This window comes from Gossypium hirsutum, chromosome A04 (assembly GCF_007990345.1).
Source record: "Gossypium hirsutum isolate 1008001.06 chromosome A04, Gossypium_hirsutum_v2.1, whole genome shotgun sequence".
Lineage (NCBI taxonomy): Eukaryota > Viridiplantae > Streptophyta > Magnoliopsida > Malvales > Malvaceae > Gossypium > Gossypium hirsutum.
This window is the reverse complement of record NC_053427.1, coordinates 13120115-13192203: the sequence shown is the minus strand read 5'-3', so window position 1 is coordinate 13192203 and position 72089 is coordinate 13120115. Positions and strand designations below refer to the sequence as shown.

The 72089-nt window shown below is 32.2% G+C and overlaps 6 protein-coding genes and 1 long non-coding RNA gene across 13 annotated transcripts in view; 6 read left to right on the top strand and 1 right to left on the bottom strand.

Annotated features, from left to right (window-relative positions):
• Window positions 1–8455, top strand: part of LOC121227973 (cytochrome P450 71D10) — a 10395-nt gene extending 1940 nt beyond the window's left edge. Inside the window, exons 2-3 of the mRNA XM_041110969.1 lie at window positions 7170–7555; window positions 7648–8455. Of these exons, the coding sequence (XP_040966903.1) occupies window positions 7205–7555; window positions 7648–8274 (978 nt within the window). The 5' untranslated portion in view covers window positions 7170–7204 and the 3' untranslated portion in view covers window positions 8275–8455. The remainder of the gene's footprint in view (window positions 1–7169; window positions 7556–7647) is intronic.
• Window positions 8456–16322: 7867 nt separating this feature from the next.
• LOC121227972 (uncharacterized) lies at window positions 16323–18665 on the top strand. 2 transcript variants are annotated; one of them, XR_005925482.1, is made up of 2 exons: window positions 16323–17066; window positions 18138–18665. It is a non-coding gene; the product is annotated as an uncharacterized lncRNA (long non-coding RNA). The 2 variants fall into 2 exon arrangements; XR_005925483.1 differs by having other exon boundaries at window positions 18073–18665.
• Window positions 18666–43094: 24429 nt separating this feature from the next.
• Window positions 43095–49699, top strand: LOC121227971 (E3 ubiquitin-protein ligase DA2L). 3 transcript variants are annotated; one of them, XR_005925481.1, is made up of 11 exons: window positions 43095–43245; window positions 43444–43504; window positions 43664–44141; window positions 44344–44395; window positions 44479–44524; window positions 44625–44706; window positions 44796–44940; window positions 45042–45132; window positions 46904–46970; window positions 47451–48177; window positions 49443–49699. XR_005925481.1 is itself a non-coding variant. In XM_041110968.1 (9 exons), the coding sequence occupies exons 2-9, from the start codon at window positions 43950–43952 to the stop codon at window positions 48045–48047; spliced, it is 1272 nt and encodes a 423-aa protein (XP_040966902.1). In that variant the 5' UTR covers window positions 43126–43245; window positions 43821–43949; the 3' UTR covers window positions 48048–48657. The 3 variants fall into 3 exon arrangements, 1 of the variants encoding a protein (XP_040966902.1); XR_005925480.1 differs by lacking the exon at window positions 49443–49699 and adding an exon at window positions 48476–48782; XM_041110968.1 differs by lacking the exons at window positions 43444–43504; window positions 49443–49699 and having other exon boundaries at window positions 43126–43245; window positions 43821–44141; window positions 47451–48657.
• Window positions 49700–51228: 1529 nt separating this feature from the next.
• Window positions 51229–52021, top strand: LOC121227970 (uncharacterized). Of its 2 annotated transcripts, none has more exons than XM_041110967.1 (4): window positions 51229–51246; window positions 51403–51545; window positions 51627–51697; window positions 51775–52021. In XM_041110967.1, exons 2-4 carry the CDS (start codon window positions 51433–51435, stop codon window positions 51936–51938), a joined length of 348 nt encoding a protein of 115 aa, XP_040966901.1. In that variant the 5' UTR covers window positions 51229–51246; window positions 51403–51432; the 3' UTR covers window positions 51939–52021. The 2 variants fall into 2 exon arrangements, with proteins under 2 accessions (XP_040966901.1, XP_040966899.1); XM_041110965.1 differs by lacking the exon at window positions 51229–51246 and adding an exon at window positions 51249–51287.
• Window positions 52022–54957: 2936 nt separating this feature from the next.
• LOC121227968 (interactor of constitutive active ROPs 1) lies at window positions 54958–57296 on the top strand. Of its 3 annotated transcripts, none has more exons than XM_041110962.1 (4): window positions 54958–55164; window positions 55551–55676; window positions 55783–55860; window positions 56225–57296. In XM_041110962.1, the coding sequence occupies exons 3-4, from the start codon at window positions 55847–55849 to the stop codon at window positions 57093–57095; spliced, it is 885 nt and encodes a 294-aa protein (XP_040966896.1). In that variant the 5' UTR covers window positions 54958–55164; window positions 55551–55676; window positions 55783–55846; the 3' UTR covers window positions 57096–57296. The 3 variants fall into 3 exon arrangements, with proteins under 3 accessions (XP_040966896.1, XP_040966895.1, XP_040966897.1); XM_041110961.1 differs by having other exon boundaries at window positions 54985–55164; window positions 56222–57244; XM_041110963.1 differs by lacking the exons at window positions 54958–55164; window positions 55551–55676 and having other exon boundaries at window positions 55690–55860.
• A 4928-nt stretch (window positions 57297–62224) lies between these two features.
• Window positions 62225–62947, top strand: LOC121227969 (interactor of constitutive active ROPs 4-like). The gene has a single exon (XM_041110964.1). It carries the CDS (start codon window positions 62259–62261, stop codon window positions 62574–62576), a length of 318 nt encoding a protein of 105 aa, XP_040966898.1. The 5' UTR covers window positions 62225–62258; the 3' UTR covers window positions 62577–62947.
• Window positions 62948–63602: 655 nt separating this feature from the next.
• Window positions 63603–64595, bottom strand: LOC107949874 (E3 ubiquitin ligase PQT3-like). The gene has a single exon (XM_041111176.1). It carries the CDS (start codon window positions 64593–64595, stop codon window positions 63603–63605), a length of 993 nt encoding a protein of 330 aa, XP_040967110.1.
• Window positions 64596–72089: the final 7494 nt, after the last annotated feature.

Genomic DNA, 72089 nt, shown 5'->3' with positions numbered 1-72089 from the left:
GCAGTTGTTTATTCACTAGAGGTATGTGCAAGGGTGTATCGTGGGAGGTGTAAAATTACAAGTTTGAGACAGACTTTCTAGTTTTACCATTGAAGGGTTGTAACATTGTGTTGGGGGTACAATGGTTATTGGCCCTAGAGGATATTATATAGAACTTTAGCTCTTTGACCATGCAGTTCAAGATTAAAGGGAAATCATGTGTTATCCAAGGCATTATTCCGGGTTCGTTGGCAGATGGTGATGGGGAGCTGCATCCAAAGTGTTTTGTAACCATGGGACGTTCGTTGGGCCCTTATACAGCAGTGTTGAGTTCACCTGATCAAGTGACAATCTGAACCACGAGAGTCGAGGCTCATAATATTCAACTACAAGAGCTGCTAGTAGAGTTTGATGACATTTTTCAAATTCCGAAGGGTCTACCACCGCATAGAGTACAAGACCACAGGATTCCTTTGCTGGATGAAAGGGCAGTTGTTAAGATACAACCCTATAAGTATCCTACCGTCCAAAAGAATGAAATAGAAAATATCCATGACATGCTTCAAGCTGGAATAATTCGAGACAGCACTAGCTCATTTGCCTCTCCTATAGTAATGGTCAAGAAGAAAGATGGGAGTTGGCGGTTATGTATGGATTATAGGCAGTTAAACCAGAATACGATCAAGGATAAGTTCTCTATTCCTATCATCGAGGAGCTGCTGGATGAGCTAGGGGAAGCGAGAGTGTTTTCTAAGCTTGACTTACGGTCTGAATATCATCAAATCCACATGTGGGAAACCGATGTTCACAAAACCGCATTTAGGACACATGAGGGGCATTATGAATTTCTCGTGATGCCCTTTGGCCTCACTAATTCCCCTTCAAGTTTTCAGGCTCTCATGAACTCCATCTTCAAGCCATTGTTGCGAAAATTTGTGTTAGTCTTCTTTGACGACATACTTGTTTATTCAACATCGTGGTCGAAACATTTGCAGCATTTGCAGTCTGTCCTTCTCATTTTAAAGGAACAACAGCTATATGCTAAAAAGTCTAAATGTTGTTTTCGCTCCACTCAAGTTCAATATTTAGGACATGTACTATACGCAGGAACTGTTTCTATGGATAGTACTAAGATTGACTGCATATCAAGTTGGTCGATTCCTTATTCAATTAAAGAGTTATGCAACTTCCTTGGTCTCTCGGGTTACTACAGGAGATTTATCAGGCATTATGGAGTCATGGCCAGAACATTAACAGCACTCTTGAAAAAAAATGGTTGGGAGTGGTCAGAACAAGCTACTGAGGCTTTCCAAGCGTTGAAGAGAGCTTTGAGTTCAGCACCTGTCTTAGTACTCCCTCACTTTCAGCTGGAGTTCACAGTAGACACAGACGCCAGTGGTTTTGGAGTTGGGGCAGTGTTGCAGTAGCAAGGGAGGCCGGTGGCTTTCTTTAGTAAGGCTCTTGGCGTGCGCCATCAAGCCTTGTCCATTTATGAGGAGGAGATGTTGGCGGTTTTACTGACTGTTCAAAAATGGCATACATATTTGGACGGGCAGCATTTCAAAATTCGAACGGATCATCAAAGTTTGCGGTTTCTGTTCGATCAGGTAGCAGTTACTCCATTCCAGCAACGTTGGGTAGCTAAAATGTTGGGCTACGATTTTGAAGTTTCTTATCGAAAAGGGATCAACAATAGGGTGGCGGATGCTCTATCTCGACAGCCACAGCTGGACCAATGTCAGTACTATCAACTTTCAACTAGCACTGTTATTTCAGGCCTCTTAGCAAGGGTACGGCAGTCATATACAATTGATGACAAGCTACAGCGAGTTATATAAAATATTTAACAGCTTCAATGTTCTGACTAGAAATATACATGGGATGGTCGATTTTTGTTCAAAAGAGGGAAGATTGTTGTGGGAAAAGATTCACTACTGAGGCATGAGTTGTTTCTTCATTTCCATGATATTGCGGCTGGGGGGCACTCCGGTGTGCATGTTACCAGAAAGCGCATTTCCAGTTTACTTTATTGGAAGGGCCTGTCGACCAATGTTAGGAAATGGATCCGTAAATGTGTGGTTTGCCAACGATGTAAAAGCGAGACAGTAGCTTCTCCTGGCCTCCTACAACCATTACCAGTACCGAATAGAGCTTGGTCTATGGTCAGTTTAGATTTTATTGAGGGCTTACCCACCTCAGATAAGAAGAATTCCATTCTTGTGGTGGTGGATCATCTAACCAAGTATGGCCATTTCTTAGCTCTGTCTCATCCGTATACTGCCAAAGATGTGGCTCGAGAGTACTTGAATCATATCTACAAGCTTCATGGCATGCCTAACTCACTCATTTCAGACAGAGACAAAATCTTCGTTAGTAGTTTTTGGCAAGAGTTATTTCGGCGAGCTGGCACTAAACTTCTTTTATCTACAGCCTATCACCCTTAAACGGATGGCCAGACTGAGGTTTTGAATAGATGTCTTGAGAATTATCTACGTTACATGTCGGGTGAAACACCTGCGCATTGGTTTCAATGGCTGCCACTTGCAGAGTGGTGGTACAATTCGTCGTTCCATTCCTCAATTCAGCTCACCCCCTATGAAGCCTTGTATGGTTAGTCTCCACCTGTACATATGCCATACCTTACAGGAGCATCAATAGTGGCTGTAGTGGATCACAGTTTACAAGCTCGAGAAGTTGCGAGGAAGTTATTGCAGTTTTGTCTCACGAAGACTAAAACTCATATGAAGCATTTTACTGATAAGCATAGGTCCGAGAGAGCCTTCCAAGTTGGAGATTTGGTCTATTTGCGGTTACAACCCTATCGACAGCAGACAGTTAGTAAGATTCTCAATCAAAAGTTATCCCCTAAATATTATGGACCCTTTCCGGTGGTCAAGAAAGTAGGAGCGGTGGCATACACTCTCCAGCTTCCTCAAGGGTCTCATATTCATCCAACCTTTCATGTTTCACAGCTGAAGAAACATATTGGTTCAGCACCTAATCAAGCTCAACTTCCACTAGTGGATGATCATGGTGCACTGCAGAAAGAGCCAACGCGAATTGTGGACAGAAGAATTGTTAAGAAGAGGAATCATGCTGTTACAGAAGTGTCAATTGAATGGATAAATTCGTTTCCAGAAGATGCCACGTCGGAGTCGTTAGCCATGCTGGAATCTAAATGTAACACCTCCTACCCGTATCCATTGCCAGAATAGGGTACGAGGCATTACCGGAGTTTACTGAACATTTTCAGATAATTCTGAGTCATTTATTATTCAGATTTTGAAAATAATCATAACGTCTCTCTATTGGGCCCTCGAAGCCCCAAACATACACTAGAAACCAAATGGAATTAAATCGAGATTATAAAAAAAATTCGCAAAATCTTAAATTTTATTTTCATCTAAGTACTTACCATTTCAATGCTTCTTGTAATTAAACATATTACCATTCAATCAATAGCTTGTCCTTTGTCTAAGTGTCAAGCCACATCATTGTTAGTATACTTGCATATATTTCATATAAATTCAACATCGATATACTTATTTTCTCGACATGTCACATTTGAGTTTAATAATTGTCTTTACTTACATAATTTCCTTATATCAACGTATCAAAGATAATCATATATGTACATGTCATGAAACATATTAATTCTATTACCGTTTCTTTATAAGTATATATCAATCGTTTCATTATATCAATATTTCATGTTTCATCATTTCCATATATTTTAAGTATATTTATTCCAGTAAAGTTTATATCAAACTTAACATAAATTATATTCCATGTACTTATTCTTATTTTGTTTATCTATCTTCATAATTATTTCATACAACTATTTTGTACATATATTTCCATATGACCAGTTCTTGTAAATATTTCACACAACCATTTCATGTAACCATTCGTCATCTAATACGTATTACCTGAATATCAATTGTTCAATAGATATCATAGTGTCTCCCATCCATGGTCTTATTTATCTTTGACATGATGCCATAGTGTCTTTCAACTATGGTCTTACTCATTTTCTGTCATGTTGCCATGGTATCTTTCAACCATGGTCTTATTCTTTTCATGTCACGTTGCCACGGTATCTTTCAACCATGGTCTTATTCATTTCCCGTCATGTTGCCATGGTATCTTTCAACCATGGTCTTATTCGTTTCATATCACGTTGCCATGGTATCTTTCAACCATGGTCTTACACATTTCATATCAGAGAGCACACTCCCGCGAACCTCATCCTTACAGTGGGATTACCAGTCCAGGCTAAATCCCCTGTAATATAAACTCATAGAGTATTGTCGGGATTACCAGTCCAGGCTAAATCCCCTGCAACGACAATTACTCTAATGAGCTTGGATCTGAATTACCAGTCCAGGCTAAATTCAGACCCTAATTCGGATTACCCGTCTGGGCTAAATCCATTTTCCACATATTCTTCGGGACGGCTATATCAGGATAGGATCACCCGTCCGGGCTAGATCCTTTTTACCTTCAATTCCTTTTCAGAGATCCATCGAATTTTCCTTTCATTCAACCGGGATTTCTTCCCATCAAATATGTCAATGTTTCATAAATTTCATATAATGAACATTCAAATCATATTCATATCAAAAACATGCATTTCAAGCATTTAAGAATATAATTCAAGTTACACGAACTTACCTCATTGCTTGTTTGTGTTTATAATTTCATTAATCCGATATCTTTTCTTTTCCACGATCAAGTCTCATATTTAAGTCATCTGGATCTTTATAAATAAATTTCATCATCATTTTCATTCATTTCATATTCTAATGCATTTAATTAATGCTCTAGGAAAAGTTACCATTTTGCCCCTAAACTTTTAATTAATGACGATTTCATCCTTAGGGGCAGGAAAATAAAATTCTTGCAATTTAATCCTTATTTCCAGCTATTATTCTCATACATATTGATAACAATCCATGAAGTCTATAAAATATCAGAATCTTTCCATAATTTCAACACTTTTCAATTTAATCCCTAAAACATGTTTTCCCCTATCTTGAACTAAATTAATAATTTTATTCAATTTTTTAATTTAAATAATAAAATTAATCCATTTCATGCAATTTGGTCATTTTTTGACATTTTTACAAAATTACCCATAAAGTTTTACTTTTATTCAATTTAGTCCTTAAGCCTAAAACATGCAAATTAGTCATGCTTGTTGAATATTCATATATATTTTCCTCCTCCTCCTCTCCATTCCACATCCTTAAATTTATATAATATGCTTATAAGTAACATTATCAATAATTTCACTATTTACTTATATGTATATTCAAAGCTGTCCATTTGAGTCATAGTCACTAAATTATTTATTTCTTGAGTTACAGAAGTAAAAATTAAGATCTGTAAATTTTATCTGAAACTAGACTCACATATATTCTTACCATAAAATTTTTATAATTTTTGGTTTATCCAATTAGTACAGTTTATTCATTAAAGTCACCCCTGTTCTGTTGTCTGACAGTTCTGACCCTTCTTCACTAAAAATTAATTATCTCCTTGTACAGAATTAAAATGATGTTCTAGTTTGTTTCTAATAAAATTAGACTCATTCAGGATTCTATACATATAAATTTAAGCCCCTAATTATTTTTTTTTATGATTTTTCAAAGTCTGAACAGGGGAACCCGAATTCATTCTGACCTTGTCTCACAAAATTCATTATATCTCAAAATTTACAAATCCATTGCTTACACTGTTTCTTCTATGAGAACCTAGACTCAATAAGCTTTAATCCCATATTTTTTTAATCTTCTAATTCAATTTCTACAATTTATGGTGATTTTTCAAAGTTAAAATACTGCTGCTGTCTAGAACTGTTTTAGTGCAAGATATTAATTACCATGTTAATAACACCCTTATTTTCTTTCTTTACACTATTTCTCTTCACTTTCTCTTATTTTCTCTTCATTAACATATCAAGAACATAGGACCATATGTAAGGAAACTCTACATTAACATCAATCCCAAGCTTTTTCAATAATATCAAACTTAAAAATATATTGAAATCATGATGTTCTTACCTTATTCTATTGATTCCAACCTTCATCTTGATTTTCTCTCTCCATCAGCCTCCATTTCTTGAATCCAACTTGATATTTTAACTTCCCGTAGCCTCTTTAACATTTTTCTCTCTTGGTAGCTAAGGAAATTCTTTTGATTTTTGGGTGAAAATAGTGAATTTTTGGTAGAAGGACCAAATTGTAAAGAAAAGAAAGTTTCTTTCTTCCTTTTCTCTTCATACGTTGGGTACATGGGAAAAAGATTATGATTCTTCATCTTTATTTCCTTATATATACTAAATAAAATAATAATAAAATAATAAAAATATCATTTAAAAATTAAATTAACATATTAATAAACTATTATTTATTTAATCTAAAATATCTCCAACATCATCATTGCTTTCTAGATTTCTCTCTCTTCCAATTGACCATTTTGCCCTTTATTATCTTTTAAAATTCCATCCTTGAGTCATCATTTAATTTGATAAAATTGTAATTTAGTCCCTCATAGTTCTTCACCTATTCAATTTGGTCCTAATTCATCCATTTTCCTTAGTTTCTAGATCATTCCACTCTTAAAATATTTACACTATTGGTCCTTCAACTTTTTCATATTTACACTTTAACCCCTCAAATTTTGAGTATTTACTGTTGTGCAACAAAACTTTTCTCACTTTTATAATTTAGTCCTTTCTTGAATTAATATATCATAATATACTTCTCAATTTTGACATAACTCAAAATTTCTCTTTTTGTCACTTTATTTCCTTATTTTACTATATCAAAGATAATATCTTACTATAAAAGTTTTCGGGGTATTACACTAAATTTCCTCGTTTTCATCCTTGAGGACAAGGATTTTATTTTAGGAGGGAGATTGTTACGGGCTGGGAAGTAAGTAGAGATTTTAAACAGTTAGCTTTAATGAAACGGGGCGTATTGGGGAATTAGTTAAACGATGTGTTTAGATTTTAAAACAGAAATTGCCATGCTGTCTTTCTTGTTATTTCTTTTCCTTAAAAATGTAAGTTGTATGCAGAAGGTGGTTATGAAAATACAGGAAGGAAATTTTAGATTTCTCTTATCTTCTTCATTCTCTTCTCTCGTCTTCTCTAATTTCTTTACTCAGAATTGTCGAAGAAGGGTTGGCTGTGAATCTGACCGAGAAAGTTTTTTCAATGAGTTATGCAATAACAGCGAGGGCAGCCTTTGGCAAGAAATGCAAAGATCAAGAAGCTTTCATATCAGTTGTTACTGAGGAAACCAAGGTGAAGTCGGGTTTCTTTGCTTCCAAATTTTTTCCTTCACTTAAATTCTTGGATGTTGTTTCTGGTCTAAAGCATAGAGTTGAAAAGATTCATGGAGAAACTGACAGGATAGTTGGGAACATTCTTAATGATCACAAAGAAAGTAGAGCAAAAGGCAGAAGTGAAGATGAAGACAAGGAAGATTTGGTTGATCTCCTTTTAAGGCTTCAGGAGGATGGCGAATTTCCCTTAATTGACAACAACATCAAAGCTATCCTCTTAGTAAGTCGATTTCCTTTCACTACATTGACTTGGAATTTGGTAGTTGTTCACAAATGTTAATAGCCATAATGTTATTTATTACTTTGGTTTAGGACGTTTTCAGTGCCGAAAGTGAGACATCAGCAACAACCATAGAATGGGCAATGTTGGAAATGATTAAAAAACCAAAAGTTATGACAAAAGCACAAGTAGAGGTAAGGCAGGTGTTTGAAGGCAAAGGAAATGTGGATGAAACAGGCGTTCATCAACTTAAATATCTCAAGTGTGTTATAAAAGAAACCTTAAGACTGTACCCTATTATACCTTTATTGATTCCACGAGAAAGTAGCAAGAACTGTGTGGTTAATGGATTTGAAATACCTGCAAAGACCAGAGTCATTGTGAATGCATGGGCAATCGGGAGAGATCCGAATTATTGGGTTGAGCCTGAAATGTTCGAGCCTGAAAGGTTTGTAAACAGTTCAGTACATTTCATGGGGACAAATTTTGAGTTCATCCCATTTGGGGCAGGAAGGAGGAAATGTCCAGGCATATTATTCGCACTGCCAAATGTAAAGCTGCCACTTGCCCAACTGTTGTTCCATTTTGATTGGAAATTTTCGTGGGGAATGAAGCAAGAAGATATGGACATGACTGAGAAGTTCGGCGTGTCTATGAAGAGGGAAAATGATCTTGTCCTAGTTCCTGGTCCTTACCATGCTTCCATTACAATTGCCTAGAAGCACACCTTTATCCTGCATTATTATATGAGCTTGCAATATGTATTTGTATATTTGTGTGGTGCTTGCAACTCTTTTTATGTATCATGTGTATATATTTTTCTCTAAGAGCTAGATGTGATTTGGGAGTTTATTTCTGCATCGTTGAACAATTTGATTATTTCAATGTTATTGATTTTCAATTTCACACTATTCTTATTTCCAGTAGTTGTATGTTAATAGGTTGGTGTTTCCTATAATGTGGTTAAATCACGGAATTTAATAAAAATTTATTATAAAATTACTAAATTAAAGGCTAACTTACCTATAAAGTTGATAAAAAGAAAATAAGCACAGATTACATAAACTAGTTCAAGCCCCCAAATAGGGACACTTCAAAAATTTGCAATCCATGGCTTCCCCATGTGCCTTTTTAATTAAACTATCAGTTTCTTGATTGTCCTCTCTAAGAATATGTGAAATACTCCAATGTTCAATCTGTGATAGCAACCAGAGAATCCTCCTTATTAGTGTCGAGTTAGATCCTCCCATAGGTCTCGTCTAGATAGCCTTAGCTACCTCAATACTATCTACTATCTATTTGGATTAACACATGACCATAGCCCTGATAAATTAGAAGGCCTAGATCATCCAAAATTTTAATTATTATTAATTTGCTATGATAATTGATAGCACCATTTGAATCTTCACAGATTCAAAAAAATTGGATTTAACCTAAAAAAATTGAATTATTTTAATTAGTTATACTGTAATAAGGTTTTAATTTGACATATTTAATTTTTGAAGTTAACTCAAACAATTTTACTCAATTTCAAAAAAATTCAAATCGAGTTAAAATGATGAAATATGTTAACTCGAAAATTTTTCATTCGATCTGATTAAATACTCACTCTTAAGAACAAATATTTGATACATTATCAAATAAAATTTTAAATTTTAGAGTTAAAGGTTTACAAGTATGGTGTATAAAAAAAACAAAAAAGTCAACTTGTCTTTCGTTGGAAACCTACCAAGGAAGCTAGTCTCCCACAGCTTCCTTCCATTGGAAAGCTACCAGGGAACCTAATTTGTAGTGCTGTCATTTGTATAGGTGACAATGTGTTGTTCCCATAATAAATAATAGTTTTTGTGTAAATTTCAATCCATTACATCCGTATGTATTAATCCATTTTGGCTGGTATTGATGCAATGATGAGCCACGTCGCTTTAGGTTGCGGGGCTAATCGGCATTGATGCAAGAATTTGATGTCACAAAATATTTCTTAAGTCGTCTATCTGAATTTATTAGGAAAATCAAAACAAAGCGAGTTTTGACTTTAAATTTTAAAATTGAAAGAGGAGAAGTTGGATTGTTGAAGTGACATGAGTTGGAAAACATATACAATAAAAGTAATTATATGTTATTATTCATTATCATTATAGGTTAGTCCAAATTAAAAGTAATCTAATTTGGTTAAAATTTTATTAGTTTTTAATTGTTAAATAAAGTATAGGTCAAATATGTGTAGATACTCTAATAATTAAGTTTTAATTAGATTTTAATTAATAATGGGTTAATTAGGAATTAGAATTAATATGTCAAAGTTATAAATATTAGGGTTACGGTCCCCAAATCATACACAAGATATCTTTTCTAATATCTCATCCTTAAAAAAGAGAAAGTAAATTATTGTTTTCTTTTTCTTTTCAATCATTTTTTATAAATTTTATTAATAGGTGTTTCTAAATTAAAACTCAATTTTTTAATTTCTTGTTGAAAACGAGTTTAGATATCTAAACGAGCATAAATAATGAAAGTCAGAACCTTAGCTAAAACGGCAACGAGAACATGTCAATTAAATCAACACTATTTAGATCATCTGTAATATGTCTCACCACAAAATATTTTATTTTCTATCATATTATTTAATTAATTTTAAAAAAAATTATATTTTAATTTTAAAATAATAATAAAATTTATGATAATTATTAGTTAAAAAAACTTTGACATGAAAGAGTTATGTTAATTTTACTAATTTTATTAATGTAAAATAGAATTATTCTTTGAATAAATTTTTAATTATCTCAATTATTGCTTAATTAATATTAAAATTATATACCAATTAAAATTTATAAATAAGGAAATTTAGTCTGCTCTTGTGGCACATCTTTGGCTCTTTTTCTTTTTTTTTTTTTTAGTCGCTGGTGTTTGATCTGATATTCTATTTCATTCTTATTGGGAATCACTAGTTCTAGGTGTTTGGATTTGTTTTTGAAGCCTCCGGAGGGAGGAATGGAAAATCTGAATATTTACAATGGTGAAGATGAGGCTTGGAGCCTCCCGAGTGATGTGAATACTCAACACTTGATGTATGAATTCTGTTTGGTACTATGTTTTTTAATAGCAAGTGTTATCCATTTCCCAACCAATAGAAATGCAATGGCGAATTTATGGCACCCTCTTGGGGGGTTCAGATTACAGATCTAGGGGGAAAATGTTATATGTTTAAGTTTTATCATGAAATTGATGTGGAACGAGTGGTTAATGGAGCCCTGTGGACATTTAATAACCATCCCTTAGTTATTCATCGTTTGCAAGAAAATGAGGATCCAATGTAGATCCCATTAGCTTACTCTTTCTTTTGGGTTCAAATCCATTATTCACCACTGGGTTATTTTTTGGAGAACGTGGCAAAGTAGTTTAGGAATTTCATTGAGTATGATGCAAAGCAAGGGAGTAAAGGTTTTCAGAATTATTTGCATATTCGAGTACAATTGGATATTCATAGACCGTTGAAAAGGAGGAAAAAAATTATGATTTATCAGTCTAAATTCATTTATGCAAGTTTTCGTTACGATAAACTCACTCTCTTTTGCTTTTTGTGTGACTGTTTAGGCCCTGGTGATAGTTTTTGTCACATTCGTTTGAATAAGGTAGTAAGGAATTAGAGTGTGGATGGGATCTCTCGTTGAAGGCGCAACCGTGAAGGGCCACTACAATGACCAGTATGTGGCTCCAAGAGGGAGATGATTCAGAATTTTCGGGTGCAAAATAGGGGCAGCAAGCAATTGGGCGGAATCTATAAGCTAAAAAAAAGGTGAGAATAGTGGCAAACCATAAATCCAATCTTGGATTTTAATTTGGAAGGATCTTCAAATAAAAATGAGGTGGTAGTGGCGGGATCTTCAGGTGGGCTAGCCCAAGTTCAAATGGAACATGATTTGGAGGAAAGCCTATTGAAAAATATTGATAGGAAGAAAAGATCTCGTTCGGTTAGGTTGGATTCCAATTTTTCTAGAATTTCTAACTTATTGGAATCTAATGATGAGCATGAAAGTGCTTATTTTAAACAGATATCGATGGTTGCTAGTAGGCAAGCCAACCGGAAGTAATGAAAATTTTGAGTTGGAACATTCATGGTTTGAGGAATTTATGGATAGTCGAGAGAATTTAGCATGTTCTAAAATAGATGGTCCCCAAATTGTCTTCTTAATGAAGATGAAATTGAATGCTAAGAGGATGGAGAATGTTCGGAGAAGCTTAGGTTTTCATAATGGAATTGATGTTCTCACTAATGGGACAAGATGAGGTTTATGTCTTGCTTGGATAGGTGATGTTACTATTCAACTTCGTAGCTTCTTGATAAATCATATTGATGTTGAGATCAGTGAGGAGGGAGATCAGAAAAAATGGCATATGATTGGTTTTCACGATTCTCCAATTTCACGGGATAAAATCAGTACTTGGAACTTATTGAGAGGACTTGGTAGAAATCAAGATCTGGTTTGGATGGTATGTGGTGATTTAACGAAATCTTATATACTAATGAAAAAGTTGGGGGTGTGTCGAGGGATGAAAGTCAAATAGAGGAATTTCGTAGAGTGTTATTGTTGGGAAATGTGTTCATATTGTATCAAACATGTAATTATTTTCTATGTATTTGAATGATGAATAAATAAATTCCACATTTCACTATTATGTCTTTTGTACTTATATCTTTCATATTTCACGTGCGTAGTGAAATTGTGACAACCAAATATTAGCTCATTGATTGTCTAAGTTCAAAATGATGATAAGTAGCATTGTAAAAATGTTTACATTACAAGAAAGACAACTTACTTTAGTAAATAATCTAAATGAGCCCGTAATCCCGTAAAAGAATCAAAGCGAGCATTTAATTCATATATTGAGAAGGATTATTATGTTCTCTACAATTCCAACTGAGGAGATGGTTAGTCTTGGCTATCAAAACAATTGACTCCACGAGTAAAGAAATAGATGTATTCATTTGCAGAATGATACATTGGATTGAACCTAAGATGAATTAATTATGAATTCGTTTGTGAATTAATTCACTTGTGACATTTATGGTGTGATTTACCAAAATCCTGAGTTAGTCACTGACCATGCGTATGAAACTCATGTGCTTTGATATAAGTGAAGGCTTATGTTCTAAAGATGATCGAGCTGATAGCTGGTATGTTGGGTACATAACTTGTGTATGGCATGGCTTTACTAGAAACAGTGGAATTCATAGCTCAATTAAAGAGTTAACGATATCTTCTCATTAGCATTGTGTAGATTGATAAATATAGAGCGTGACCACAGGTTGCTTGTTCTCGAACGAGCATTTTATCATAGTTATTTGTTAATGGTGATCATATTGATCATTAAGAGACAATGGTAACAATGGGATAATATAAAATTGTATTGAGTGAACGAATTTAACTTAAAGGAATCAAAGATATCATACGAGGGTAACACACACATGACGAGGTCATTGGGCAAAGTAGTTGGATGAATTGCTTTCGTAAAGAGTATACAATAAGGAGTTTTCAATCATAGTACTTCTTATGGACTGATTCCATGATTAAGTAATTGCGAATTATCGGAATGATGCTTCTAGATATAATTGTAATTACTAGAGCCTAATTGTATATGTCTGATTGGTTCCTCCATTGGCTCAACAAAAGCTCGATCAGACTGCATTTAAATTAGAAGTAAATTTAAATTCTACTACTTTGGAAATATTTTAATTAAGTCGATGTATTCGATGTAGAATTAAATTGAGCGGTCGTAAGAATTGTTCAACTAGAGAATTTGATTAAATAATTTTCTTGAAAAATTAAATTGGAAAATCTAAGTGATTTTTGGGAAAATTAATTTAGATCAGGTAAAATTAAATTAATTAAAATTAATATGATATTTTTAGAAATTAATTTTCAAGTCAGACAATCGGTCCAATGGATAATTAAACTTGAAAATTGGACTTAAGATTGTAAATTAGGCCCAAGAGCCCAAAACCGAGACTAAGACCAAAAAATTGGTCAAACAGGCCTGGTACGTACAATCGATCCGACGGTCCAATTGATGGCTAGATTGGATTAGTTGAACCATCACTGCTTGAATCAAACCAATAGAAACTGAACCAGCTGGAGGTGCCTGATGGCCGAAAAATGGTCGACGACGGTGGTTCTTCAATGGTTGAGCAGTGAAAGAATTACACTCTTATTAGGACTCTACTAGATAATTTGATTTCATATTAACTATTCTAAAAATAATATTTTTAATAGATTTAATATTAAATTAAATTCAATATTTATCTTAATAGTATTTTATTAATTTTAATATTAAAGTGATTAAGTTTAATTATAGTTGAACTCTCTAAACTCTCCCTATATAAAGAGAGTCTTAGGTCATTTTTTACATACACTTGAATTCAAGAGAAAGTTGTAGAGGGAAATTTTTTGAGGAAATTATTTTAGAAAATTTCTAGAGATATTTTTATTATTTACAACTTGACCCAAAAGTTTAGAGAACTTGTGAAATCACCCCACTAGTAATTTTTCTGATTTTTTTATTCGAAGCAAGCTCACACTCAACAGACATGACCTTGAAAATAGCGAAGAAGATTACTCAGTCGAAGCGTTCATCCTAGACGAATTGAAAATGTACAATTTTGATTAAGTGTTTATTACTTTAGATATCATAACCAAGTTCTTGTTTTGGAATTTTTTTTTAAAAAACTCTGATTTTCCCTAAATTTATTTTCCATTGCATTTTCCTAACCCAATTTTTCAACAGTTATATGATTGTCAATTAAATGATATTTGGTTTTCGAGGCCTTAGTTTACATGGGAAAGAGAAAATTTGCCAAAATCAAAAATTCATGAAAGGCTTGATAGAGGGTGGCAAATTTTAATTGGATTGATCTTTTCTCATAGTTCTCTTTACGTCATTTGGCGCATTTGGTATCATATCATTGTCCCTTTTTATTGTTACAAATAGGGAAAAGGTGAGGGGCAGAAAAGAAGTTTCGATTTGAGGCTTGGTCGACATTAGAATAATCTTGTGAACAAATGGTGCGTATTTTGTGGGAGGAAAGTAAGGGAAATATTTTAGAGTGACTTGTTATCCTATGCAATGGTTTGAAGGATTGGTTTGAGAAGATTAAAAAGAATACGATTGGTCTCTCAAGGCATCTTTCGAGGAGACTTGAAGTTTTGAATAATTGTGACAATAATGAAGAGGTTATTACTGAAATGCTGGAGGCAAAACTTCACCTTAATATGGAAATGGATAAAGAAGAAATTTATTGGAAGCAAAGAGCGAAGGTCAATTAAAGAAGCAAATGAATCAGATCTATGTGTTGTATAACATGAATGGACATAATGTTTCGAATGATAAGGAAATAGAGGAGAGTGCTAAAAACTATTTCATTGATCTCTTTTCCATTAGAGAGATCAATGATCCGAATCATATTCTCATGAAGATTAATAGTTGCATTTTAGAGGAGATGAACCAGGTTTTAACTACTGCATATTTGGAAGAGGAAATTGTTTTGGCAATAAAAGGGATGGGACCTACTATATAAGCACTTTATTAGAAAATATATAGGCACATTTTGCCTTTAAATCTTAAACAGAGGTCAGTCCTTGGAAGCATTGAACTGTACCCATATTGTGCTCATTCCTAAGGTGATTCAACCTATTAATTTGATGAATTTTCGCCCCATCAGTCTTTGTAATGTTCTTTATAAAATAATTTCTGAGACTATTGCTAATCGCCTCCAAAAGGTTTTGGATGTTTGTATCGATGAAGCATAAAGTGCTTTTGTGCCAGGGAATTTGATTACAGATAATGTTCTAATTGCATATGAAATATTCCATACTTTTATAAAAAAAGAATAACGAGGAAAGGTTTTATGGCTTTAAAACTAAATATGAGCAAGGCTTATGATAGAGTGGAGTGGGCCTTTTTTAGAAGTGTGATGCTTAAAAATGGGGTTTACTAGATATTGGGTGGACTTTATTATGCATTGCATAAGTATGGTGTCATATTCTAATGTTCTTAATAGAGAAGAAGAAAGGAATTTTAAGCCTAGCAAAGGATTATGGCAAAGGGATCCTTTGAGTTCCTATCTCTTTTTATTTTGTTGCGAAGGTTTATTATCACTCATGAGAATAGAAAAACAAGAAAGTTTATTACAGGGGGCTAAAGTTAGTCAAAGGGGACCTCTTATTTCACACTTGATGTTTGCAGATGACTGCATTTTGTTTGGAGATGCAACAAAAGTTGGGGCACAAAACATTAAAAAAATTCTTAAATAATATGAGAATTGCTCAGGATAATGTGTGACTTTTGACAGTCTACTACAACACAAATGTTTCAAACCAAGACAGAATGTTAGTGTCCCAAAAATTGAATGTACAAAGTTCATCAAATCCAGAAGAGAATTTGGGATTGCCTAACATGGTTGGGAAGAGGAAAAAACAGGCATTTTTAGGATGAGGAAGAAAATTAATAGCTGGAACATAAATCATTTGTCTCAAGGAGGGAATGAGGTGTTTATTAAATTTGTGTTGCAGGTTATTCATACATATTCCATGATATGTTTTTTACTTCCAAATTCATTTTGTTTGGAATTGGAGAGCATATGTGGCTCCTTTTGGTGGTAGAAAAACCACGGAAAACACTAAATCCATTGGTGTGAATAAAGACATTTATGTGAGCTAAAGAAAATAGAGGAATGGGATTCCAAAATTTAGCAAAATTCAATTTAGCTTTACTTGCAAAACAGGGTTGCGCTTAATTAATTATCTGAATTTCTTGTTACCACGTATGTTAAAAGCTAATTGTTAAGTCTAACAACCTGTTTGGTTTAATGTAATGGAATAGCCATTACAATTCAATTCCATGGGCCCACCATAAACCCTTGTTTGGTTGACTAAAATGTCTATTACGGATGTTGCTGTTTAGTTTTCTATTCCCACTAAACACTGAATAGAGGTTGAATAGCATTCTTTGCCTCACCCTCTGAATGGCCATTCAGAGCACGGTAGGAATGTAAAAATATTTTTTTTTCATTTTTGCCCTCATTGTTTCATCATCATCTCCTTTCTGCAGTTTCAACTATAGCCTCCATATTCACTACGTTCTCCATTTACAAAGCCCTAAACACCATTGCCCCTCACCAACTCTCTGCAGTTCTTTTACTTTGTTTTTCATTTTCTTCGTTCCTAAAGTTTAGTTTAGTAACTCAAGTTTTTCTAGATGTGATGAATCAAAATCCTCATCTACTTATTTTGTGATCGTCTTTTGATATTGAAGAAAGCATTACCTCTTTTTCTTCTTTGTTTGAATTTTATTTATTTTCTATGCTTTCATTTTGGTTTCTTTATCTTTGATCTAAGCCTTAAATGAAAAGCCATCAGGCACCAGTACCGCTGATATATGTGCAATAAACTGTTAGATTCGTGCTTGAGACATCTTATGGAGGTCAAGGAACAAAGTCCCGTAATGCTTGAGTTCAGTTAGGTTTTCATTTCAATTTCCTTTTTTAGTAGAACTTGTCTAGAGGTAGCATGGAATTTATTCTTTGATGTCTTTTTCCCCTTGCTATTCAGAGTCATCTTTGACTGCATTTTGTTTTATTTTGTTGTTGGCACTTGTGTTCAAGTCTTATATTTTACACTTCCATTGGCATATTTTTGGTGAATCCATTCTTCACCAGGCCAAGGAAAGGTCTTAGTTTCCTTAAAAAAACTTTTAATTTTTAATTTGAAGTATGCAGTGGAATATTTATGCTTGTCTTATTGCTTTTTTCTTTATTAAATTTCAATTCGAAAAAAAAATCAAAATTACTTAATTCCTGACTTGGTTTTTCTTATGTATCAATCGGAGTTTCTTTTTTAGCATGTTGTTTCTACTTGAATCTTCTTTCATGGAATCCAATCGATGCATGTTGATATAAGGTTTTGACCTAATGATTGGAACTTTAAGCTCTGGTTTAATTTCTGAGGGTTTATTATTATTTACATGATCATGGATTTGCAGGTTCATTTGCTGCCATTGCCACTTAACAGGCCTTTTGCAGATCTCTTTTAGCTCACTTTAGTAACTATGTTGTTTGTAGCCAATCTCCTCAGTATAGTCATATGCTTTAACACCGTGAATTGTTGGGTCCTCTTTCTATATGCTCAGGCTTGAATATGAGATTATTTTTCGTGGAAGAAGATTTTGATTGCTGTATGGACCTATGGATAGGTTAATTGGTCTGTGGAAATTATCTTTGTTAATTATACGGCACATTTTTTCTTGTTGGCAAGAATTTTATATTATATGAAGTTTCCTTTTCTTTTTCTTTTACCTCTGATTGTATGTGTTTGTGCTTTCGGATTTTGCCTTTGATAGTTGTTTTTATTGGTTGTATGAATGCTATATTGTGAAATTTTGGGGGAAATAATTCATCTGTCTATGAGTTTATTTTTTAGGCCAAATTTCTCTCCTCTCACTCTTTTCTCTCTCTTATTTTCCAGGTATTATAGTTTATTTTGTTGAATTTTACATTGTTTTGATGTTGTCTATGGAAATGATTTAATAGCGATTGCTGCAAGAGGAGGGATGGAGACTTTGAGACCTGCTTTATAAAGCTTATACATAACAAGGGCTTCTGCATATAGAAATGCTCTTAAGAGTTTCATAGAAGGATATCAAGAAGGTATCCAGTAGATCATGGGTAAAAAGGAAGATTCTTCTAAAGTACAGCAAGAAGGCAATACTGATAAAAATTCAACTTGATAGTTGATAAGTGCATAATTGGAGATGCATGTGAGTACTTCTCCAGCATACCTATTATAGATACAAGTTTAGAGATTTGGTGGAGCTGGGTTGGCATGAAATCACAAGAATGATATATGTCCTGAGAATTTTCCTGTATTGAGAAAGTGAGCTTTAGAAACTAAAAATATAATGGGAATCTCCATTGACAATGGTGATGCTCTTTCATTCTTGTCATTTCATGTTTATTAATTTTTGTTATAGTTTAGTATTCAACATGCTTGAGCTTGGAGAAATGTAAAAGAACCTTAATGCTTTATGTCTTTGTTAAGTGCAACTGAAGAATTACTTAGATATCTGTTGCCAACTGCTTGATGATCGAGTTTGATGAATGAGTTACAATCTGTTCATTTTTGCTACTTCTAGTTTCAATACATTAACTCTGTTAATCTTAGTTTGAGATGATGTGAATGTTAGTTATTTCTTTGCTGCTTGTGGGTTAGTAAAATAGCTTGATCTATTAATTATTGATGCTCTTGAGTAAATTTAGTTTGGTAAATGGATAGTCTTGGATCAGAGTAGCTCTTGACCATCTTATATATGGTATGGTCAAAGAAAGCAAAAATGCTAATATCATCGAGGCGTCTTTACTAGATTTAGTTGGTATTGCTGTGTGTGAAAAGCTAGTATTCTAATAGTCTAGCTTCCATGTTTTTTGTTCTAACTCTAATGAACTTAGTTATGTTGGTGAAAAGCTAATTGCTTAATAGATTAGCTATGAAAAGCTTATAGCTTAACAGCCTAGCTTTCAAGAAAAGAAATTAAAAGGAAATTATTTAGATTAGCTATAACAGTCATGGAATTTGATTTGAAGTAAATGTGCAGTAGCCGTGAGTTGTAGACTTCAAGGTTTAATCCTACATTGGAGACTATCACTAACATGGATATGATATGACAAGTAATACATCTTTTTGTTGATTCTTTCCCACTATTTAGCTCTTTGTAAGCATTTTAACAATGAAAGATGATGGTATTCTGTGTTATTAACATATAAAAGGGTATCAAAACATGGTTGTTCATTATGTTTTATCATTGAATTTAATTGTCAAGGATGTTCATTTATATTGATATCAGGTACAATCTTATGTATTGAGAATACGGCATGTGAGCTGAACATTTGACAATAGTTCCCATTTCTTTCTTTTGGGGGCCAGTACATAAATAAGGGTTCTCCAGGGGCTTTCTTAAAGTTAGATTGTTGTTAATCATTCATTCATCTTATTTCTATAATGATATTTATATTTTTTATAATTAAATTTAAATGTAATGTTTTTTATTAAATGATCACACATATTTCCATTGATTTGATGAATTAAAGTAGAATAGTTTATGCATATATGGTGTTTAACATATTTTCTGTCACAATTTAAATGAAATGAGAATGTGAAATGTAACATTATAATGTTTGTTATATGTAACAAAGTATCGATTAAAATTATTACTTAACTCATAAATTAACATTTAAATTATATCATTATTTTTATTTTAGTGTCTAAATTTTTTTAATCACGGGTTATTTATTACTTCTATTACTTTGTTTTTTTTATTGTAGATTAATTAAATTATTTGTTTCACTAATGAGATTTTAGCACATTAAATATGTATTGCAGTTTAAAAATAATAAAGTAGGTTATATATTATTTTTATAATATTATATATTATGAATTTTTAATTCATATAATAATAATTATATTAAGAATGTTATTAAATTATATATTATTTTATTAAATTGTATTTAATAATAATTATATTAAAATATGATTAAATTATTTATTTTTATTTTTATTAAAATATATTTAACAATAATTTTATTAAAATTTAATAACAAGAACAATAATCATCTACCTAAACAAATTTTGCTAAGGGTACTTTGGTTATTTAAACATTTTTCTTTATACTATTACAACATCTATTCTATTCCGTTTAACCAAACAATGAAATTACTGATTACAGCTCTATTCCATTACAACTCTATTCCATTACAGCTCTATTCAATTACAGTGAACCAAACGTACCCTAATAGTCAACTTCAATTCTGCATTAGGTATTTTTTATATTTATGAAAATTATATTATTTTAAAGATCCTAAATAATTATTTATATACTATTAAAAAATTTATTTTTATAATATCTAGATATTAAAAATTTTACCTGAGGAGTATATAATCTTTCATTAATTGATATAATTTTATTATACTTATAGTATATGCTATTGAAGAGTTATACAATTAAAAATCAAATTCTTTGAAGTTGCAGCATTAAGCTACCATGATTCTTTTACAATAATAATATTGAAGTTCCTAATTAGCATTAAGTTTCGCCGAATGATAAATTCGTTGCATGATCACGATGATCACCACCATTATCATCGGGCCAAGCCAGAAAATTATTTTAAAAATTAAAATTAAATTTTAATTTTTAAAAAATTAAATTAATTTTTATTATTTTTAGGAGTTAAAATATTATATTTTTTAATTTAAAATTTTAAAAATTTTAAAAAATTTAAATAATAATTTTTCATTTTAAAAAGGGTTAGTATCTCTACCAACTGATAGATACGTGACAATTATGATTATTATTATTAAGAATTAATTTATGTGACTTTTAATGGCGTTAGGTTTTATAGGTTTTCAAAATTGGCTTCTCTCGTTGAATTTTTTTTCATGGTCTGATTGATGTTTAAGAGAAATCCCCAAATTAGCAAACATACAACACGTGAAATCATTCTTATTAGAGTTCGGGTTATTCGCTAAGGTTTTAAAGTCTATTTAAAAAATGAGAGAGTTTAAATAAAAATATAGGATCGAAAAATTGGCTTAGAAAAAAGTAAGGTCCTTTTTTTAAATAGACCGAGCCTTGAGTATGATTTTTAGCTTAGGCCTGAGTTTAGCCCGACCCGAGTCAGCTTAAATTTTTTTTGTTGTTGTTTTGCTACCATTTCGCTATTATATTCTTACTATTATATTGTTATTATTTAGATATTGTATAACTATTGTTTTATTGTTAATTTTGCTACTATTTTAAAATACTTGCTAAGTTGTAATTATATTAGTGTTATTTAAGTATAAAAGCTTTTTTTAAATTTATTTTCAAATTTGAGACACATATTAATGTTTTTTAGTGTATTTGATGTATTATATTTTTTAATTTTATTTTTATATAAAAATAATCTAAAAAAATTAATACAAGCAAGTCAAATCAGACTCAGATTTAATATTTTTAGTCTGAACCTAAATTTAAAAAAACGTACTTAAAATTTTGTATCGAGCAGATATGAACATGATTAGTTGTAATTATGAGTTTTGAGTTAGGTTGATTTTTTATTTTATTTGTTTGATAATCATAAATTTTTACATTAGAGTTCGGGATGATGGATGCATTACAATATTCCATCGCATTGCATTCAATTTCCTCTTAATTGTTAATAACGATTGTATTATTATTTTAATTTGATGGATGGATGATTGTATTGTATTTGCTCATATTTGTTAATAAAGTAATATTTTAATTATTTATATTATATAATTAAATCATGTTTGAAATGTTGTTCCAATAGGGTTGGAAGCGTGTAAATTATTGTACTAAAAAATCATACAAAATTCAATTCTCAGGAAAGAGATGTAAATCACAATGATCTCTTAAGTACCAAGTCTTTCTTTAGTCAGAATATCCCTTTTATCATAATTTAATAGCACAATTAAATACTACTATTATACCCTCAAATATTGAAAGAAAAATAAGACAAGAAAGAACACAAGAATTTTAACGAGGTTCGGTAAATTATTCCTACGTCCTCGGGTACTAACACCAGATGATAACTTCATTATCTCCAAAATATTAGAAACAAATAGAACTCCTTAAGAATTCTCAAATGGGAGAAGAGAGAAAACTAAAAGAGAAAGAATAGTTGAGATTATTGAAATGAGAAATGGGAAGACCCATTTATAGTTGAAATCCAAGGACCAAACTATAAATAGCCCATTATCTCAAGGACCAAAAAAGAAATTATCTCATGCCAATGTTTCGAGTCAATTTTCGGTGCAAAGCCTGCTCCTCCTATTTATTACATTGTTAGTCAATATTAATGTCTGCCATTTAATTGTCATGCAATTGTCAACAATCTGCCATGCAATTTGATGCTGCAAAACCATGCAATCGTCAACAAGAAAAAGTTTATTATTCCTTTAATTTATATTAGTGAAAATTTAGGATTGATTAAATTATGAGATATAAGTATTTTATATAAATGGGCTTTAAAGTTTATGTTGTTTAAAATTGAATATTTTAATTTGATACATATGATGTTGTTGTCTGGTGATTACGTGCAAGTGTACATGATTGTAAAAGTAATAAGTAGTAAGTAAAGAGTACCATTTTCACAGGACTGTTGAGAGAATTATTTGCAAAATTAATTTTAAATTGATTTTAATTAATTTAGTTAAAAACAAAATAAAGAAGGACTATTGTTGATGAAATTTGCAATTTAAATTATGAAAGTAATTAGAATTCAAACACCCACAAAATAAGACAATATGTCTTGCAGAAAATAATCACAGCAGGAAGTAAACACAAGGAATAATACAACATAACCTGAATAGACTAAAATAAAATATTTTATTTCAACAAGAATTCAATAGTAGTCATAAAGAGAATATCACGAATGATTCATGGCAATATGAAAATTCATTAAACCCATTTAATTAAGAAATAGGCTCTTCCTGAAGTCCTATTTTGTTCCTAAGTTAATTAGCATATTCCTGTTTCAAAGAACTAACTTAGAAATCACCCTCCCAGACATTTACACAGTTTATGCATACAACAATTATCTTTTGAAATTGACATAATATGCACCACTTAAGTTTTACGTCTATTACCTATTACCTATTACCTCTTCCCAGATTAAATATTTAATTCAATTACCTACAAATGTTGGTCATACATTAACAAGTATAAACATTAATTAAACCTAAATGAATGAAATAATCATTTGCACAATGAACTCAAATCAAGATTCATATCCATTTTGCATTAACAAAAATAAGTCATGTCATATTAAACTGAAAATATAAAGACGAGATGCAATCTTGTCTCTCAAGATATAAAACAATAATTTAACAGTAAAGAGAAGGGTAAGAAATACCAATCAATATTGGAGGCTATCCATGACCATTTCACAATGCGAAGAGTAAACAGCTGAATGTAGGGGGCTATCCACGGCCATTTCACAATGCAAAGAGTAAACAGCTGAATGTAGGGGCCTATCTACGGCTACTCCTTGCGAGTTCCCGTAGTGGCTTTCCTGTTCACCTCAAGTTAAAATCATCTAAACATTTTCAAGTCAATCTCCTAGTTGTTCTCATTTTAGCAAGTGATTGCCTTATTTTGTGAAACTAAGTGTTTAGCAAGCCATGAATAGGGAAAGAACACTTAAGAAAGAATATGGAAGATGTTGATGTTAATAGTGTGTTGCAATGATGAATGGAAGTCTCCTTTTCTAACCTAAGTGCCCATGCCAAAAATAGCAAACAAATCTTCCATAACCTCCATGATTTGTGTCATCCCTTATATGATAGAAGACTAAATCTTCCTTACTAAATTTAGCAAGGAAGTTTCCTTAATTCTCTCTTCCTTTGGTTGTCGTCCCTTAGTCGCTATTTTTAGCAAGGAAGTTAGCTTTGCCTTCTCCTTTTGTGGCCGACCAATATGTGGTCCAAATACAGTGGTTTTTAATTGCTATTTTTAGCAGTAGGTGGATGGTTGAAGGCCTTTTAAGAAATTTTTCATACTGGTTTTATTTGGTGCAATATTGGGTCATATATGCTATATTTGGGAGTCTAAAAGGTTGGTTAGGGACTACTAATTTTAGCAATGAATTTTGCCAACTTATTTTCTCGTAAAATTGGGTAAACGGAATTGGATTTGGGCTTCTTATTTAGACAATCCATGCAATTGCATTTATTATTGTAACACCCCTAATCCGTATTTGACGACGGATTAAGGTTACGAGACATTATCAAACAAATACACATTACACGAATAATTATAAATATAAATAATCACATGTCTCATAAGCAAAGATATTCAGCATATTAAAAATATACATGTCATACGCACATACCAAGATTTATATAAATATTTCATTCTATCATTCAAACATATGTCATATAAAAGTAATTCTTTCAAGGTACAAATCATTTAAAACAAAATGATTTCCAATCAACACAAAATACAAATATACATGCATATGTACATTCGACTACTACTCCAATTACCATCTCAAATTTAAAGTTTATACATGAATAAATACTTTAGCCAAACTTATAAACCAAATAATCATGTCAAAACATGCTACTCGTAACATGATTTAAACACATGAAATTGAATACTATTCATGGCTAATAATAAAAATTTCTATTCATTTGATAATTCTACAAGTCTTAACCGAATATATTTATTCATGCTTACTATTCATGCCATTTCAATATTTACTTTAATAACCATATATTCGGCTAAATATCACATTAAACAATTTAAACCAATTTAACTATTTAGTCATTAATCAAACATAACCCTCATCTAATTAATACCTAATATGCCAAATACGTCCAGCCAAATTTCACTTATATAATTCAATTAACTTGTTTTAAACATAACTCAAGTATGATTTATATACATAATGTACACTTCACTACCGAACATTACTATGCCACAACCAAATACTTACATCCATTAACCATAAATACCCCACATAAATCAAACCACAATTTCACCTCATATCATTTATGCCATTCATATATATACCTTGACCGAACTTCATCACCTTTACCACTTATATTTCTATCACCTAAATTAATCACATAATCAAATCAGCAAGGTCACATTCAATTCAATCCATCATCATTCATGCATAGCACACTTAAAAATTATACTTGAAATAGCATAAATTCATAAATCAACTTAGCCATTTTCGCATGGCTTTAGTTATACATAACTAAAGTTCAACATTTCATATCAAAACATAATTCAACTTATACATGCCATACTTCAAGTTCGATTATTTAAATACAAAAATTGTAGATAGTGTGATGAACTTTGCTGACGATCCCCGAGCTTATGACATGAATCCAAAATCTATAAAACAAAGTAAACATGAACATACAGAATAAGCTATCATAGCTTAATAAGTCATAAGCAAATAACAACTCAATAATATAGTTAACTCCTTAAATTTAAATTAAACCAATTTACTATATCAATACCATATTTAATCTCAACTTATACATTCCATAACCACACATGTTTAACATAGTTATCACTTTGGCCGAATACTTATAAAGTTAAATTTTACATATTTTCATTCAACTTTCAAAGCCAAATATCATTACACATTCAAATATACTTCCACCCATTTACACAAGCTCACAAAACAAGATTTAACTTCATATTCAAACATCACTTATTTGGCCGAATACACAAGATCATATATAATATCACATATATACATTACCTATATGGCCGAATATACATGCTAAACTTACATATGCTTTTCATTTCTATCATACATGATTTAACACAAATATTCAAAGTACTTACTTACCTTATCTCACATAGGTAACAAGTTAATTCATACCTAGCCATTTAGCTCGATTTACTCACTCAAATAACACATCAGCAAGAAGTCTTTTAGGCATAGATTTATATTAAATCACCAGCATAAAGCCTGCTAGGCCTAAGCCTGTATCACACACTGGCACAAGGCCTGCTAGACAAGTCTGATTTTAGACACCGGCAATAAGCCTGCTAGGCATAAAGCCCGATTTAATTCACCAGCACAAGGCTTGCTAGGCTCAAAGCCTGAATACCATTATTATAAAGCTGTCTCTTAAACAATTCATCTGCCGAACAATTCAAATATTCCACATAATTCATACGGACTTTCAAATTGTTATAACTCAATCGAATTAAACTCAAATACATTATTTCTATGCTTTATCATATTCGGCTATCTTTACTATAATTCCAAGAATTCCAAATCAGCATATTAATCTTAATTACATTCAAAATATACGATGTTTAATTGCTTAAAGACTTACCTCGGATATCGACGACCAGTATTAATCGATTACTCGACTATTTTGGTCTTCCCCAGATCCAAATCCGATTTTCTCTTTTCTTGATCTAAATTGATATAAATTAAACTTATTTAATCAAATATTCAATAAAATTCATCCAAAAACACACAAATGGGCAAATTACACTTTTACCCCTGATATTTCACTTTTTCACAATTTAGTCCCTATTGCATAAAACACAAAATATGCAAAATCTCACAACAACATAGTTAGGCCAAATCTTCCTTATACTCATACTAGTCCATATATTTCATTTATTTCACATTTTAGTCCCTCAATTTATTATTTTACAATTTAGTCCTAATTACTCAAAATCATCAAAAACTCCCATACAAAACATGTTAATCTAAAACATATCTTTCATATTTCATCATCAAACATCACAAAACACAAATATTCATCAATGTCCTAACTCAAAATATTCATCAAAATCAAAAATTCTAGCATGGGTCGGATAGTATACGAAGCAACGATCTCAAAAACGTAGAAATTATCAAAAACCGAGCAAAAACTAACCTTGAATCAAGTTTGGACAAGGCGGAATATTTGGAAGCTTAAAACCCTTTATTCCTTCTCAAGTTTCGGTCAAAAGTATGAACAAAAATGCATGGCTTTTAATTTATGTTATCATATATCATATATAATTTATTATTTTACATTTTTAACCTTAAAATTTTAATTATAAAACCATATAAAACATGCCTACAACCGTCCACTCATATAACCAATGGCCTAATTAATACATAAGTACTTCCATTTAAAAAGACAATAACAATTCGGCCCTTATACATTTAAACTATCAAGTTTTCATTTTACGCAATTAAGCCCTTTTATTTAATCGGGCATTCAAACGATAAAATTAAATCACGAAAATTTCACAAGCATAAATTCACACAAAATAAACACAAAAAATAATTTTTAAATATTTTTTTGACTCGGATTCGTGGTCCCGAGAACCACCGTTTCGACTAGGGTCTAAATCGGGCTGTCACAATCATCCTTTCAACCTGTACTTGTCTAAGATCCAAATACAATCAAAATTCTACCATCATTTTCCTTAGCCCAATTAATCAACAAAAATAACAAAATAACATGCATTTAGCATAAAATTCGTAAACTTAACATATTCCTATGGAAATAACAAAATATCATAAAATTAAATATAAAACCACAAAAAGTATTATATTTTTACTCGGAATTAGCATAATTAATAAATAAAAGAATACCGAAATATCTATATATTTTGGAGTTTACAGATGTATATAATTTGTTAGTCATCCAAGTGGTCAAATTTGAAAGTTTTCATAGATATCAATTAAATCATGCATATAAAATTGTCAATATCCATGAAATTAATTAAATGCATATGATGAAAAATGGATAATTGACTTCCACTACTTATTAGAACTTCAGAATTTGCCAAAAGGAAAATTATTTATTCTATGAATAGTGAAAATTATGGTGATAAATTAATATTTTTATTAGATATATATATTTGAATGTCCAAATACAATGGGTATATTTGATGAAAATTATTTATTTGTCCAAAAAGTTTATTAGCATTTATTTATGATGGTATATTTTAGTATCTACTCAAAAGAAAACTTGGATATACTTGGATTATTTGCAAATCTGAATTCAATATTTGAGCATTTATGTATTGTTTTCCTTTTATGTATTATTTTGCAGCTATTTCTCTTCATTTGCAAGTTTCATCGGTTACCTTATTTAATGGGTTAAACTTTTTTGAATGGAGTGAACAAGTCTATTTCCATTTAGGTGTCTTAGATCTTGACTTGGCACTATTATAAGATAAACTTGTTGTTATTACTGATTGAAACAACGAGAAAGATATGTTATACCATAAATAATGGTAATGATCAAACAAATTGAGCCTTATATTTTTGTGAATGATTATTGCCAATAACATTAAAACTACAATTCCACAAACTGAAAGTGCGAAAGAATATCTTATGTTTGTGGAAGAACGTTTTTGTTCTATGGATAAACCACTTGTTGGTACTTTAATGGCACAACTCATGACCATGAAGTATGATGGATCAAGGGGAATGCAAGAAAATATCATCGTGATGACTAATATTGCAATAGGGCTAAAGACCCTAGGGATGATGTGGATAACTCTTTTTTAGTGCAACTCATATTGAACTCATTACCTTCGAATTATAGGTCATTTCAAATTAATTGTAACATTATTAAATATAAGTAGGGTGTGAATGAATTGACTCGTAAGTACAATTAGGAGAAAGCAAGGTTAAAGAGTCAAAGAAGTAATTCCATCAACCTTGTGAATCAAGGAGCTGACAAAGGACTTAAAGCAACAACCAACAAGTTTAAAAAGAAGAAAAACTTGCCTGTCAATGTTTCTAATGGCGATAAAAAGGAACAAATGGCAGATAAGTGTCACTTTTGTAAGAAAGGACACTATAAAAAAGATTTCCAAAAACACAAAGCTTGGTTCAAAAAGAAAGGTAAATTTTATGTTTTTGTATATTTCGAATTAATCTTAATTGAAGTTCATAATAATACTTAGTGATTAGATTTTGGTTCTACTACTCATGTATCGATACAGGGATTCCTTTCAATCCAGTCCACAAACCCAACTAAAGATTTCCTATATATGGGGAATTGTATGAAGGCTTCAATTAAAGGCATAGGGACTTATTGTTTGGTCTTGGTTAGTGGTTATCACTTAAACCTACTTTAGGCTCTTTATATACCTTCAATTCCTAGGAACCTTATATTTATTTCAAAACTTGATGTTTCCGGAATTATATGTTAAGTTTGGACATGGTTGTTTCAATTTATTTAAGAATAATATTGTTTTAGGTTTAGGAAATATTGTTGATATAACAACCCTGTACTTAACCTAACAATCGGATCAAATATAAGAATACTACATTAAATATCATAGTATTAACCGATCAAAATTTAACATGCAAAGTTTCATTTGGAACTTATTAGTAACTTATCGAGTCATTAATTAACCAAAATCAATTAAAAGAAAGAGCTCGATAAGTTTCTTAAACATTTTAGTATTTAAGACATTGTTCTAAAGTGAAAAATGAACTTTTGTGAAAAACAAGGCACATGACCTTGTGTCTAGGTCGTGTCTACCACATGGCCATATGGCCAGGCCATGTAAGTCTCTGAGGCCATATGGTTCAAAAATTTCCCAATTTCCAGCACTCACATAACCTTGTGAATAGACTGTGTGGGTTACACAATCATGTGCCTAGCCTATGTAACTCACTGACCCCATGTGGGCCAAAATTGAAGGAAATTTAGCAACTTTAAAACTTTTACACCTTAATCCATGCATATCAAATTTCAATAGCAAACCAACCAATTGATAATTTAAACATTTAAAACCACTATAACTCCATCTTACCATCTTACTCTTCAAACATTTAAATTAAGTTCTTATAATTTATAAAGTTTATAAAGTTTACAATTTAGTCCTTCCTAATAAAAAAACACACACTAAATACCTATATACATGCCATCCAAACCAAAAACGTAGAAGTTATACTCTTCTGGCCTCGGGATATGATGGGATAAGCAGGTCTTGAACCACTTCTAGCTTCCCTTTGATCTAACCTACGCGTTAAGCTAAAATAGTTTAGTAAGTATTGCAAAAATATAGTTGTAATGGCGTAAATTCAATGTTATCGGAACAGTGGTTTCGTAACCACGAATCCGATTTAAAGAGAAATTTATTTCAATATTTTTGCTTGAAAATTTATATGATAGGAAAATCGTATGAAAATATTGATAGGAAAATTTTATCAATTTAGTGATTAGTTAGAAAAAGAAATTATTGAAGAAATTGGGTAAAATAAGGTATCGGGACCTCTATCTCGTAAAACTGAAAACCGAGTCAAAAATAATTTTATAAATATTTATGAAATGTTATTAATGTGGTATTAAAATTTTCTTAGGAAATTTTAATGTTTGGGTAGTCAATTAAATGAAAAGGACTGAATTGTAATAGGTGTAAAAGTTGCTAGAGTGATTAAATAGCTTATTAGTCTAATGAGAAAGGATATAAAAGGCAATTAGACCCAAAAGTTATTTGGGCTGGACGGCAAGGATATGAAATCAGCAGAAAAATTGATAAATTAAGGGTAAAATTGGAATATTGCAAAATTAACTAAATAAAACTAGGACTAAATAGGAAATATCTAGATTTCTTTTCATTTCTCTTCAATTCCAGCAGCTAAAAACGCCATAGGAGGGTTCTCTAAGCTGGTATTTCATAATTTTTGCACCAAATCCAGAAGATTCAAATACGAAGCTAGATCGAGGAAAGGAAAAAGTTCGGGATTAATAGATTTTTACTGTTTACAAACAAGTATCAATGTAAGTTCGTGTAACTTGAATTATATTCTGAAATGCTTGAGATTGTATGTTTTTGATGTGAATATGATTTGAGTGTTCATTGTATGAAAATTAATGAAACATTGATATATTTGATAAAATGGGAAGAAGTCCCGTTTGAATGAAAGGAAAATTCGATAGATCTCTGAAAAGGAATTGACGGTAAAAAGGATCTAGCCCGGACGGGTGATCCTATCCTGATATAGCCCTCCCGAAGAATATGTGTAAAATGGATTTAGCCCGGACGGGTAATCTGAAATAAGGTCTGAATTTAGCCTGGACTGGTAATTCAGATCCAAGCTCATTAGAGTAATTGTCGTTGCAGGGGATTTAGCCTAGACTGGTAATCCCGACAATACTCTATGAGTTTATATTGCAGGGGATTTAACCTGGACTGGTAATCTCGCTGCAAGGTTGAGGTTCGCGGGAGTGTGCTCTCTAAAATGGAAATGTGCGCACATGAATATGAATTGACGGACCCGGAATTGTACACTAAAAGTGTACCTCTGAAAATCCATCGAAATTCCGATAAATAAAACGGGATAAATATGAAAAATAATAAGGGAATGAAAATCATGGTATTGAGGAGTACATCAATCATGGTATATATATTATTGATACATGGAAATTATTGTACTAACTTGAATGTTGAGTTTGTGCATGTTAGGGTAATAATGCATTGAATGGATATATGAATGTTTATTATATTGTATTGAAAATATTAGGTAAGTATAATTCTTGTTACATGAGCTTACTAAGCACAAAGTGCTTACCCCGTTTCCTTTTTCCCTGTTTTGCAGTGTTAAGAGCTCGGAGGTCGGATTTGGTCGGAGACACATCACACTGTCAACCTCAGGATTTCGGTATATAAAGAAACTTTATTTTGGAAATCAATGGCATGTATAAGCTAACAAAGTAAATGTTAACGTGAAATGAATGTAAAGTTAGCCATTAGTATGGTTAACAAACCTGGTTATAGATATGTGATGACGTTATCTTATATAAATGCATGAATCTATCATGAAAATATGTTGAATTGAAAAAAAAAATTTAATTCGTAAACTCCGGTAATGCCTCGTACCCTATTCCGGCAATGAATACGGGTAGGGGTATTACATTTATTGGTATCAGAGCTACGATTTAGCCGGTTCTAGGACCGATGTAGTAAATACGGGATTAGCTATACATGCCATTTAAATTATTATTGGTAGTGTGATATCTCCTGACCATTTAAAATGTGTTTTTCTTATAGTAATGTCATCCGACCGAGCTCAATCTGAGGAAGCTGGGAGTCATGCTCCGGCTTCAGTACAAAGAGAAGAAACTAGCAGTAGAAGGCCCGATATAGAGGGTCGAGGGGAGGAGGCAAAAACAGCCTTCTTTCAAATGATGAATGAATGGTTTAATCAATACTTAAGAACTAACCCTGTAGTGCAGCAAGTTCAAGCTCCCCCTCCTGCTCCTTCACCGGTTCCCGAGATCCCACAAGGTACAGGTACTGAATCTGTCAGAAAAGGGAAAGCTCCAGTAGATAAAATTCGAAAATATGGGGCCGAAGAATTTTGAGCAGCAGTTGATGATGATTCCGAACGGGCTGAATTCTGGTTAGAAAATACTACTCGGGTTCTGGAAGAATTATCTTGTACACCAGAAGAATGTCTGAAATGTGCCGTCTCACTGCTAAAAGATACAGCTTACCATTGGTGGAATACTAAAGCTTCAGTTGTTCCGAAAGAAGAAATTACATGGGAATTCTTTCAGACCGAGTTCAGAAAAAAATATATATCAGCCAGAGGTTCCTTGACCAGAAAAGAAAAGAATTTCTTGAGCTAAAACAGCGCAATAGATCAGTATCTGAATATGAAAGAGAATTTGTTCGATTGAGTAAATATGCTCGAGAATGGGTACAGTCAGAAGTTGAAATGTGCAAACGATTCGAAGAAGGGTTGAATGAAGACATTAAGTTACTGATCGGAATTCTTGAAATTCGAGAGTTTGCTACATTGGCAGAGAGAACTTATAAAGCAGAAGAATTGAGCAAAGAAAAGAAACAGGCTGAGAGGGAAGCTCGAATTTTTAGTAAAAGACCGATGGGAAAATCCCAATTTTCTGCTTCAAAGAAATTGAAGAAATATCAGAATCGTTCTACTTCAGCCATTGGGTATTCGGGCAAAGAACGAGGTTCTCAACGCACTAATCCAAGGCCTTCTACTCCATCAGTGACCAGTGTTGGCAGTGTTGGCACTCCTAAACCGAGATGCCAGTACTGTAATAAAGCTCATTTTGGTGAATGCCGATTTAAGTGTGGGGCTTGTTACCGATGTGGTTCTTTTGACCATTTCCTCAGAGATTGTCCAGAAAAGGTTGAAAAAGAAGTTGAACATATATCGAAGCCGAGTAATCTAGTTTCGAGGGGCAGACCACCTCGACCATCTGGTAATGTCAGTGGTAGTCGAGGAGCTACAAAAGATACTATAGGTAGGCCTGAGGTACGAGCACCTGCTAGGACATATGCCATTCGTGCTAGAGAAGATGCTTCAGCACCCGATGTTATTACTGGTACATTTTCTTTACTTGATACTGATATTACTGCATTGATTGATCCTGGTTCTACGCATTCATATATATGTGTTAAACTTGCAATTGTTAAAAATTTATCTGTTGAACCTACTGAATTTGTGGTTAAAGTCTCGAACCCCCTGGGCCAGTCTGTGTTAGTGGATAAAATTTGTAAAAATTGTCCACTGATGGTAAGAGGTTATTGTTTCCCGGCTGATTTGATGTTACTGCCATTTGATGAATTTGACGTGATATTGGGTATGGATTGGTTAACCCAGCATGATGCGGTAGTAAATTGTAAACAAAAATATATTGTGTTAAAATGTTAGAATGGTGAGTTGCTCCAGGTTAAATCTGATCAGACAGAAGGATTATCTGATATGATTTCAGTAATGGCAGCACAGAGGTATGTCAAAAAGCGGTATGATGCTTACTTGGCTTATGTACTCGACACCAAGGTATCTGAGTCAAAGATACAGGCAGTTCCAGTGGTATGTGAATTTTCTGATGTGTTTCCAGAAGAATTACCAGGATTGCCACCAGAAAGAGAAGTGGAATTTTCTATAGATTTGATTCCGGGAACTACTCCGATCTCCATAGCTCCGTATCGGATGGCTCCTATAGAATTAAAAGAGTTAAAGACACAATTGCAAGAGCTTGTTGACAGGGGTTTTGTTCGACCGAGTCATTCACCTTGGGGTGCTCCAGTTCTGTTTGTGAAAAAGAAAGATGGGTCTTTGAGATTGTGTATCGACTACCGGCAGCTTAATAAAGTAACCATAAAGAATAAGTACCCGTTACCCCAGATTGATGATTTATTTGATCAGCTGAAAGATGCTACTATGTTTTCAAAGATTGATCTTCGATCAGGTTATTATCAGTTACGGGTAAAGGAGTCAGATGTGCCAAAAACAGCCTTTAGAACCAGGTACGGGCATTATGAGTTTCTAGTTATGCCGTTTGGTCTAACTAATGCACCTGCAGTATTCATGGATTTGATAAACCGGATATTTAGACCGTACTTAGACAGATTTGTAGTAGTATTCATTGATGATATTTTGGTTTATTCTCGGGATGAAGAAGAACATGCAGAACATTTGAGAATTGTGTTGCAAATTCTACGAGAGAAGCAGTTGTATGCTAAATTCAGTAAATGTGAATTTTGGCTTCGAGAAGTGAGTTTTCTTGGACACATTGTATCTGCCGAAGGCATCAGGGTAGATCCAAGTAAAATCTCAGCTATTGTCAATTGGAGTCCACCGAAGAATGTATCTGAAGTTAGAAGTTTCTTGGGTTTAGCTGGTTATTATCGGAGATTTGTACAGGGATTCTCTATGATAGCTTCTCCAATGACTCGATTATTGCAGAAAGATGTAAAGTTCGAGTGGACTGATGAATGTCAACAAAGTTTCAACCGATTGAAAGACCTATTAACGAAAGCACCTGTATTAGTGCAGCCTGAATCGGGTAAGGAATTTTTTATTTATAGTGATGCCTCATTAAATGGTTTAGGTTATGTTTTGATGCAAAAGGTAAAGTAATAGCCTATGCTTCAGGACAACTTAAACCACATAAAAGAAATTACCCAGTACATGATCTTGAATTAGCTGCTATTGTATTTGCGCTGAAGATATGGCGGCATTACTTGTACGGTGAGAAATGTCACATTTATACTGATCATAAAAGCTTGAAATATTTGATGACACAGAAAGATTTGAATTTGAGACAGCGCAGGTGGCTTGAACTGATAAAGGACTATGATTTGATTATTGATTACCATCCGGGTAAGGCTAATGTTGTAGCTGATGCTTTGAGCCGGAAATCTCTGTTTGCTTTACGAGCTATGAATACCCGGTTATCATTGACTGATGATGGTTCAATCCTAGCTGAATTGAGAGCTAAACCGATATTTTTACAGCAAATATGTGAAGCTCAAAAGAATGATGAGAAGTTACAGGTTAAACGGGCACAGTGTGAGTCAGGTAATGATTCTGAATTTCAGATTGGTTCTGATGATTGTTTATTATTCAGAGGTAGGGTATGTGTACCTCAGAATTCAGAGCTCATACAGAAGATTCTACGCGAGGCCCACAGTAGTACTATGTCTGTACATCCGGGGAGTAATGAAATGTATAATGATCTGAAAAAGATGTACTGGTGGTCGGGAATGAAACGTGATATCTCTGAGTTTGTATCAAGGTGTTTAATATGTCAACAAGTTAAAGCTGAACATCAGGTACCTTCGGGGTTGCTTCAGCCAATTACTATACTGGAATGGAAATGGGAAAGAATCACTATGGATTTTGTATCGGGGCTACCTTTGTCTCCGAGGAAAAAAAGATGCTATTTGGGTGATTGTAGACCGATTGACAAAGTCAGCTCACTTTATTCCGGTACGTATGGATTATTCTTTAGATAAACTAGCTGAACTGTACACATCTGAGATTGTCAGGTTACATGGAGTGCCTGTCTCCATTATATCAGATAGAGATCCCCGATTTACGTCTGGGACAAATTGTAAGAAGCCTTGGGTACTCAGTTGTATTTCAGCACTGCATTTCATCCTCAGACAGATGGTCAATCTGAGCGTGTAATTCAAGTATTGGAAGATATGCTCCGATGTTGTATACTAGAGTTTAAAGGTAATTGGGAGAGGTATCTACCTTTGATTGAATTTGCTTACAATAACAGTTATCAGTCTAGTATTAAAATGGCTCCGTATGAAGCTTTGTATGGTAGAAAATGTAGAACACCGTTATATTGGACAGAGCTCAGTGAAAGGAAGATACATGGGGTTGATTTGATCCGGGAAACAGAAGAAAAAGTAAAGGTTATTCAAGATAGTCTAAAAGCAGCTTCCGATCGTCAAAAATCATATGCCGACCTTAAGCAAAAAGAGATTAAATTTCAAGTCGGTGACAAGGTATTTCTGAAAGTGTCTCCTTGGAAGAAAGTTCTTCGATTCGGTCGAAAGGGTAAATTGAGTCCAAGATTTATCGGGCCCTATGAAATCATAGAAAGAATTAGACCAGTCGCTTATCGATTGGCATTACCACCAGAACTTGATAGAATCCATAATGTTTTTCATGTATCTATGTTACGACGATATCGATCAGATCCTTCAAATGTTATTTCTCCGACAGAAGTAGAGATTCAACCGGATATGACTTACAGTGAAGAACCGGTCAAGATATTGGCACGGGAGACAAAAGAGCTTAGAAATAAAAAGATAAATTTGGTGAAAGTATTGTGGCAAAAGCACGGGATTGAGGAAGCAACATGGGAACCGGAGGAGGCAATGAGGAAACAATACCCAAACCTCTTTACTGGTAAGATTTTCGAGGACGAAAATCCTTAAAAGGGGGAGGGTTGTAATGGCGTAAATTCAATGTTATCGGAACAATGGTTTCGTAACCACAAATCCGATTTAAAGAGAAATTTATTTCAATATTTTTGCTTGAAAATTTATATGATAGGAAAATCGTATGAAAATATTGATAGGAAAATTTTATCAATTTAGTGATTAGTTAGAAAAAGAAATTATTGAAGAAATTGGGTAAAATAAGGTATCGGGACCTTTATCTCGTAAAACCGAAAATCGAGTCAAAAATAATTTTATAAATATTTATGAAATGTTATTAATGTGGTATTAAAATTTCGTTAGGAAATTTTAATGTTTGGATAGTCAATTAAATGAAAAGGACTGAATTGTAATAGGTGTAAAAGTTGCTAGAGTGATTAAATAGCTTATTAGTCTAATGAGAAAGGATATAAAAGGCAATTAGACCCAAAATTTATTTGGGCTGGACGGCAAGGGTATGAAATCAGCAGAAAAATTGATAAATTAAGGGTAAAATTGGAATATTGCAAAATTAACTAAATAAAACTAGGACTAAATAGGAAATATCTAGATTTCTCTTCATTTCTCTTCAATTCCAGCAGCTAAAAACGCCATAGGAGGGTTCTCTAAGCTGGTATTTCATAATTTTTGCACCAAATCCAGAAGATTCAAATACGAAGCTAGATCGAGGAAAGGAAAAAGTTCGGGATTAATAGATTTTTACTGTTTACAAACAAGTATCAATGTAAGTTCGTGTAACTTGAATTATATTCTGAAATGCTTGAGATTGTATGTTTTTGATGTGAATATGATTTGAGTGTTCATTGTATGAAAATTAATGAAACATTGATATATTTGATAAAATGGGAAGAAATCTCGTTTGAATGAAAGGAAAATTCGATGGATCTCTGAAAAGGAATTGACGGTAAAAAGGATCTAGCCCGGACGGGTGATCCTATCCTGATATAGCCCTCCCGAAGAATATGTGTAAAATGGATTTAGCCCGGACGGGTAATCCGAATTAGGGTCTGAATTTAGCCTAGACTGGTAATTCAGATCCAAGCTCATTAGAGTAATTGTCGTTGCAGGGGATTTAGCCTGGACTGGTAATCCCGACAATACTTTATGAGTTTATATTGCAGGGGATTTAACCTGGACTGGTAATCCCGCTGCAAGGTTGAGGTTCGCGGGAGTGTGCTCTCTGAAATGGAAATGTGCGCACATGAATATGAATTGACGGACCCGGAATTGTACACTAAAAGTGTACCTCTGAAAATCCATCGAAATTCTGATAAATTCAACGGGATAAATATGAAAAATAATAAGGGAATGAAAATCATGGTATTGAGGAGTACATCAATCATGGTATATATATTATTGATACATGGAAATTATTGTACTAACTTGAATGTTGAGTTTGTGCATGTTAGGGTAATAATGCATTGAATGGATATATGAATGTTTATTATACTGTATTGAAAATATTAGGTAAGTATAATTCTTGTTACATGAGCTTACTAAGCACAAAGTGCTTACCCCGTTTCCTTTTTCCCTGTTTTGTAGTGTTAAGAGCTCGGAGGTCGGATTTGGTCGGAGACACATCACACTGTCAACCTCAGGATTTCGGTATATAAAGAAACTTTATTTTGGAAATCAATGGCATGTATAAGCTAACAAAGTAAATGTTAACGTGAAATGAATGTAAAGTTAGCCATTAGTATGGTTAACAAACCTGGTTATAGATATGTGATGACGTTATCTTATATAAATGCATGAATCTATCATGAAAATATGTTGAATTGAAAAAAAATTAATTCGTAAACTCCGGTAATGCCTCGTGCCCTATTCCGGCAATGAATACGGGTAGGGGTATTACAATAATCAGAAAACTACACATTATAATATAAATATTCATACATAAATATCCATAAGGGTAATATTATTTGAAGAAATTGCACTTACTAATTTATGATTTATTTACATGGCCCAAAGTAGATAAGATGATATCTATGAAGCAAAATAAAGTATTGGACATTGTCGAATTGCTAAAAGGTTCAAAACAAGTTGGATGTAAATGGATACATGACTCAAATGGAAATATTGAACAATATAAAGCTAGCTTGTTGCCAAAGGTTACACTTAGGAGGATTGTATATTATAAATGGATGTGAAAACAACATTTCTAACGAAGATCTTGAGGAAGAAGTTTACATGGACCAACTCGAAGGTTTTACAGTTGAAGGGAAATGTCATATGGTGTATAAACTTAAGAAGTCAATATATGGACTTCAACAAGCTTCACGGCAACGATACATCAAGTTTAACGATACCATAAAGTTTTTTGGCTTTCAAAAAAACATTGTTGATTAATGTATATACCAACAGATCAATGGGAGCAAGTTTATTTTTTTAGTTTTATATGTTGATAATATTTTGCTTGCTGCAAATGATTGTGGTATATTGCTTGAGACAAAAGTTTTCTCTCGAATAACTTTGAAATGAAAGATATGGGAAAGGCATCTTATGTGAGAGGAATTGAAATATTATGTGATGGATCACAAGGATTGTTAGGATTGTTAGGATTGTCTAAAAAATAACTATGCCAAAAGAGTTCTGGAGAAATTTAATATGCATAATTATTCAGCAGGGATTGTTCCTATATAAAAAAGGAAATAAATTTAGTTTTATTCAATGCCTTAAAATGATGTAGAAGAGAAAAAGAATAGAATCAATTCCTTATAATTGTGTTTTGTGCAGTTTGAATAAATACTTACATGTTTATGTATAGAAAATCCAATTGGTTGAAACCGATGATCCTTTTTTTTTCTCATGTGGCATGCCACTTGATAGTAGAATTGTCTATGGGCCAAATCATTTAGCTCGGCCCAAAGGTCTGCTTGAAAAGTGGGAGGGTTTGAGCAAAAATATAAGCTCAAAAAATGGGCTTGGGCAAAAAATTAAAGCCCGTTTTGGAAACGGGTCAGGCCTCAAGTAATTTTTTTGGGCTTGGGCCCGATCGACTGCAAAAACAAAAACAAAAAAGACCTTGTTATTTTGTTTTTTTTCCCACTATTTTGCTATTATTTTTCCATTATTTTGCTATCATTTCAGTATTATGGTGCTACAATTTTATTGTTATTGTTTGGATATTGTATAACTATTGTTTTATTGTTAATTTTGCTATTATTTTAAAGGCATTTGCATATTAAGTTGCACCTATCTTATTATTATTTAAGTATAAAGATTTTTTTAAATTTGTTAGGAAACAATTATTTTAGTGTTTTTTATGTGTTATATATTTTTAAAATTTTTTATATAAAAATAAATTAAAAAATTTTTAATACGAGCGAATTGGGTTGGACCCGAATTTTAGCATTTTTTTTCATGTCGCACTTGAGTAAAAATTTAGTCCCATTTTGGGTTAGGTTAGGCCCAAACTTATTGATTGACTTAGAATTTGTTAAGGCCCGATCCGACCCGACCTATGAACAATTCTACTTGAAGTGCCAAATATGCAGATGACTTGGAAAATGTTTTTTTTTAAAACTGATGTGGATTAAAAAAAAACCCTTAAAATTGAGCTAGAAAAACAAACCCAAAGTTCAGCTTTTGAATTGTAAAAACTAAATGAAATTATCTCTATGATGCATAAACAGATCTTTTCAACAAATTGGAATATCGTAATGGTATGGGTCAAAATTTGTAGGTTCCAATTTCGTGGTTGCCATGGATGGAAAAATGTGGCTTTTCAAACATTGTGAGTTGGTCAAGAATTGAGTACGCGTATACAATGGCGATCAACTTATGTGTTACTGCAAGAAACACATCTTGATCTTGGAGTGATTTAAGTCCAGGTAGAAGGTTTACAGGCGTTCAAATTCCCCCTAATTTGGTTGTTGGCTGTTTCTTAAACAAAATTAGGGATTGATGATATTTGGGTATTTGTTTGAATCAACATTGGGTTAGTAAATATTCCATTAATCTATTCTTCTTTGATGCTGTAAGTCACGAGGACTTACCGCTTTGTTTGAAAATTTTTATACATATTTCTAATATAGAAAAGTCTATAGTAAGTTTATATATTGAAGTTTTTTTAGTTAAGGTTTTGTTATTCTCTTGAAATTCATAAAATAAAAAAAAATTGTGTACGGGTTAGTTTGACCATAATAGTCAATAAATTGACTGTAATAGTTAATAAATAATATATAATCGGATAAATATTAAAATTATACATGAATTTTGATTTAATATGTAATTGTATACATGAATTTTAATTTGGTGTAATTATACACGTGAAACTCTAATTGTAGTTCAAATGTATACTTGAAACGATTTAATCATGCATATTTAAAGAAATAAATACATCAATTTATTTTTATATTAAATAAACATAATTATGTATATCTGCAATGTATAAATATAAAAGAATGTTATATCAATAATTATGTTAATAATTTATAAAAATTAGATCAAATCAAAATTTTATGTATAAAATTACACAAAATCGAAGCTCAAGTATACAATTACACGTTAAACCATAATTCATGTATAGTTTTGGGATTTATCCCATATATAATTAATATAAATATACTAGTTTAAATTATATAAATGTATTATTTATAAAAAATTATATATGAAATATAAAATCAATTATTATGTAAATAATTAAAATTTACTATTTAAAACTGTACTATATGAAAAAAAAAGATAAAATACCATATGTATCGATTCTAAGGTATGTTTTTGGTTTTTATTTGTAATTTTTATCTATTATCTACACTCAAATTCAAAAATTTGTGTTTGTATTTACTGATTTTTTATAGATTTCTTTAATGTTTTTATAGAATTTTTAAAATTTTTAAAATTTTCAATGAGACCTTGGTACATTTGGTAATAGGGGTGAACGTTTGATCAAATCAAATCAAATCAAGTGAATTTTTTTTTAGTTAATCAAGTTCACTAGTATTATTTTATCATCCTAACTCAATTTGAAATTTTTTCAAATCGAGTAAAGTGAAATGAAATTCGAGTCGAGTTAAATCGAGTGAAATTATTTGAGTTAAATTTATAAAAAATTAAATATGTCAAATAAAAATATTGTTACTGTATATATAATTCCTGTTAGAGCACATAAATTCGAAACCATATATATTTGAAAATTTTTTCAAAGCAAAAAATAAAATAAAATACTTGAATATGTTAAATTTGAATAATTAATTAGGTCTCTAAAATTATTATTTTAGAAAATTTCAATTTTTTTATATATTTTTTAGAATTTTTATATTTTTTAAAATATAAATTTTAAAATTTTTATAAATATTTTGAATTTTAAAATTATTTTGAATTTTTTTTTGTAATTTTTGTTGAGAAAAACTAATTTATTTATTTTTAAAGTTGACAAAGACTAAAAGCGTATTTACACCAATTTATTATTCAAATTATTTGAGTTATTTGAATTGTGAAATTTAACTTGGCTCAAACTCGAATCGAGTTATTCGAGTTGACTCGAATAAATTGATTCGATTAACTCGAAATTTGAAGTTTTTTTTTCAATTTTTTCGAATTGAATCTAATTTTGCTCACCCTTATTTGGTAATGTGAAAGCCTTGGATGTATCCAAGTTTAAGACCCATTATGTACAATTAAATGTGTAGGTTTCCAAGTCTCATAATGTGCTATTGTCATGTGTGAGTTTTAGTTCAATTAATCAGTTTTAAGATTGTTCCAATTCTTAATTTATTTATGTTGTAATAGTTTGATTCTATATTTTACGATTGCTTAGAAATATAAGTGCATTTATACTTTAATTATACTTGTAAACCTTTAAAAGAAATTATTAATAATTATTAAACCAACGATTCAATAGATTAAACTTAAAAACAATATTTACATTGATTCAAATTAATAGTCGGATTAGTCAACTAATCCAATTAATGAGTTTAATTTAATTAATAAATTATTAAAAAAATTATTAAAAAAATTATTCAACCAATTTAATTATTTTTTTAACTTAATTCAATTTATAAATATATATATTTGGTATGGAAGGAATTCTTAATTGAGTAAGAGATAGAAACATAAAATGTTACAACATTGGGCCAAAACAACATTGGTCCAAGACCAGTATAAATAGTAAATAAATTTAGTAAGTTATTAAAAATATACAAAAATAAATATATGTAAATATACCATAATGGAATAGAAACACGAAAAATACAGGGATTACTAAATTTAATACATACTTAAAAAAGAAATTCAAAAACTTTAAAAAGATAAAGCAATTACGTGTATAAATGTATAAAGAAAGATAACGATAATATAAAAAATTTTTAAACAAAATCTCACCTTTTTTTCTTTTCTCTGATTATATAATCTCTCTTTTTTTTTTCTTTAACTCTCCAATTTCACATCCCCAAATCCCTTTCAGGATTTCAAATTTTAAGGTCAGTTTCTTTTAATCTCATAAATTTTTTTTTATTTAGTGAAGTTTTCGTTTCTTTCATTCGATCTTTTTTCGGGATTAACTTTGTGTTTTATTTTTGTTCTACAAAAATTATCTGTTTTTTTTTAAATGATTTTACTTTTCCTTCTTAGCTTTAGTGCTAACTTTGTTTTTTTTTGGTTGAATACATGAATTGTAGGTATGGAAATGTTTCTGAAATGAATACGTTGTTGCCAATTCAGCTATGAAAATTGGACTTTGTAAGTTAATTGTTTTTACTAATCCGAAAGTTAGGGTTTTTTTTAATGAATTCTTGGTTATTAAATTCATATTTTTGAATTTGGGAGCATGTTTTCACTAGTAATTCGGATTTCTGTGTTCAATTTTGAGCATTTTTGTTGTTGTTGGTTGATTTGCAGGATTCTTCGGGCATAATTTCATAAACTGAAATGTTGTCAATTTCGATCAGGATTCAGTTTTCCAGTGTGATTTCTATGTTGTAAAACTATGAATTAGGGTTTTAGATGGTACTGGAGTTTTGTGTTTATAATGTGTTTGTTATTTTGTGTAAACCAGATAATCAAAACCAAATGTGTTGCTATTTTGGTTGGTTTTGATTTTAGAGAATTCAAAGAACAAGCAAATTGTAAGTAGAAGTAGAAGGACAGAAAACAGTTTTGTGAACCTAATTTGGAGATATTTTATATGGGTAATAAGTTGGGAAGGAGAAGGCAAGTGGTGGACGAGAAGTATACACGCCCCCAAGGATTGTATGTTCATAAAGATGTGGATGTTAAGAAGCTAAGAAAACTGATACTTGAATCGAAGCTTGCTCCATGTTGCCCTGGCAATGAAGAGTGCTGTTATGATCTTGAAGAATGCCCGATTTGCTTTTTGGTTTGTATTTATACTGTTGTGTTGCTTCTTAAGTTTATCTCTCCAGTTGTAATTTCATACTCTTTCATTCTTTTTTTTTTTTTTTTATCTATCATTGCATATTTGGAAGCCTATGCTATTTACTTGTATTTTTAAAATTAGTTGTTGTTGAATGTAATACCTTGTGGTTACCTCAATATATTTTTTTCCCATTGTATTTTAGTATTACCCGAGTCTCAACAGATCGAGATGTTGCATGAAAAGTATTTGCACAGGTAAACTATATGTGCATTTTCTGACTGATTCATATTGATATTGCTAGTTTTATGAAATTTTGATGGATTTTTATTTGCACCAGAGTGTTTTCTACAGATGAAGAATCCAAACTCGACCCGTCCTACCCAGTATCCTTCACATTAATGAAGTGTTGACTGTAGAACTTTTTAATTTGATTAGTTGACTCTGTACATGTATTCAAATGTTTGCATTCCTTGACATTTTGAGGTGTCCTTTCTGCAAAACCTCAAACTATGCTGTGGAGTACCGAGGTGTGAAAACAAAGGAGGAAAAAGGGATCGAGCAAATTGTAAGTTCCCACTCTTTGCAAAACAAAGAAGGGTTTTAGATCCTATGATTATCATTTTAATATTTGTTTCTGCTATTTAAAACTTGCAGGAAGAACAACGTGTCATAGAAGCACAAATTAGAATGAGGCAGCAGGAACTTCAGGATGACGAAGACAGAATGCAGAAAAGACAAGAATTCAGTTCTTCAAGCACCGCTGTTTCACCGGGGGAAGTTCAATACGGTTCAGCTGCAGGTATCAATTTATTGTGATATTTTATTGTGTATAGTGATTCTTCGTTCCTCCGACATTGTTCCATCTAAAAATTTTTTCCTATACATTCTTGATTTTTGCAGCTCAATCCTCTGTTGACGAGGAACTAGTTTCTTCTCAAGATTCGCAGGCTGCCATGATGATTCAACAACCATCACATCCTAGGACAAACAGGTGGGCAGTGTTTTATTTCTTACAGTCATATGTTAAGAGAAAAAAAAGTGCATAGAGCATGGTTGCTAGTTCGTATTGCATTTCTTTTTTCTATTCAAAATTCGGAGCTCATCTTGCAACATTGGTCTTAGCATTTTTATTTCAAGTTGTGTTGAGGGGAGGATAAAAAGTATGCTTATGCTATATTTGTTCAGAAAAGTTTTGTGTAGTCATATGTTCAGAGAAAAAAGAAGTGCATAGAGCATAGTTGCTCGTTCATATCAGTGTTCATTTTTCTATTCGAATCTCAGGACTCGTCTTTTATGATTGGTTTAAGTGTCTTCATTTCAAGTTGTGGTGAGGTGAAGATAAATTATGTTTATGCTAGATTTGTTCAAAAGAGTTCTGTGCAGATGGTCCTCAAACTACAGCTGTGACTGATATTTGTTGTGGAGTTCAAAAGGGATGGTAAAAGGACTGATGGGGTTAATGTGAAGGTGTGTTTGAAGGTGAATTTTTAGTTGAAAGTTGTGTTGCAATGATTATTAATAGTTTCCACTTTCCAGTTCAGCACCAAAGTTGTCTCTTGCTTAGCTCATGGTTGAGAAAAAATGTTTTTGGGATCAAACTATTTATTTAGATGTGTGGCACACAGGAAAGACGAGATTTTGGATGAGTGCTTTAAGGAATGAGTTACACTTATTGGGAACAGAATTGAGTGAAACAAATTTTAGGGGAGACTCATAATTTCAATAATGAGAACATTTGAGTTAATGGAAGATATGACATGATCGAAAGTTCAAAGAAGATGTGGATGAAAACTGTAAAGAAGCCTTAATTTTAATAAGTTCAATGAGGATCTACCTTAATTTGCATTGGTGGTTCAATCTAGTCATATATATGTTTATTTTTGTTGTTGTACCTTCTCTTTTTGTGGGGAAAAGTCACTTATCAATATTAGATGGCACAAGCCAATGAGACATTGGCTTAATAACAAGAGGCCCTGGGAACTTTAGGGTCTCTGGTTCAAGTCCCACCAATGCACGGGTTCTTTCCATATTTATTTTGGTTCAAGTTTCACCATATGTGGGTTTTGTTTAAATTTATTCTAGTTTAAGTTTAACCATGTGTAGACTCTGTCCAAATTTATTTTAGTTTAAGTTCAGATATATCTTCTGATTATCGGTCTGATTGTGCATTTTAATGATTGATTTTGATTGTAGTTATTCAAATGTATTTATTGTAATTGTAAGTGTGACTGTATTTGTAACTTCTCCTCCAAAAAGAAAAAAAAAAAAAAAAAAAGATGGCTAAAGGAATTCAGCAATGTGCTAACTTGCTGCAAAGTATGATACAGTCCTTGGTTAATGGAAGTTCTGTTAATTACAAAAATAACTACAGTACATAGCAGTGAACCTCTATTTCTTTTCTTTTTTGATGGGAGACAATGGAGTCTGGTCTGCATATGCACAAACTGCTTCCATTGGGTAGAGAAATGATGCCAATGATTCATAGTTTGTTGATTATAATCCTATTTTCTATGAAAGATGCTAAAGAAAATAACAATTTAAGAAGAAAGGTATCACTTTGGGTGCATTTCATTGTGGTGAACTTTCTACCTTATATTCTAATATGCTTTTGAATGAAAAAAAAAAGTTGAGACGGTATTTTATTTTCTGCTGCATAAGTACAATCAGTCTCGTTCAGGCCTAAACAAGGTTTTACGCTATTGGTCTTAAATGATCAGATTGAACACTGTTTCACTATCTTTTATCAAATGCTTAAATTGTAGGGATGATGAGTTTGACGTAGATCTGGAGGAAATAATGGTCATGGAAGCAATTTGGCAGTCAATTCAGGTATGGAACTGATTGTAGAATTTAAGCATTTCCAGCAGTAAAAAAACTCGCTTTGTCAGTTCAACCAAGTGTGCTTTTCAAAATTGCCATTCTTTCTTTGAAGGTTTCCTTTTCTAGTTAAAGCTTGTTACTTGGACTCGGTGTGGGTGTCAGATATAGGAATGTGTCCAACACGTTTATGGTTAGATTCTTTTTAAAAAGTTTTTTCATGTATTTTGGATGATCCTTGGAGGTCATATTCCCATATCCATGTTTCAACATGGATCCTTAAATAAAAATTAAAAGTCAGAGCAACTTATTGAAGAACTAAGAGTAATTTCACATATTAAAATGTTCAATCCTTCTAATGCTTTTCTTTATTGTCATCTTGTTGTTTATATGAAGTCTCCGCTTTACGTAATATATTACCTATAGGCTTTGTTTGATTTTGTTTTTCTTTAATTTTGGTCTATCTGACTGTTGATTCTTTGATTGATTAAGGAGAACAGCAGACACAGAAAGTCTAACAATGGAGATGCTGCTTCTTCGGTACATGTTTCGGTAGATCGCTATGTCTCACCAGCTATGGCCACAGTGGCCGGTTCATCATCATCGTCATCATCATCATCTCCTTCTGGTGGTTTTGCTTGTGCAGTAGCTGCCCTTGCTGAGCGTCAGCAGATCAGTGGAGAATCTTCTCTTGACTACAACGGAAATATACCGCCGTTCAATATGCTTCCTGGCAGCAGCAGGTTCTATAACAGGTTGGACCAAGTTTCTGAGAATCGTCCTGCAGAGAGCCCGGTTGACTTGCCAACTGGTGGTCTGATGACACCTGCAAGATATGAAGGGGAATGGGGAGTAGATTTTGGATCGGAGGTGGCTGAAGCAGGGACTAGCTACGCAACTCCTGATGTTACAGAAGATATAGGAGGGATCTCAACAATACCACGACAAGATGAAATAAGGGGTAGCTTTCTAAATGTGCCCCGACCCATTGTTCCGGAAAGTTATGAAGAGCAGATGATGCTGGCTATGGCTGTATCTCTGTCTGAAGCTAAAGCTATGACAAGTAACCCTGGAGTTCCATGGCAATAGTTTTATGTCCAAGCTATCAGCGATCGTCTTTCTCGAACAGATAATGCTGACCATGGCTGTTAGCTTGTGGAGTCTCGAGCTGTGATGAAGTGCACCAAGTAGCTCCAATGCAACCGGTTTAAAGGTCAAGGTAGTGATGATCCCTTTCTCTTCCTCACACGATTATCATTCCATACATAGATATTAAAATTGGAAACTGATTATTCTACCAAATCCAAGGTTGCTTGTTTTAACCAATTCATAAATGTTTTTGGGGTCCCTTTTGCTACATTCAGTTTCATTTGTTAGCATGTTCATATCCCACAAACAAAACCACTTATGATGGCTTTCATTAGTACCATAGCATGCACGTCTCAAATGAAAATAGGCTTTTATAAAGTGTAGTCTCGAACCTTGAGTTTAGTTCGGTTGGCATTGGTATTTTGCAGGTCAAGGATGGCTTCTTTTGTACCAAAAAAAAAGAAGATTTTTGAGTCTTGTCTTATATGTAGTCTCGTTCATTGACAGCTTACATTTTTATAGGATGCTCCTTATGTCCTGTTTTGGGAAGCTAGTCAAAAAGTTGTAGAATTATAGTTTCAAGGCTATCTTATGTATATATGATAACATATATCATACTTTGCCATGAACCAAGCTTTCTCGGCTTGGCCTTCTCATTAAATGATTAAAAATATTTAGGTCCAAATCGACCTACATGTTTCAATTATTATAATAAGAAACCATATTAGTATCTCATTCTTATTTGTCTTTACAACGATAACAAATCGTATTATTAAGGGAAAATCTACAAGTTAAGTGGTTCCTTTTTGTTAAAGAAAATATTTAAAAAGATTATAGGTTTTGAGATTCTAATTTTAAATTTATGGAATTTTAATTTTTTTAAGGGTGATTTTATGTATCAATGGAGTTAGATTTTAGTTCAAAATTAGTATACTTTCAACATTTTAGTTTTTTTTATTAATAGAATTAATATTCTAATTTGATTTTGGGACGCTAAGAAAAGAAAATTACTGTAAGACTTGAGTGTTGATATAGAAAATGATCATGGGTGCGAAAAAATAAAATAATAAGTACATGATGAAGCATGGTTTTGAAAATTATAAAATTGATTCAATTGTCAGTTTAGAGTGGTTTATAATATATACGATATTCAACGACATTTAGGGGTAAAATTATATTTTAATCCTCTTAAAAATAATAAAAATTTAATTTGATCTTTTAAAAATTATAAAAATATAAACTATTAAAATGGTAAAATTATAATTTTATTATTATTAAAATTACAATTTAATCTTTTTATCTCCTAAATAAATTTTTTAACTTCGTCTTTATGGACATCCAAACAAAATCATAAGATAGAATACTGATCCTGTACACTTTTCTGCTTCTGGTCAGGGAACAAGATGTCAAAACGTGCAACAAGGAGACGGGATGGAGAAACCTAATAATCAGAAGATTAGATGGAAGGTTTATCGAAAGTAGTTGTTAGCCTTCAAGGACATCACATGTTGAACTAGGTAATAGAAGAATTGTTCATGGGTCGAATTATTTGTTCAAGTTTAAAAGTCCGTTCAAAATTTGAGAGGGCTTAAGTAAAAATATTAGACTCGAAAAATAAATTTAGAAAAAAAATTAGACCTGTTTAAAATGTCGATCGAGCTTAGGCTTAAACATTCAATTCCCAAAGCACGACTTATTTTTAAGTCTATAATTATTTATATTATGTTATTTTTATATATTATGTAATTTATAAAACATTAAAAAAATAAATTTATTTTAAATATATAATATTACTCTAATGTAAATATTAAAATAATGTTAAGATCACTATAAAAAATTTTAATAGATAAAAATAAAATTATTAAATATTAAATTAAAATAATATAAATATTTTTTTTAAAAATGAAAATAATATAGACAAGATTAAATGAGTTCATATTAATTATTTATAAATATGAATAAACTTTAATAAAATTTTAAAATTATATTTTAAACTAATTCAAATTTAAAATATATTAAATATTATACTTAAATCCAATCTAAACCCAATCCTAACCTATCAAAAGAGTAGGGATGCAATTACCAAGAAAGGGACAACTTCGGTCTCAGTTACTACTAAATATGTTTTTTTGTGGGCCTTTAACTTAACTTTAAAAAGCAGTTTCCTATCAATCTCTTAGTCAATGATTTAAAAAAATTTCCATTTTCAACTTTATCTTTTTCTGTTTCTTAACTTTCAACTTTTTTTATGACATCAATTATTTTAAATTAATTAAAATAAATTATATTTTAATTAATATATACAATTAATTCGTACTTCCATGAAAAAAACTAGTTATACATAAATTGAAAGGAGATATAACATGTAATATTTTAATAATAAAACTAACAAATTATAAAAATAAAAATAGTAAAATTTAAAATATTACAAAATATCAAATAACTATTATATTTAAAAAGTATGCATTCAGCATTTAGTTATTATATGTTAATATAAATAACTTAATTATCTTTCACCAAATAAAGACATGAGATTAAACTATATAAGTTATATATATAACTCTTTTAAAATATTATAATAATTTAATTCACAATTTGAACTTTAAAATATATTCATTTTTTTATTTTGGTATCTAAATTCTTTTTTGTTCCAATTTGATATTTAAAGTACAGTTAAATTCTCAATTTAGTACCCAAAATAAGCTTCCGTTATATTTTTTAGTCCATCATTTGACAGAACGTTAAAAAAAGTTTCTTATAGCTAATTACAAAGTGTCACGTGATATTTTTATGTAAAAAAATAAATATTTTTTATTAAATCAATATACACATTAAAAATATAAAAATATAAATATAAATATAAAAATTCAGAAAAATATATATAAATTATAAAAATAAAAAATGGTCATCTCGAGGATATGAGATTGAAAGATGAGCCGCAAAATCTGTGATTGGTTTCTTCAGAGTCATGGGACAGGTAGAATAAAACCATTTCAAACATTTCAGAGCTTTTCAGTTTGATACATCTAACTTTCCTCAGGAACATGATGATAATAGCAATTTTTTTATTGATTTTTGCAGGCATTAAAAGCTAAGTTGGTGTGGAAGTGGGCTTTGAGAAAGATACTTTGAAGGAAAAGTAAAGATATTGAAGAGAAGTTTATTTATTCATTTTGGATTATTAGATGTGATGAATTTGGTTTATTTATTCATATTGGAATCTTAGATGTGATGAATTTGGTATAGTTTTAATAATATGAGCTTGAAATTATAATCAAAACTTATGATATAAGCATGTGAAACATTACTTATTTCCATCATTTCTCATCTTTCTTATATATTTATTTATTTTTAGAGGTGATGAAAGCTAAATTGAGGACAGGCTATGAGAAGCTTCAAAGCTAAATCTGTCACAAAAGGCTTTCTTCAATTGCTTCAAAGGCTTCACCCTCCTTTACCATTTACAGTGATGTTAGCAAGATCTTTGTTTATGATAGGGTATGTACAGGTTATATGGAGAACTTGTTATTGAGATACTTCACTCTAAACTTCAATTCTAATGATTAACCAACTACATAGGCCACTTCAAAGGATCCTTCACACAAAGAAATGGAGCCAAATATTGCTGGGGGGGTTAAAGGAAAGGAGTGGTAAGTTAATTTTGTATTGTTTGAAGTCTCTTCGGATGATTGATAGATGCTATGACATGCAGTCTTGTAATTGGCAGGTATTTCCCATATTGTGATTCAGCGGTTGTCCTCTGCTAATCAAGGTTGGAATTTGTCAGTGCGTGTCCCTTGGGCTAGTAAAAGGGTGGGTGGTGTTTTAATAATTTATAGAGTATTAGAATTGTCTGACTCAAATCTTGTTTACTTGTTAAAAAACTACTAATAGGATTTTTTTTAAAATTTTTAAATAGATAGAGTTGAAATTATTTTTGTATTATTTGTTTTTAATATTAGTGAATTTTTCTTCTTTTGTCTATAGTTTTCCCCAAAAGGGTTTTCTACATAAATTTGTGTTCTTATTTTTCTTTTCTTATTACTTTACGATCGTTTTACTGCCATTATCGAACACGGAGAGTCGAGCTGATGATATTTGTAAGAATGTTTGTTGGGTTTGGGGTTTGATTTTGTAGTTGCATTAGGTAATGGGTAGCAACACTTGGTAATATCGGTAATATTGTATGTGAGTTGTAATCTCTCGTTTTTTACTGCGACGGTTGATTAGTTGAATTTGACTAAAGATTTTTGTATTCATTTAATAAAATTATTTTTATTTAACTTTAATTATAAAATATATAATCATTTTAAATAAGGAGTGAGGCCTCATGTTTAATCCAAATTTTACCGAAAGAACTAAAATATTAGCAATAATTTTGTATGAGCCCTTGATCTTCAGTCCTCTGTTTATTACTAAATTAGGTTTTTTATTTTGTGTATAACTAAAATATATTTAATAATTCTAAATGAAGTTTTAAAAATTACTAAAAAATTCAAAATTTTAAAAATTACTAAAAAATTCAAAATTTTACTTTAATAAAATTTTAAATGGAATTTTCTTTTAAATAAAGTAAAATAAAAATATATTTTATTTATATAAATATTTAATTAACAAATTGTAGCATATTTTAATCTTCTATATAAAATTTGAAAAAAAAAGTTGTTTTAAAATATTTAATTTTAATATAGATTTAGCTTAAAAAGTAAAAAAAAATCACTATTTTTTAATTAAAAAGGGTTTTTTTTTCTTTTGTCTAAATGGTATATTTAGTTAATTGTTTGTAAATAAGTGATATAGCTGAAAGAAAAAAATTAAATATAAAAAACATATTGGAGGACTTATTATGAAATATTGAATATATTATAGAATTTTTTAAACATATTAGAGGACTTATTATTAAATAATTTTTAAAAGGTAGCAAATGTGTAGAACATTATTAAAAATATATATAAAAAATGAGGAGGGATTTATGTTGTAATTTTTCCCTCCGTAAATGCTTTATTTATTTTCACGCCGGATACCAAGTAAAACATATTTGAAATTTAAGGACCTTCTAATATATATATATATATATATATAATTAGTATCTTCGTATTGGATTAATTATTTATAGAGTAAAATCTTAAAATAAAAAATTTTAAATTCTCTATTTTTTTTTATCTTTCATTTTTGTTTTATAATTCAAGTTTTGGGGTTCGTTACTGCTTCTTTTAAGAATATAATCTTTAAGGTTTAAATTTGTGTTCTCTCTATTGCTGCATATCCAATACGTGTTTGTAGATTATCTCTGTTTTAAAACTTAATAAAATAAAATTATTAAATTAAAAATATATAATTTTTTAATAAAATAAAAAATAATAGGGATGAAGTACTACAGTTTGAAATAATATTTTAGGTCAAGTTATTTATATTGACGTAATAATATACTTGAAGTGAGTAGTTAGTAGTATAATTGCATCCGTTATACTTATCCATTTTATCCTTTATTCTGCTTTTTTTTTATATTATAATTGGGAAAAATATTTAAATTTTGATAATATAAAGTATTTAATTATTTGGTAATAACATGTTATCACTAGTAACTATTTGGATTAATTGGTGTCATTGCTATTAAACGCATGTTGTTGGGTTTATGATAAATAATTTTAAAAAAATAAATAAAAAATGATTTAATTTATATATTTATTTATTTTTATCATTTCTTCTTCTTCTTCTTCTTCTTCTTTCTCTTTCCCTTCCCTCTAAAACTCGAAACCAAATTGCCAAGTTCGATGCCGCTCCGCCGTGCTACTTGCATGCCGACCACCGTTGTTGATGGTAGATGAAGTCCAGAACTAATCTCCAAAATTGTTTTTCATAGTCTTACTGAATTTGAACTTGATTTCATCAAAATCAAATCTAATTTCATCCTATCTCCCTCTTACATAGTTGAATTAACCCCCATTTTCAATATATTCAATGGCTGAGCCAACGAGGGCTAATAAGGGTCCCAACCCCCTACAATAGAAAATTTTCCATTTGGACCCTTTATAATTTATAAAATTTTAAATTAATAATAGTAAAATTGTACTTTACCTCCTAAAAATAATAAAAATTTGATTTAATCTTTTAAAAATTATAAAGATATAAACTATTAAAATAATAAAATTATATTTTTATTATTATAAAAATATACAATTTAATTCTACCTTTAAAAAGAATTTTCTAGTTCTACCACCGGTATATTGCTCGTGGGCATAAAATATCCATTCCACCGTTTAGATCTTCCAACCAAGACCCCAAGCCTTAACTCAAAACAATCTAAAACAAAACCCATTTTAAATGTTGATTTGGGAAATGTATTGTTTGGTGTAGGTGTTGAAGTTGAAATGGTGCTCTAGGGTTTGCTGTTATTGATATGGTGATCAGGGTTCTGATGCTAATCATTATTCCATTAAACTAAAACAAGATGATGAACCATTATTTTTTAGATTTTTTTAAATTATATTAAATTTATATATAATTATATTAACAATTTTAAATATATTTTTAACTTTCCATTTATCACATTATATGTTATGGTAAGTTATTTTACAAAAAAAAATCACTTATTTTTCATTAACATATAAATCATTCTCCGTTAATCAAACTATTTTTCATGAAATAAATACAAAAAAATATTTCTCAAAAACTATTTTCATGGAACATTCTTTCAATTAAAATTTTAAAAATAATAAAAATTATTAAAAATTAACAAAAAAAAAATTTCATAATAATTTTTTATCACACTTTTCAAAAAATAATTTTCCACTTTCCAACGGCAACAAGAGTCCTTAATTAATGGTAAAATTGTTAAGAAGAAGTAAAATGACAGTATTGTCCATTTCCTTCCCACGTTTTCAAAAAATTTTGTCCGTACTTGTGTTATATCTTTCCCATTTTGCAGCTTTAATTCAAACTTTTTAACTCTCTCTCTCTCTGCAGCTTCATTGCTCAAAACAATTTTCTGGGTAAATTTGTTTTTTCTCTCTTCTCTCTCTACTTGATTCCTTTTCCATTTCTTCATTTGCCTTGCATTTCAGTTTGAGCACTCAGAGATTTCTCATGCCTCACATTTCCTCATTTCTTTCCTAAGGTAACGTACTAACTTTTTCTTAAGTCAAAGGAAGTTTGATATTTTGATCCTTTTATGAACACAAGGTTGCATAGTTTAGTAAGTTCATACTGTAACATTTCATCACCTAGCTTGTGGTCAAGAATTATTAAGTAATGAGAGGTCCAATTGTTCTTTTTTCAGTTTTGATTATTCCCCTAGTATTGCAACAACTCGTAAAACCCGGGTTGAAGATGCTTTTTTCCCCCAAAGATTTAATTCACCAAAATTTTCTATCATAAACATTGCTGGCTTGAGATGATGATATGTGTGTTTAATGTCCAATTCATAGTCATATTACTCAAATTTGAGTGAGTACTGGATGTACTTATGTTTTTGGTTAAATTTTTTTTTGTATATATTTGTAGGATTTTAAACAAGTGGTATCTCCGTACTTAAATTGAGATATTCATCAAACACGAGTATCAAATCCAGATGCTTAAAAAAATTGAAGAGTTTGCGTAGATTGTGAAATAATAGAGTATTCTTCAAAGGTGATGGACCAATTCTTTTTGACCTTCTGAGTTTTTTAATTATATTTATTGTTTATTTACATCTTCCATTCTTACAGTATCCTTCATTGTTCCTTACACTCCGCAGGTCTCAAGTTTTTCACTAATTTATATCTTTTCATTTACAAACTCTGCAACTTTTAAGTGCCAAAATGCCTAGATCAAGGTGAGAATCTAATCTGCTGTGAATTAATGGATATTCTTGTCATAGTTTTAGTTCTCGGATATTAATCTTGTTTTAGTTCAACCATGGTTTTTTTTCTGTTTTAGCTATTAAAATTAGTACCTGTTTATGGTTTGTAATGCCATTTTCGGATATATAATTACGCATTTGAGCAGAACTCGGGAATTAACCTAGCTAGTTTATGCAGTTACCTTTAAGAGATGATGGTTAGCAAATTTTAAGTTCGAATCCCAATATCTACAACTGTACCAGAAAAATATGCATTTGAGCATAAATATCTTGCCTAAGGATTTCATCAAATTTTATTTAATTTTGTATGTGATTATCCGGTTTCTCTTTTTAGTAGGGGCTCAAAAGTGCCACAAAGGCAATCTCCTCGAGGATCAAGTTCTGATTCATATCCTCTGCGTCATCGGGCAATTATTGATAGTAGTAGTCCCAAGCTCAGAGAATGCCGTTCCCGAAGTGGTACTCCCCAATCAGGTCCACTAAATCAGAAGAAACTCGGCACTCGCATTGCAGGTTTAGAAACTCAACTAGGGCATGCACAACAAGAGCTAAAGATTTTGAAGCACCAGTTGGATTCGGCAGAAGCTGCAAAGAAAGAAGCTCAAGAACAATTGGAAAAGAAGACCAAGAAGCCAAAAGCTCTCCAAAAAACTCATGATTCTAAGAAAACACACAGCTGCAGCCTCAGAGATGAATTTCCCGAAGATAATCGTCGAGAAACGGATGTCTTTGAAGTCTCAATGGAAAAAGTAGCAATGGAACCCAAGCTGGAAGTTGACACAACCGATGCAATAGAAACCTCAATTGATCCAACAACAGCATTGGAGCCAGAGAAACCACCTTTGAATGACTTGGCTTTGAAAGATGATGAGATCAATGTGCTAAAATCCAAGCTAGCGGGGAAAGAAAATGAGGTTATTGCCTATGCTCAAGAAAATGAGGACCTGAAAAACCAGTTGAATGAAGTGACAACAAATATATCAATTGCTCAAGCCAAGAAAGCAGAAATGAGCTTAAGTTTGTATTGGGAATTATCCATATTTATGGAAAATCAAAGATATGGGTATCAAATAATAGAAAGTCAAAGATATGGGTATCAAATATTGGAAAGTCAAATATATGGGTATCAAATATTGGAAAGTCAAAGATATGGGTATCGAGATATTGGCATAATAAAATCTGAGATATTTGCAATATATGGTCCCTAATTGTAAAGTGACTTTGCAAGTTGATCCCTGAACCTCAACTATAAATAGGCATAACCATCTCTCATTCTGTATCTAAAACTTGCCATTCTCTACTTAAGGCATTGTTTTCTCTCTCTCTCTTTGTAAATTCTCACTTGTATTTTGGAGTGAAATATATTTGGTAGTGCCCGAGGACGTAGGCAAAATTTGCTGAACCTCGTTAAATTCTTGTGTTCTTTATTGTATTATTCTGCATGAATTGTGTGTGTGATTGTAGTGATTTATTGTGCTATTAAATTACGATTGAGGGATATTCTGGCTAGGAAAGACCTGGTACTTAAGCGATCCTTGCGATCCACCTCTCTTTCCTAGGAATTGAACTTAGTGTGATTTTTTAGTACAATAATTTTACTCTTTTACACGCTTCCGCACAACAATTGGTATCAGAGCTAGATTCGTACTTGGGGAATACGATCGTTCACGGCACTGTTCACGTACTGTAGTTGGGATTAAGGAGAAAAAAATGGAAAAGTCATCGTCAAAGACTACTGTGACCAATGCGAAATTTGAAGTAGAGAAATTTGATGGTACCAATAATTTTGGTATGTGGCAATGTGAGATCCTGGATGCCTTATGTCAGCAAGAGCTGGATATAGCCCTTGAAGAAAAACCTGACAAGATGGATGACAAGGAGTGGGCCAAGATCAATAGACAGGCATGTGGAACAATTCGCCTATGTTTGGCCAAAGAGCAGAAGTACTCTGTCATGAGGGAGACATCAGCGAAGAAGTTGTGGGATACACTGGAAGAAAAGTTTCTAACAAAAAGTCTTGAAAATAGGCTTTATATGAAAAAGAAACTTTATCGATTCACGTATACACCCGGTATGTCGATGAATGACCATGTGAACTCATTCAATAAAATTTTAGCAGACTTGCTAAATTTGGATGAGAAATTTGAAGATGAAGACAAGGCATTATTGTTATTGAATTCCCTTCCTGATGAATATGATCATCTTACCACCACATTGCTTCATGGGAAGGACACGATCACATTTGATGCAGTCTGTAGTTCGTTGTATAGATCTGAGACTCGAAAGAAAGATAAAAGAGATCACAGAGATACAACCGCAGAAGTCTTAACAGTAAGAGGTCGTTCACACAGCAGCAAATCTGGTAGAAGGGGAAAGTCCAAAGGGAGACCCGCCAAAGATGAATGTGCCTTTTGCCGTGAAAAAGGGCATTGGAAAAAGAATTGTCCTAAGCTACAAAAGGGCAAGGCTATTTCTAATGCATGTGTAGCGGAGCATGATGAGGAGTCAGACTTTAGCTTGGTTGGCATGGCAATGGCATGTCAAACGGATGAGTGGATTTTAGATTCAGGATGTACTTACCATATGTGTCCTAATAAGGACTGGTTTTCTAGTCTTAAAGAGCTAGAAGGTGGAATTGTTCTTATGGGAAATGATAGTGCTTGTAAGACAATGAGAGTGGGTACAGTCTAATTGAAGAATCACGACAGCTCAATCCAAGTCTTGACAGATGTTCGCTACGTACCTAGCCTGAAGAAAAATCTCATCTCATTAGGTGCCCTAGAATCTAAAGGGCTCACAATCACTTTGAGAGATGGATTACTAAAAGTAGTAGCTGGGCAACTGACGGTGATGAAAGGCACAAGAAGAAATAACTTGTATTTTTTAAATGGAAGTACAGTTATTGGATCAACATCAACAGTTTCTACAAAAGATGTAGATTCAGAGGCTACCAGATTATGGCATATGCGATTGGGACATGCTGGTGAAAAAGCTTTGCAGACATTGGTGAAGCAAGGCTTATTGAAAGGTGCAAATTCTTGCAAAATGGAATTCTGTGAACATTGTGTTCTGGGCAAGCAGAAGCGGGTAAAATTTGGTCCAGCAATTCACAATACGAAAGGAATTCTAGACTACGTTCACAGTGATGTGTGGGGACCTACCAAAGTAGCTTCTTTGGGAGGTATGCACTATTTTGTTACTTTTGTTGATGATTATTCAAGAAAAGTATGGGTGTATCTAATGAAAAGAAAAAGTGAAGTCTTGGATGCATTTCTGAAATGGAAGAAGATGGTGGAGACTCAGACTGGTCGAAAGGTCAAACGACTTCGATCAGATAATGGTACTGAGTACAAAAATGATCCATTTCTACAAGTATGCCAAGATGAGGGCATTGTGCGACACTTCACTGTTCGGGATACACCACAGCAAAATGGGGTGGCAGAACGAATGAATCGAACTATACTGGAGAAAGTTCAATGTATGTTGTCCAATGCTGGATTGGGCAAAGAATTTTGGGTTGAGGCAGTTACATATGCGTGCCATCTAATTAACCGTTTGCCATTAGCTGCAATAAATGGAAAAACTCCTATGGAGATGTGGACTGGTAAATCTGCTACTGATTATGATTCTTTGCATGTATTTGGTTCCATTGCATATTATCATGTAAAAGAATCTAAGTTAGACCCAAGAGCAAAGAAAGCATTATTCTTAGGTATAACTGATGGAGTAAAAGGATATCGTCTCTGGTGTCCTGATACAAGGAAGATTGTTTTCAGTAGAGATGTGACTTTTGATGAATCAACCATGTTGAAGTAGAAGGATTCACAAAAGGATGACAAAACCAGTAGTACTTTGCAGCAGGTGGAGCTTGAAAAGGTTAACGATGATCCAGCTAATATTGAAGGGACAAATGATGAAGAGGTTCCTACCCAAGAATCTCTACAGCAACAAGATTCAATTGCATATAGAAGGCCAAGAAGAGAGATTCGTAAGCCTGCTCGCTTTGATGATATAGTGGCCTATGCACTTCCAATTACAGATGATGATGTTTCTTCTACTTACACAGAAGTAATAAATAACCCTGATGGGGTAAAGTGGAAGCAAGAAATGAATGAAGAAATGCAGTCTCTTCATAAAAATAAGACCTGGAAGTTGGTGACACTACCCAAGGGAAAGAAGGCAATTGGATGCAAATGGGTATATGCAAAGAAGGAAGGATTTCCTGATAAAAATGAAATTCGATACAAGGCTAGATTAGTAGCAAAGGGTTACGCTCAGAAAGAAGGAATAGACTACAATGAAGTGTTTTCTCCAGTTGTGAAGCATTCGTCTATTCGGATTTTGCTAGCCTTGGTTGCGCAATATGATCTTGAACTAGTTCAGCTTGATGTGAAGACCGCGTTTTTACACGGTGATTTGGAAGAGGAAATCTATATGACTCAGCCAGATGGATTCAAGGTTGCTGGAAAAGAAAATTGGGTTTGCAAACTGACAAAGTCACTTTATGGATTGAAGCAATCTCCGAGGCAGTGGTACAAGCGATTTGATCAGTTCATGAAAGGGCAAAGGTACACAAGAAGTAAATTTGATCATTGCGTGTATTTTCAGAAGCTACAATAAGGAACTTTCATATACTTGCTCTTATATGTTGATGATATGCTAATAGCATCTAAGAGCAAAGTTGAGATTGAAAGATTGAAGACTCAACTCAATCTCGAGTTTGAGATGAAAGATCTAGGAGAAGCTAAAAAGATTCTCGGCATGGAAATATGGAGAGATAGAGCTCATGATAGAGTTAGCTTGTCTCAGAAGCAGTATTTGAAAAAGGTACTACAGCAGTTTGGCATGAACGAGCAGACAAAACCTGTAAGTACCCCGTTGGCTTCTCATTTCAAGCTTTCTGCACAACTATCTCCTTCGACGAATACGGAACGAGAATACATGTTGCAAGTTCCGTATTCTAATGCAGTGGGTAGCTTGATGTATGCAATGGTGTGTACAAGACCCGACATTTCACAGGCAGTTAGTATAGTGAGCAAGTATATGCATAATCCTGGAAAATGACATTGGCAAGCTGTGAAATGGATTCTACGGTATATTCATAAGACCATGGATATTGGATTACTGTTCAAGCAGGATACTACACTTGGTAAAGGTGTTGTTGGGTACGTTGATTCTGATTATGCCGGTGATTTGGACAAACGAAGATCAACCACTGGTTATGTGTTTACTCTTGCTGGAGGACCAATAAGTTGGAAGTCTACACTGCAGTCTACAGTTGCGTTGTCAACCACAGAAGCTGAATACATGGCTGTAACAGAGGCTGTAAAGGAAGCTATTTGGTTACAAGGTATGGTTAAAACCTTGGGATTGGTCCAGGAGCATATTAATGTGTATTGTGATAGTCAAAGTGCTATTCATTTAGCAAAGAATCAAGTCTATCATGCACGTACAAAGCATATCGATGTACGTTTCCACTTTGTGCGGGAAATTATTGATGAGGGGAAAATTCACCTTCAGAAGATTAAGACTGCAGATAATCCCGCAGATATGATGACCAAGGTGGTAACAACAATTAAGTTCGAACATTGTTTGAACTTGATCAATATTCTGCATGTTTAACAGTTGAAGAAGGCACTATCAAGTGTTGTTGACAAAGGCAGAGAGAATTGTGTGAAGATAAGATTACTCGAATCAAATCTTCAAGGTGGAGATTATTGGGAATTATCCATATTTATGGAAAATCAAAGATATGGGTATCAAATAATAGAAAGTCAAAGATATGGGCATCAAATATTGGAAAGTCAAAGATATGGGTATCAAATATTGGAAAGTCAAAGATATGGGTATCGAGATATTGGCATAATAAAATCTGAGATATTTGCAATATATGGTCCCTAATTGTAAAGTGACTTTGCAAGTTGATCCCTGAACCTCAACTATAAATAGGCATAACCATCTCTCATTCTGTATCTAAAACTTGCCATTCTCTACTTAAGGCATTGTTTTCTCTCTCTCTCTTTGTAAATTCTCACTTGTATTTTGGAGTGAAATATATTTGGTAGTACCCGAGGACGTAGGCAAAATTTGCTGAACCTCGTTAAATTCTTGTGTTCTTTATTGTATTATTCTGCATGAATTGTGTGTGTGATTGTAGTGATTTATTGTGCTATTAAATTACGATTGAGGGATATTCTGGCTAGGAAAGACCTGGTACTTAAGCGATCCTTGCGATCCACCTCTCTTTCCTGGGAATTGAACTTAGTGTGATTTTTAGTACAATAATTTTACTCTTTCACACGCTTCCGCACAACAGTTTGAGACTAGTTAAACAAGAGCTAGAAGCAAGTAAAAAATTGGCAGCTCAATTGATGGAAAAACTCCGATCTGTAGAAGGGCGAAAGGAAGCATTGGAAGAAGAGATGAAGAAGCTAAGGGTACAAACAGAACAATGGAGAAAAGCAGCAGATGCTGCTACAGCTATTCTTTGTGGAGGTGAGGAAACGAATGGGAGGCTCTCCAACAGATGTAGCTCTATGGATAAAATTCATTTCAGTGGTATGCACACAGGTTATGTTGGATCACTTGGCTTGGATGATGATGATGGTGATGGTTTCCGAACTGAAAAACGAAAGGGCTCCGGGATCAAAATGTTTGGAGACTTGTGGAAAAAGAAAGGTCAGAAATGAAAGTGAGTCTCTGTGATATTCAGGGAATGGTATTTTTAGCTGTTCATGTATAATAGCTGAGGTCAAATGTTTGAATTGTTGGCCGTCCGATCCTTAGTAGGTAGTATGGTTCTACAGTGTTATGTTTAAATCATTAATATGGTGTAGTGTTATTTATATGATTAGGTATGGGTTCATATGTAATGCGGCCATTTCTTTAAGCCTTGTGTAAAAAGCAAGGGTTGCCCATTCCTTGAAACCCCGTGTAGAAAACTAGGGTCTAGGGCTGAACAAAAATGAAAAGAAATTGATGACAACAAAATTGGTTCCAATAGTATTATTGGTTTGATTTAGCCTTTTCAACTCATGGAAATTATATCCCTCTTTTTTGCTATCTTTTATCAACTTACCAATAGGGCCCATAGCATCGATTTTTCCATTTTATAGAAAAAAATCATAAGATTTAATGGATCGAACTAAAATAAATTGTAAGTTGAAGTGGAGTGAAGTGGAGCACTACCTATATGAATATTAACTATATACTAGCAAAATAAGATGCTATTATTATTTGATGCATTTACTTTCGGAAATTATATGAATATTATATGAATGGAGATTAAAAATTTTGTCTTTAATTAATAGTTAAAACAATAAAAATTAAAATTTTTTTAAACAAGGGCCACTTGGTTGAATATTGAAATATAAAAAAAAATAAAAATAAAATATTGATTAAAGTTTTTGTCAAACATCCATATATTGATTCAAGTAGTGATTAAAATATTTATGAAATTGTAATTATTTTTATCATGGTTATACGAGGCTACCATTGTATAATTTAAAGTAACATGATAAATATTTAACATATTAATTAGATTTGGAAAGAGGATAAAAGTAACAGTAGAAAAATAAATCCAATATTTGCTTATATTCAAAAAGAAAAATGCAATACATATACTCTTTACAATTGCATGAATAGTTTTACTTTTACGTACAACCTACACATTTTTACATCTATCAACTTGTCTTGCTCTTGCTGCTGTTCTTCATTTATCCTGCCTTAATTACCGGTCTCTGCTCTGTCTTCTTCATCTTCTTCCTTTGTTCCTCATCTTCATTCTCTGCGTTAACGAGCTTCCTCTTCGTGGCGGAAGTTTCAGTTCCAGATTGATTATCCAGAAATCTGTTGATAGTATCTCTAAGAGTCATATTAGGAAGAATATCATCAGCCACTATTCGTCTTCTGCAAACACAGGTAGCCATTGAAACAATGCGATCTCTCACGCATTTTTCACAGAAGCTAGCGAAACAGCACCTCGTCAAAGCTGCATCTTCCATTACTTGTTTGCACAAAGGGCAGTGAAGTTCGGGTGGTACTGTCGTGGACTTACAGCTACTCGAAGTTGTTGAAATCGAAGCGTACGAAATCCCAGAGCTTTTAGAACTTGAATCGGATGTGTTGGAAGCCCTTTTACGGTCAAATTTAGGGTCACAATTAGTAGCGCAATGGTGAATATAATGTCCACCCACATTGCATCGACGGCAAACATAACTCAGTGGCGGAATTCGCCGCCACTTCCCCAAGGTTTTAACTGATGAAATTTTAAACCCATGGTCGATTTTGGTTTCTTTACAATGGGTATCTCCTGGTTTCGCAATTGAGTTGTTGGAAATAGAAGTAAAATCAATTCCGAAATCATCGAAATCGAAGCCTTGCTCTTCAAGCTCCTCTTTCACAACAACAGATGGTGAGTTGGTTTGGATATTGGGTTTTTCTTCTCCACCAATAACGATGGGTAATCCAGGCGGTCGAGGAACACGACGGATCAAAAGGCAAGAGTTTTCGAGGATCAAAGAAGAGCCACTGGCCAACTGTTGATCGGTTTTGGCATCGGAGATGAGTAAATCGAAATTGTTCCCATTACCGTAGCGTTTGGAAGCGAAGATTTGGTGCTTGAAATCGGAGAGTGAAATGAAAGGACCGTCGATGGGAAGGGAGTGGGAATCTTTGGAGCTCTTGAACTTGTAATACACCACCGCCATGGATGGAACAGAGGAGTAATGTTTGATGAAAGGAGAGAATTGGGGTTTTCTTTTTTCTTGAGACGTTAGAATGAAATTTGAATTTGGTTTATACAATTTATAGGGAAAAAAAGAGGGAATTTGGATAACAAGACTTCCATTAGCATTTGGTTTCCTGATAATAGTAGGTCGGTTTATCTAAATTAAATTTTTTACTTTAGGTTTGGTTGGGTTTGTATGGTAAAAAATGTAAAACTCCATTATACTGGACTGAGCTAAGTAAGAAAAAGCTTTTGGGTACCGATTTGATTCATGAAACTGAAGAAAAAGTGAAAGTGATATGAGATTGCTTAAAAGCTGCTTCAGGTCATCAGAAATCATACGCTGATTTGAAAAGAAAAGACATTGAATTTCGGGTTTTTGAAAGTATCGCCCTGGAAGAAAGTTCTCTGTTTTGGACGAAAATGATAGATTAGTTCTCCTTTTTGAAATTATCATCTTCTTCCTTCATATTTCCCATATCTAAATCCACCGTTAGAGAATTTAGAAAGCTTCAATCAACTCTTGTTCATGCATGTAAGTGATTTTTTATTCCGTTTTTAATGATTTTTATGTTTTTGATATTGATTTAGCTTAATCTAGCTAGCCTGGGGGTTAATTTGTAAAATTGTTAAAAGTTTAGGGACTTACCATGAATGATTTAAGAGTGTTTGTGAACCAAGTTGATAGATTCAAGATATTGATAGCTTAATATGATTATTTTGGTAAGTGATTTTTAGTAATTTTAATGTATAGGGATTTAATTGTTAAAATAGTAAAAATTCATGGAGTTTTTGTAAAAACATGATAAATATGGGCTGTAGAGTGTTTCTTGGAAATTCAGCTAACATCAATGGTGATTAAAAGTGGTTAATTTGCAAGTTTCGAGTTTAGGGGCAGAAAGGGTAAAATATTGGGGTAATTTTTTAAATTGATAATAAAAGGGCCTATAAGTATAAATTAATTATTTGACTTATTTAATTGAATGAAACTTAGTATCTAGATCAAGGAACGAATAAACTTATTAGTCGTCGGCTTTGCACTCGTAACTGTTTTTGTTTCCATAAGTTCGGATATTGATTTAGTTGGTTAATTATTATTTTGGTTGGATTGTTGATTAATGTTGTGCTTTATATAAATTTAGTTGATTATTAAATGTTAACTAGTGAATTGGATTAGATTATAGTGTTAATCAAATTGATGATTATGTTTGAAATATGAGTTGCATGGATGTATAATTGGCAAGGTATAACATAATGAAGTTAAAGAATTTGAACATGTAATGTGTCCCATTTGAACCTAGTGAATACTAGGATACAAATGACATGCCATTAGGGGTTATACAGTTTTAGGTGCTGGTCTTGGGTGTCCTACTGATGGCTGAGGTCATGCATTTGTTGCAGATTCTCCACACCTCGTGTGAGCAACATCGTGTAGTTTTACATCCCTACCAACAGTTCATGTGAGCATTACAGATATGTTTACAGATTCAGACACACTTTATGTGAGCATGGTTCCCATGTATCCGACATTGTTTCATTTAGCTCAACAGGTAAGTAAAGCCTAATCAAATAATTGTAATTACAAGATATTTTATGTAATCTTAATGAATGAAATGGAAAGGGTTGTATGTATATGGATATGTTCCAAATATATGTTTCATGAAATGGATAGATTTTATGTTTTATTATTGAACTCACTAACTTGTGAGATTGGTTTTGTAATTAGGAAATGAATAATCCCATGAGCATGCCAATGGAATTATGCATGAATTATATAAATTGAGCCTATTTGGTAAGTTTACATTTAAGATTTATATGAGCTTACTAAGATTTAGTTGCTTATCATAGTTGTTTTACTTTTCTTGTAGATCATCGAAAAGCTCGAACAGTTGGAACCTTGTCAGAGGACATACACACTATTCGTCCATCATTTTGGTATGTTAGAACAACACATACTAGGAGCTTTTGTGCTATTTTGCAAATTATGATGTGGTTTGAACTCACTTCTAACCTACTTGTATATATATGACTTTGGTTTTTCGCTTGAAAAATGTCTATGTCTATGTGTTTTTGGCCACTTTGTTTATGTCTCTTGAAAGTAAATAGGATATGGTGGGATGGAATGTGAACTTGTAGCATTGAAATTGAATTAATTTGGTGTATGATTTGTGGTGCCAAATGATGGCATATTGGTTAGGCACTTAGGTTGAATGATTTGATATGTTCTAGGCTTGATTATATGTATTAGAAAGCATGTTTATGGATGATTTGGTTTTGGCTTGGTACCTAAGGAATTGGTGTTGTTTTGCCTTGTTTTGGAAGCAATTTTAAGAGCACACGGCCTAGGACACGGGCTGTCACACGACCATGTGCCACACACGGTCACACCACGCGACCGTGTGTGATTTTAATTTTAGGTGCAGGTTTGTCCATACGGTCACAGAAAGTTACACGGCCTAGTGACACGGCTCTGTGACCTCATTTCGAATACTCACATGGTCTAGGACATGACCATATGACCCTATTTTGATTTGTACATGGGTTGCAACACGTCCATGTGACCCATTCTTCGAATTGTACATGGTTTGGCCATACAACCATGTTTCTAAGCCACACAATCTAGGCTTTATCACACGGTTGTGTGACTTATCTTTCCAAAAATTTCAAGTTTTTCCATATTTTTCTGATTTGATTCAAATTGGTCCTTGATTGTTCCCTGTATCAGCCCGTTTCTCAGTGGTGTCGGAAACAGTGGTTTTGGGACCTCTTTTTTATTATATGATTTTGATTTGGTAAATTATGTTATTTTAATGAATAACTAAGTTTAAGTGGTGTGTCCCTAAGTCAAGTGGGTTTAGAAAATGAGGTATCGGGATATTGTTTCTATAAATCGAGCTCGTAACTATTTTTTTTAAATATCTATGAAGCATTATTAGAATAATATTAAAAATTGGTTAAGAAATTTTAATGTTTAAATAATTAATTGAGTGAAAATGGCTAAATTGTAAAAGATGCAAAAGTTAAATTCTATATGTTAAAGGAGTCACGTGGCTATGAAATTTTAAATTAGAGGATTTAGTGGGTAATTATACCATGTATATTGATAGTGGACAATGATGAGCAAGGTTTTGTCATTTTTAAGGTTATTAAAAGGTCAAAATGGTAATTAATTAATAAATTAAGTTAAAATAAAGATGAAAACAATGTCATGTTCTCCAAGTGATGTAAATAGTCGAATTACCATGGATAAGAAACCAAAGCATTCGGCCAAGCTTGATTCTTCATGCATGCTGAGTAATTTTTGCCTCGTTTTTAATAATTTTTATGTTTTTGAGCTCGTACTAGTTTAATCTAGTTAACTCGAGGGTCAAATTGTAAAAATGTTAAATGCTATAAAGTGTGTCATGGATGAATGTTTTTGAAGTTTTATGGTAGATTGTTGAGTTTGGTTGTTAAATGAACATATTTTGTTAAGTAATTTTTTATGATTTTAAGGTTTAGGGACTTCTTTATGAAAATGGTATAATTCAAGGAAAATATTATAATTTTTTTTGTAAATATGGGCTTTTAGAAGGTTGGGTAAAAATTGGCTAACACAATTGATGGTTAAAAATGGTGAAATTGTAAGTTTCGAGCTTAGGACTAAATTGCATAAAAGGTAAATTTTAAAAACAATTTTATAAATTTTTATTATTAAGGGTTATAAGTTAAATTGATTATTTCAAATGTTGGAATAGGGTTGAATGAAAATATTTATCTAGATTAATAAACAACTCAAGTAGACACAAATCGCGGAAAAATAAAATTAGCAGAAGAATGGTTTGAGCGTCTTAGAAGTTGTTATGAGTTCAGGTAAGTTTGTATGTTGAATCATTCATTAATGGTAAAATTGTTAATTGCTATTGAATAATTAAGGTAAGTTAATTTTGGATTGATTATTATGTATTACATAGTTAATTAAATTTAATGATTAAAGTGAGTTAGTGCTGAATTTAAGAACATGTAAATTTCATGAATGGTTATATGAGATATTATATCGAAAAGGGAATTAAAGTTACGTATGGAAAATGAGAATTTTATAGAAAAATATTGAAATGCTAATGTGAAAATGAAGGTCATAGATAAGGATATGGAAAGAGACCTGTTTGAACCTCTGAAAACTTAGGATAAAAACGACATTTCATTAGGGATTATATGTTTTGGGTGCTGGTCCTGGATGTCCTACCGATGATTGAGGTCTTACATTTGTTGTGGATTCTCCATAGCTCGTCTGAGCAGCATTGTGTAACTAACATCTCGACCCACAACTTGTGTGAGCAGACCCATTTCACAGCTCGTATGAGCATTATTGAAAAGGTTATGGTTATATGGAAAGGTGTTCCCGAGTATCCGATGTTATTCTATATCGTTCAATTGGTAAGTAAAGGTTAATGGAAAGACCTGTATAAAAACTAAATGTTACTAATGTTCATATGAAATGTAAAAGATAAGAATTTATCATGTGATGGATGAAATATGCATGTAATTCATTTCTTAATTTATGTTATGTTTCATAGATGCTAAGTTACTTATTATCTACGAACTATGTGGATTCAAATAAGAAGAATGTGTAATGGATATATACGTGATGGATGATATATAAAGCCTAAATGCTTGTTACGTATATGTCATGATTTGCTTGAAACTTATATGTGATGTTATACTTATTAACCTTATGAGGTGGTGTGTATAGGAAAGGAAGTTTGTCATATGACATGATGAAAGTATCTTTATTGTTTAATTTAATATGTTTGATAAGTTTAAGTTTCCTTTATACAAGCTTACTAAGCACTAGTTGTTTATATAGTTTTTTTCTTTGTTTGTAGATCATGAGAAAGCTCGATCGATTGGAATCTTGTCAGAGCATTATCACACTATCCATTCGCCATATTGGTAGTTTTGGTTGTTTTGGATAATGGTTATAAATAGCATGTAATAGGGTTAAAGAAGTTATTTCAGTGATTTGGCTTATTTAAGTTGTGCTAAGCTTGTTGTGGTTAATGATGTTAAAAGATGACATGTGAATAATATGTACAAGTATGAGTGGATGAACCTTATGCATACTCCATAGATAGTAGGTATTATATGGTATAATGACATGTCTTGGAATGGCTATTTAGCATGGTTGACATAGGTTTAAACTAGAATTTTAAGATGTTGAATGAGTCTAAGATCGTGTATGTGAAATGTGGTGCCTTTAAATGGCACATTGGTTAGGTATATGTTAAATGGTTCTTGACATGTTTTGGGTGATTTTTAATGTGATTTAAGCATGTGAAAGTAGTTATCGATGGTATTGTTTGATGGGTAAGAAATGATGTTTGAAATGGCTTGTTTTATGGGCAATTTGTGCTGTACAAGGCTAGAGGCACGAGCTGTCACGTGGTCGTATGCCACACACGGTCACCTCACACAGCCGTGTGTCATTTATATCTTAAGTGCAGGTTTCACATGGCCTGCGACATGACCGTGCCTCTTAAAACAAACCCGAACACGTTCTGGCAGACGACCTACGACACAGTTGTAACCTAACTTCGAATATATAGATGGGCTAGGACATGGTCATGTTTCTCTACTTCGAATGTTCACATGACCTGGGCTATGTCACACCGACTGGATACACGGCCGTGTGACTCCTGTTTCAAAAATTTTTCATATTTTGCTTGAAATTTTTTATTCGCTTTGAATAAGTCCCTGATTGTTTCCAAATTATTTTTGGGGTCAATCAAGCTCGATTTAAGGACTGTAAAAGTATTTTTATTATATTTAGATTACATTATGAAATATAAATGTGTGAAATGCATGTTGATTTATGTTTCAATTTTTAATGTTCTATTATGCACTGTAATGCTCTGTAACCCTGTAATGCTCTGTAACCCTGTAATATCCTGATTTTGGGCCTAGTCGGAATGGTGGTTCCGAGACCACAAATCTGAGATAGAAATAATTATTTTATAATTATTTTGAGGTCTATGATATGATTGCATGATTGTGTGAAAATTTCGTGAAGAAATTCTATGCATAAAGTGCTTAATTTGAAGTTAGGGACTAAATTGAATAAATTGCAAAACTTGTGTTCTAGAAGCATTTTGCATAAAATTGAATTAGATTATTAATTAGAGGTCTTGAAAGAGTAATTTTACTAATTTCTAAAAAAATCTGGACAAAAATGGGCTTGGAAGGGTAAAAATTTAAAGAATAGTAAAAAGGGCATTTTGGTCATTTAGGGGTAAAATGAATTAAAAGACAAATTTTAAAACCCAAATGTGTCCATCTTCAACCCCATGGCCGAATATAGAAATGAGAAACCATGGCTAGGGTTTTTCAAGCTTCCAAGCTCGATTGTAAGTCCGTTCTAGCCTCGTTTTTAATGTTTTTTTACGTTTTTGGAGTCCCGGTAACTTGATTTAGCTTATGCTAGCAATAATTCAACCTAGGGTTCATAATTGGAAAAATACCCATAGGTTAAATTTGTGTATTTTGGTGTTTTATGATAGAATATGAGGTTTTAAATTATGTTAGACAACTTGTGCTACTCGGTTTTAAGTGAAAACGAGTAAAAGGGCTTAATCGGTAAAAATACCTAATAGTCATAAGTACATGTTAGAGTGAGAATATGATGTTGCTATAGAAGGGAAAAACGATCAGCATGTCATAAAACATAAGAAAATAGGCTGAAGTTTATTTTACAAGCTTTGGGGCAAAAGTTAAATATGTAAAAGTTTAGGGGCAAAACTGTAATTTTGCCAAAATATGATTTTGGGTCAATTTTAATAATGTGAGTCCTAATTAGACTATATTTTAAATGATAGAGCAAGGAAAACTAAAATTCGGGCTAAAATGGGAAAAATACCAAGTTGTGGACGAAATGGTAAAAGTAGCCATTTTCGCATACGAGGTAAGTTCATATGTAAATGTTGGTAACATAGTTATTATTTTAAATGTTTTAATGTTATTTAAATAATATGATAATTATTATGAAATATTATACTTTTGATAATTGTTTGATAATATGTCAAATTATGTGATATACTTGGAAAATGTGAAATACTACCGAGTATCGGTATCGGCATTCCGTAGAAGATGGTTGAGACACATGATTGGGAAAAAGGTCCTATTGAACCTTAGGAATGGATTAGGATACAAGTGACATGTCACTGGGATATTTGGGCATCCGAACTCGTTAAGTTGAGTCCGAGTTCACTTATGGATGCTAATGTCCGAACTCGTTGAGTTGAGTCCGAGTTCGTGAGATGTAACTAGGCATCCGAGCTCATTGAGTTGAGTCCGAGTTCACTTATGGGCGGGTTACATGGTAGCTTGGCTACATATGTGGCACTTAAGAATTATATTCTGATGTGTTCAACGGGTAAAGTTCTATTCAAATGGAGGAATACTCGAGATGAAAGAGACATTTTGGTAAGTGTTGTGAAAT

Coding starts and splice junctions, on each gene's coding strand:
- LOC121227969 (XM_041110964.1), top strand. CDS start 62,259: ATGGAAAAACTCCGATCTGTAGAAGGGCGAAAGGAAGCATTGGAAGAA.
- LOC107949874 (XM_041111176.1), bottom strand. CDS start 64,595: ATGGCGGTGGTGTATTACAAGTTCAAGAGCTCCAAAGATTCCCACTCC.
- LOC121227970 (XM_041110967.1), top strand. CDS start 51,433: ATGAGAAGCTTCAAAGCTAAATCTGTCACAAAAGGCTTTCTTCAATTG. Junction 51,546..51,626: donor AGATCTTTGTTTATGATAGG/GTATGTACAGGT, acceptor CCAACTACATAG/GCCACTTCAAAGGATCCTTC. Junction 51,698..51,774: donor GGGGTTAAAGGAAAGGAGTG/GTAAGTTAATTT, acceptor TGTAATTGGCAG/GTATTTCCCATATTGTGATT.
- LOC121227971 (XM_041110968.1), top strand. CDS start 43,950: ATGGGTAATAAGTTGGGAAGGAGAAGGCAAGTGGTGGACGAGAAGTAT. Junction 44,707..44,795: donor AAAAAGGGATCGAGCAAATT/GTAAGTTCCCAC, acceptor TAAAACTTGCAG/GAAGAACAACGTGTCATAGA. Junction 44,941..45,041: donor TCAATACGGTTCAGCTGCAG/GTATCAATTTAT, acceptor TGATTTTTGCAG/CTCAATCCTCTGTTGACGAG.